Source organism: Cannabis sativa, chromosome 3 (assembly GCF_029168945.1).
Source record: "Cannabis sativa cultivar Pink pepper isolate KNU-18-1 chromosome 3, ASM2916894v1, whole genome shotgun sequence".
Classification (NCBI taxonomy): domain Eukaryota; kingdom Viridiplantae; phylum Streptophyta; class Magnoliopsida; order Rosales; family Cannabaceae; genus Cannabis; species Cannabis sativa.
This window is the reverse complement of record NC_083603.1, coordinates 27,752,327-27,824,415: the sequence shown is the minus strand read 5'-3', so window position 1 is coordinate 27,824,415 and position 72,089 is coordinate 27,752,327. Positions and strand designations below refer to the sequence as shown.

Sequence of the window (72,089 nt, the reverse complement as noted above, 5' to 3'; positions counted from 1 at the left end):
CACCAAAGAATCAGGAGCATAATACAATCTCGTTGCTTGCTTAGCCAAAAGAATCTACAAAAAAGAGGTAAGTTTCATACCCCAAACCATATAATTTTATCAATCACTATTTTATATAAAATTCAAAAACTCAAATAAACATTTCACATAAAAAATACTTCGGTACCATTTTAAAACATTTTACAAATTAACACATTGAAAGAAAATATGGAAAAGATACTTCGGCATATAAATATTACCCTTTTAATTTTGTGAAAATTTAATAATAGACCATAATATTGACATCATTTTAGTTATTAAACATGTAATTATTATTATATTATTATTTTTGCTGATAGTTTGATATCTTACAAACCTCATTTGAAACAATTTATCGTTTAAAAATTAAAAATTGATTTGAAAATTACAAAAAAAAAATGTATATCTATTTTACTTACTTGTTGTAATTTTTACTTTTATTTTCATATTCTTTAAGATATACTCACTTTTATAGATGATGTCCCTATTATATCCCTTAAGTTATTATACATTATGTGCTAGACTTTGGAGGGTGAGAGTATATTAAGCAACCCACTCACAAAAATTAGTACATTTTAGTGAAATATAATATGAGTATTTTTAATTAATAGATACAAAAAAAGCATTCCTTAACTTATCTCGAAAAAAAATTTCTATTTTTTCATAGGTATATTTACAAAAAGACTGGATTTTGAGTAAAGGTTTACATTTATACTGTCACACGGTAAAAATTATATTTATACTGTCTTTGCCTTTTTTTTTTCTTTTACACTGTAGATGCCAAAAATCACATATCAAGCCTCTATCTTCCACACCCACAGATAGAACTACCCCAGCAATACGAGAACACCTGAAAATAACTATTAATTCTGGCAAGATAGAACAAAAATAGAGAAATCGATATAAAATAAATAATCATGGCAAAATAACTGTAAAACAACACTAAAACAAATTAAAAAAAAAAACAAAAGAAAAAAAATGATTAAAAAAAATTAACCATCTTCTGCACAACCTCAATACTAAATACAATAGCGGCTATATTTGCAAGCCTAGTCCTAGAAAACTAGAATAAAAAAACTACTAAAACAACACAAAAACAAATGTAAAACAATGAAACAGATATAACCACTTAAAAAAATATAAAAGAACCACACCCCTCAAATGTTTTTTGCCAACGAGCTTCTCAAATATATTTATTGGAGAATCAGAATAAAAAATACAAAAACAGTCATAGAGAAGGAAGAAGAAATGTATTTATAGCATTTATCTTTAACACCCACGTATAAAACCACCACAGCAACACGAGAACACTTGGAAAACAACCATTTATTCTGGCGAGATGGAGCAAGAATAGTGAAATTGGCGTCAAGTAAATAAATTATGACAAAACAACCGTAAAATAACACTAAAATAAAAAAAAAAAATAAAAGAAAAAAAGGACTAAAAAAACTAACCATCTTCTGCACAGCCTCAACACCAAATGCAACAACGGCTATATTTGTAAGGACAGTTCTGGAAAATCGGAATAAAAAAGCACACTCTTATTATTCCCCAAAAGCGTGACTAAAAATTAGAAAAACTTAAAAAAATAATAAAAAAAAAAGATGAATAACTCAATAAGAAATAAAATAAAAAAACTTATATGTAATATATATATATAGAGAGAGAGAGAGAGAGAGAGAGAGAGAGAGAGAGAGAGAGAGAGAGAGAGAGAGAGAGAGAGAGAGAGAGAGAGAGAGAGAGAGAGAGAGAGAGAGAGAGAGAGAAGATAATAAGTGTATGGATTTTGAAAAAAAAAAAAAAAAAAGAGAAACACATGAAGAAGAAGAAGATGATGAACACGGAGAGAGAAAGAATAGGAAATATAATGAAAAATTTGTTTTAAGTTTGATCTTTATCATCATTAATTTTAAGTAAAAAAAATAAAAAGTAAATAAAAAAACTTGTAGCAAGGTGACAATATCGATTAAATCAAAACTTTATATATATTTTCATCTTTATTATTATTAATTTTAAGTAAAAAAAATAAATAAATAATATTAAAAAAAACATTTAAAAAAATGAAATTATCATAAAAGTGACAACCCACGTCAACATCAAAACCTTATGTATATATAAAAAAAATTAATTTATTGATATGGTCTAACTCTAGTGAGACACGTGGCCAAAAATAATAAAATAAAAGTTTTAAAAAGGGCAGTATACTACCATATAAAATTATTAAAATTATACAATATAAATAAATTTATACTGCATGACAGTATAAAAGTTAAAAACGAGCAAAAAACATTATACTGCGTAATTTTCCCTTTTTCATAAACCTTATGACCCATAAAATAAAATGGGCCAATCCATTTTACAAAAACAGGTTGACCTGTTTTACAAAAATAAACTGGCATATTTAAGCCTGGCACTACCCCGACATAAAATGAGTAATTCGTGCTTATGGGTCGAGCTAGGCCTAACCTGACCTTTAATAGGTCGGACCCAACACTATCCATATTGTTTAACGACCCCATATATATGGGGGAAACTTACAAAAATACTGCTTTTTTACCAAATATTTTCAAAAATACTGGGACACGACAAACTTTATATTTTTACTGTCCAAGCCCATTTTTATTTCTTTTATACTGCCCAAGCCCAATATATTTACTTTTATACTGTAAACAGTGACTAAACACAAACGGTACCTCTCCTTCGTGATTGGGGACGGACAAATCAACACCGGAATCATAGAAACACCAAGAAAAAACCATGAAATCTGGCAAAGAGAAAAAATTACTAAATCAACAACAAATTACTGTTTTGTAGTGTTATTTTACTGTTGTTTTAATATGAAAAAAATGCCACGTAAATGAAATATTGTGAAAAATGACTGGACATGGAATTTATACCAGTTCTCATAAAGAGCAATGGACAATGGGAAAAAGAAGATAATTATTTCAAGAGAATGTGACAATGCTCGAAAACAACACAACAATACTTGAAAATAACACAGCAACAACAAAATCATACACATTGGAACACCAATTAGAAGAAGGAGGAGAGTCAAAAATAAGAGAATTTGAAAACGACAAATTCGACATAGTTGACTATACGAAGCTGGTTGCTAAAAAAATGGTAGAAAAACTTGAAAACAACAGTAAAAAACTAGATCCAAAAATCGACATCAACAACACGAAGCTAATAACAGGCAAACACCAACCAGAAGTTGAAAAAGGTCAGGCATACAAAGACAACGAAACACTGAAGATTGTTTACAGCTACTACGTAATCAAAAACAACTTCCAATACAGTTTTTGAAAACATATTTAATTGGGTTTCAGTAAGAAGTTTTTTAATATCTTCAATAACAGAGTAATAACCAGAGTTTATAACTCGAGAATGGTAGTATTTCGATCGGGTGTACTTGGATTTTCAATCCTATTAAAAACATAAGAAAACACTATTAAAACAACACAAACAAAATAAAGAACATAAAAATAAGCATAAAAAACTCTGGAATGGTAGTATTCCGATCGGGTGTACTTGGATTCCTAATCCTATAAAAAAACATAAGAAAACACTACTAAAACAAAACTAAAACAACACAAAAAAAAAAAAAAAACATAAAAAACAAGCATAAAAAAAACATTAAAACTAAAATAATAAAATGACACACCTCAACAACCCTTTTCCCAATTATGTCTCCAAACAGATCAGTTGATTGAACAATCTTCACTTGGTATTTACCCTTTCCCTAAGAGTTAACAAAATAAAACCAAAACAACAACAAGACACAAGGAACATCATGTCGACAGCTACTGGTTAGTCTTCTCCTGCACCGATAGATAGGGCTCAAACATTGAAAGTGAGTTTTGCTGGCAGCCATGCTCTTGGTTTGAGGAAGGTGTTGGAAATTATTTTACCAGGATCTAGATTTACTAACAAGTATGTTTGATTAGCATCCTAATATGAATTCTAAAACAATGAAAATAAACACATATAAAGTTTAGAAAACCTTACAGTGGGTGCAGCGGAATAATATGACTCCTTCCATTCAGATCTCTAGCCCTTGATTCCTTTCTGTAGCAGAGCATAATCAAGATCTGAATCTGGATCTTCTTTTCTCCATCTTTGATGCAGAATTTCCATAGTCTTACATACTATGATTGAGATACCACTTGATGTGTGTGGGCACTACTCATCACTCAAGAAATTTCGAAATTTTTAGAGAGAAAAGAGAGAAGGTGGCGTGTGGCCTTTTCTGAAGGAAACAATGTTCAAAGTTGTGTCTCTGTTTCCTGAAGCCAACTCTTTCTATTTATAGAAAACCCTCTAGGTTTAGGTTAGAATTGTATGGCATTAAAATAATGGAAACTACAAATGGCAATTCTCATGCATAGTGGCCGGCCATACAAAAGGATTGGGCCTCACTTTGCAACTTTCCCATTTTGTTATTTTCCATTCCCATTTTCTCAAAAATGCCAATTTTCCAATTTAACATTTTAAATGCCAATTCTAATTATTTAATAACTTGAAAATAATTATTAAATAATATTGCCATTTAATATATTTATTAATTTAGACATGTAAAGTCTCTTAATCAATAAATAAACCTAAAATCTCTTTTCTTTACAATTTCGCCCTTGCTTAGTGAAAATTCATAAAGTAGACATAGTCCAACTTTTAGAATTTTAATTGATTAATTAAAATCAATTAACTGAGTCTTACAAGCAGTATGGTCTCAACTAGTATGGAGACCATGGGTCTATATAACCGAGCTTCCAATAAGTCGAACCGAATTTACCAAGTAAATTCCCTAACTTATTAATTCCTCATTGAATCCACACTTAGAACTTGGAATTGCACTCTCAGTCATATAGAACGCTCTATATGTTTCATGATATAGACACGTCATTAGTTATCCATTGTTATAACCCTAATGTGATCAATGATCCTCTATATAGATGATTTACACTGTAAAGGGATTAAATTACCGTAACACCCTACAATGTATTTTATCCTTAAAACACTTAACCCTGTATAAATGATATTTCAGCTTAGTGAAATGAGATCTCCACCATTTATTTTCGTTTGGTTAAGCTCGAAGGAAATCATCCTTTACTTTCTATTTGCCAGATAGAAGCTATAGATTCCATATTTATGTTAGCGCTCCCACTCAATTGCACTACCGTATTCCCAAAATGTACGTATCACCCTGACCCAAAAGTAGGCTTAACTAACAAATCAAAGAACACGGATAACACTCTTGAGATTGAACCTAACAATATCAAGATTAAGATCATTTGATCTAGGATCAACAGGTGATATTGAATTGAATAGATATTACGGTAAGTTTTAATATATCTAATCAAAGTTCAATATCGGTCCCTTCCGTTGTATACTCCATACATCCGATACTCGTAAACTTTGCCAATGTCCTGGAAAGGACTTAACACTTTTCCAAGGTGTAAGAATACCTATCGCTGATTATACCATGTCAGTCTAAATCCAGTGTTCTGACAAATCAGGGAATAAACTTTTGAACATATAATTAAGATTATATTCCACTGTGCTGGCAACACTATAATCTTTAACAAACTCATATGTTCTGGACTTAAAAGGAATTCTTACATTATATATATAATTATGAAATAAATCATGTGAACCATGCAACATAAAATGTTATTTCTGATCTTTATTTAAGTAAATCTGATTATATTGAAATGAGTTTTATTTAGGGCATAATACCCAACAAACTCCCACTTGCACTAATATAAAAAAAAAAAAGTGCATTTCAAATAATCATTAACACATTGATGTATAAATCAAGTGTAGTAGTAGTAAACTCCTCTTAATGGGATCTGACAAGTTGAATTAAACACAACCTCTTCTCCACCACTAATCTTCCTTAATCACAAAATCCTTGATAATGTGAAATTCCTCTCTATATGTCTACTCTCTTGGGATACTGGATTCTATACTTTTGGCAACTACTTTTTGGTTGTTCAGGAAGTAACCCTAGTAGTTAAGGCAAGTTGGAACAGTGCCACAAATGTATAGAACTTTCCTTAGACTGAATAAGTATCTTTCCTGCAACTTTAACATTCAGTATCTTTCTGGTAGACTAAGAGATTTCAGATAGGTCTTTACACTTCTCCAAAATCACTACTCCACCCCCAAAGTAATCACCATCTCATCAGCAGACTTTCTAGCACACAGGCAAGTCTCGAAATCTGATGTGGTGTAGTCTAAGAGTTTCAAAACTACCCTTATTGACTAACATATAGTTCCTTTTCTTAATCTTAAAATTTACTTGATTGTCTTCCAATGTTCCTCTCCTGGATTAATCTGATACTTACTCATTACTCCCACTCAACAACAGTTGTCTGGTCTAAGGCATACTAAAGCATATCTGAGACCTCTCACTGTTGATTTAAGAAATTCTTTCATGGCTTTATCTTCTCTGGAATAGTTGAGACTTTTCCTTAGATAAATAAAATCTATATCTAAGAAGTTGTGAAGCTTCTATAGATTGCTATTGGAAAGAAAAATGCTTCAGCATCTTACTAAAGTAAGTTGCTTGCATTAGAGTAAGTAATTACGAGGTATACCACAAGCCATAGGTTCAGATAAACTCAAACCTATAATACTAGGAACAGGAAGTTTTGTTAAGCCATTGAATAGACTTATGAACAAAAATTTCATTTCATGGATCAAACCATAGTTCTATTGGCTTTCTTCTTAGTTTCTTATCTTGACCATCCATTACTTGTTTAAACTCACAATGGATTTTAATCACTAGTGTAATACCCGGGAATAAGAAAAGGATTAGCAAAACCCTAACTAGATAATTATGAGTTAATTGAGGAATTATATTATTATATAGTTCAACATATGTGAAATTATATGAATTTAACATGTTAAGACCCCGTTGGTGAGCCAGGGGTATTTTGGTAATTATGACCCGAGAAGGGTAAATTGTTGAGATTAATTTAATTACGTGCTTAATAGAACTATATTATTATATAGTATGCCTGTGTTGTCTTTTCAGGTGTGTTCTGACAGGTTGGCGCGGCATAGTCACACCTGGGAATTTCAGGCCGAACCGGGTTCGGGCCCGAAATCTAAATTTGATTGATTTATTTGGCATTATTATTTATGGGTGATAATCTGAATTTTTATTTGAAAATAATTGAGTATGAATTTACTTGAATGCCCTTGTATGTGTGAATAGGTGAAAAATTGGCCTTAGGGGCAAAATGGTCATTTGACCTTTATTTTCTATACTTGGTAAAAGCTGATTTTTTTTAGAGAAGTAAATGAATTTCTGGTTTTTGTATCCCTCACACCCGACCCCTCTCTCTCTCTCTAACCCTTTCTTTTAGAAATCTTGATTTTGAGAAAAAAGGGCTTGATTTGGTGTAGCTTTGTGGATGTTCTTGCTTGGGAAGAACTTGAGGAACTTGTGGTAATGATCTTTAGCCTTTTTGATTTATTAATTTCTGATGTTATGTAATGAATTAAGGTGTTCTTGATTTTCTTAAAATTATGGATGCATGATAGTGGAATTAGAGGTGATTTTGGTGTTAATCTTAATGTTTTAGCTTGATTATATTGTTGAGTTGAGGAGTATGTTTACTAGTAATTTCAGATGAGATTTCTAAGGTTATATTGTGTTTGAAATCTAACCTTAAGTTCTGATTTTTGTTGTGTTCAAGCATGAGGTATTTGGGGTTTTGATGTTCATGATTATAGACTTGATTTCTAGGTTGAATTTTGCTCAAGTGTTGAGCTTGGCTTGAGTGTTGTTAATCTAATTTGTGGGATACATATTCTGTGGTGAATTTAAGCTTGAAATTTGTGTTTTTACTCTGTGATTTGGTTGAGGTTCGAATATATGGTAAAGTGGGCATGTTTAAGACCTTAAAAATGGAGTTTTGGGGTGTTCTAAACCCAGTAGTCGCGACGGGATTTTCGGCCATGACCGGATCCGGGCAAAGGAGAAATTCTGTTTTTCTCAATTTTGTTTTGGCCATAACTTTTGACTCGGGACTCCGTTTGGGACGTTCTTTATACCGTTGGAAAGCTCTTTTCGAGCTCTATGTGATTATCTGTATTTGAAATGCCATGAATTTATTTTATGAATGTGAAATCAGGGGTTAACCCTATTTGTGAAAATCCGGATTGTGTGTGACTAGGATTGCGGCACACAGTCAGGAGCACCCGGGGATTTGGAATCTCTACTATTGCGGGACAACAGGTAAGACAGTAGTTTGCACGTAGAGTATGCGCAGTGGCGCTTATGTTGAGAATGATATGCATGAATGTTTAAGTAACCGGGATTAGGGTTATTACCCTAATAGGAACGGTCTAATAGCCTAGGGTTATTACCCTAGTGATATATGTGTATAAATGCCATGCCATGTTAATTGAAATGAGATTTAAGGATTATGTGCTCAAGGCATAATCAGGTTGGACTCGGTACTCATAACCGAGATGAACCGCTTCTAAGGCCTTAATGTATTTAGACGTGTGAGAGTAACACGTGGGTCTACGTCATGTAGATTTAATTAGATGTGTGAGCGCAACACATAGGTCTATGCCACGTAGACATAAATGGGCATGATGAAATAATGATCAGGTCTGTGCTATACAGACATATGTGAATGAGCATAATATATTTGTTATGATTTATACTGTCTTGCTGGGCTTGGCTCACGGGTGCTCTACTGTGCAGGAAAGGGTAAGGCATTAGCTGATCAGCCATGAGTTTCAGGAGCAGGGCGAAGAATGTACATGTTCATGCCACTTCAGACCAAGCGGGTTATGGGTCTAACAGTGTTGACTTTTGTATTCTGTTTTGCCGCTTAGGTCGGCTAGTAAGAAAGAACTTGTAATAATTTTGTAAATATTTTTGGGATCTTAACTATGTTTGAAAAAGTTTAAATATATTACAAGTTTATTTTCAGTCTGTTTAATATAAAAGTTTAAATTCTGTGCTGTTTTTAATTAGTAATCCCGGTTAGGGGATTAGGGTTTCATAAGCATTTTGGGTAGCGTGCCTAATTATTTAGGGCGTTACAATTTGGTATCAGAGCGCCAAGGTTTTTAAACTTCCTGTAGACCGGCTGAACATGTACATTCGTCGTCAGAGATAAGCTCGACTCATGGTGCAGTAAGTATTGAGAGTAAATACTTGACTGTATGTGTGAATCATCTGTTTACCGCTTTCCATTTTAGGCAGTATGCAAGCATCTAGAGTATGTATGTGTTATGTGATGCCATGCTATAAATGTTATTTGTTTATGTAAATATGTATGAGGTAAATAGATGAGTTAGGGTTTAAGGCATTAAGTGCGTAAGTGTGGTATCGGTGCTTAACTCGCTAGGGTTGTTGATTACAGGGGTACTAGTAATGGACCCTCTGCAATCATCCAGACCACAGGGCGAGCAAGTAGAGCCCGGGGCTACCCGAACCGATCCACCAGCACCGCCTCCACCTCCGCAAAATCCGGGGGATAATGTGGAGGCTGTTAATGCTAATCCTCCTACTGATTGGCAGCAGATGTTTCATGAAATGCGGAGTGTCATACTTCGTCAAGAAGAAGAGTTGCAACGTTTGAGGCAACAAGCTGTCCCAGCTAATCAAGGGTTACCACCAGCTCCTGTGCCAGTGGTGGGTAACCAAGGGTATGTTATGCCGCACCGGGACTCTGTGTTCGAGCGGTTTGTGAAGCTGCAACCTCCAGTTTTTCTGGGAGGTATTGATATTATTAAGGCCGATCAGTGGATGAGCACTGTTACCCGTATCCTCGATAATATGGGGGTGACGGGAACTAAGAGAGTAAATTGTGCGGCCTTTATGTTTCAAGATCATGCCCGCGTCTGGTGGGACATAGTGAATCAAACCCGGGATGTCAGTGTGATGACATGGGATGAATTTAAGAAACTTTTTGAGGAAAAGTTCTATAATGTGGCTGTAAGGACTTCACACCAAGAAGATTTTGTGAAGTTGACTCAGGGGAAAATGTCTGTGGCCGAGTATACTCTGGAATTCGATCGGTTATCTAAATTTGCTGGTGATCTGGTGCCTACAGATTTCACCAGAAAGCAGAAGTATGTTCGAGGACTGAATGCTACAATCAGTCGAGACTTGAAAATTACCACATCCCATGACACTCTGTATAAGAGAGTGGTAGACTTGGCCTTAATTGCTGAAGAGGCCGAGCAGCAAGTGATGAAAGAGCAGGCTGTAAAGGATGCCGCCATGGCATCAAACCCTCCTGCTGGTGGTAATTTCAGTAAGGGGATCGACAGTAGCAACCCTGAGCATAAGCGGAAAGCTGAGGCTTCCGGAGCTTCAGGAGGAAATAGAAAGTTTTGGGGAAACAGAGGTGGGTGTCAAGGCCGCGGGTCCTCATTCCGGTCATACCCTGAGTGTCCTAAATGCAAGAAGCATCATCCTGGTGAGTGCCGAGCTAAGGCATGTTTCCAGTGTGGCATGGTGGGCCACTTTATCAGAGACTGTCCCCAAGCCAAGAAAGAAAAGCCTAAGAAGAATGTTGCTCAGAACCCGGGACGACTTTTCACTATAACTCAGGCAGATGCTGATGCTAGTCCGTCAATTGTGACAGGTCAGTTATCTATTAATGGTTGTGCTTATACTGTGTTATTTGATTCGGGAGCTACTCATTCATATGTATCGAGTAGAGTGATAGAAAGTTTACATAAGCCATGTGATATTTATGCTTCGGGGTTTGGAACCCTGTTACCTTCGGGAGACCTGATAGTATCCACAAGGTGGATTCGGTCCTTGTCTTTTTGGATTGACGGTTGTGAATTGACCGCCAATCTAATTGAACTGCAATTATCTGATTTTGACATAATCCTGGGAATGGATTTTTTGTCTAAATATGGAGCAATGATTGATTGTAAGCGAAAGATGGTGGTGTTTGAGCCCGATAGTGCTAACCCAGCAGTGTTCGTGGGTAAAGTTCAGGGGGCACGCATACCGAGAATATCGTTGTTGAAAGCTAAAGACCTGATGGGTAGAGGTTGTCTAGGGTTCATAGTTACTACAGTGGACACTAGCCAACCTGTGACATCAGGGCCTGAGCATACGAGATTGGTATGTGAGTTCCTTGATGTCTTTCCAGAAGATTTGCCGGGATTGCCACCTGTTCGGGAAATTGAATTTGTTATTGAACTGGCTCCGGGAGTGGATCCAGTGTCTAAGGCACCGTACCGAATGGATCCAGCTGAGTTGAAGGAATTGAAGATACAGTTGCAAGAATTATTGAATCTGGGATTCATTAGGCCGAGCTACTCACCTTGGGGTGCTCCAGTTTTGTTTGTAAAGAAGAAAGACGGAACCCTGCGAATGTGTATTGACTACCGGGAGTTGAACAAGCTTACCATTAAGAACAAGTATCCTTTACCTCGAATTGATGATCTGTTTGATCAACTAAAGGGGAAGACGGTCTTTTCCAAGATCGATCTTCGTTCAGGCTATCATCAGCTGAGAATTCGAGAGGAAGATATCCCAAAAACTGCGTTTCGTACTCGGTATGGACATTATGAATTTCTTGTGATGTCTTTTGGACTCACTAATGCCCCGGCGGCATTCATGGATTTGATGAACCGAGTGTTCAAGGATTATCTGGATAGGTTCGTGATTGTATTTATTGACGATATTTTGGTGTACTCTGAGACAGAAGAAGAGCATGAGTTGCATCTCAGAGCGGTTTTGCAAAGGTTACGGGATCACAAGCTTTATGCTAAGTTCAAAAAGTGTGAATTCTGGTTATCCCGTGTCTCATTCTTGGGGCACATAGTGGATAAAGATGGGATTATGGTGGATCCGGCCAAAATTGAAGCTGTTCGGGATTGGCCAGCACCGAAGTCAGCTACAGAGGTCAGAAGTTTTCTGGGTTTGGCTGGTTATTATCGTCGGTTCATTGAGGGTTTTTCAAAGATTGTTGTACCCTTAACGGAGCTGACCCAAAAGAACCAGAAGTTTGTTTGGACTGATCGGTGTGAGAAAAGTTTCTTAGAGTTAAAGCAACGCTTGATTACCGCTCCTGTACTAACTCTTCCTTCAGATAAGGAAAAGTTTGTGGTATATTGTGAAGCCTCGAGACAGGGTCTCGGCTGTGTGCTTATGCAGGCTGGGAGGGTAATAGCTTATGCTTCTCGATAGTTAAAGGAGTACGAGCAGAGGTACCCTACTCACGATTTAGAACTCGCAGCAGTGGTATTTGCGCTAAAGATTTGGCGGCATTATCTTTATGGCGAGAAATGTGAGATATACACTGATCATAAAAGTCTGAAATACTTCTTCACCCAGAAGGACTTGAATATGAGACAAAGACGTTGGCTAGAATTGGTGAAGGATTATGATTGTGAGATCCTTTATCATCCTGGTAAGGCCAATGTGGTTGCTGACGCTTTGAGTAGAAAAGGTCAGAGTCAGTTGAATACTATGAAGCAAATCTCCCAACAGCTAGCAAATGAAATGACTCGAGCTCAGATTGAGTTGGTTGTAGGGCAACTGGCTAATATTACCCTGCAATCCACTCTTCTTGAGAGAATTAAAGAAGCACAAAAGCAAGATTCAGAATTGATAAAAACCCGAGCTAGGGTTTCGGCTGGGAAGGCTAGTGATTTTTCAGTAGATGAAACGGGAATGTTGAGATTTGGGAATCGAGTTTGTGTGCCTATGGATGAGCACATCAAGAAAGAGATCGTGGATGAGTCTCACACGACTCCTTATTCAGTTCATCCAGGGTCGACAAAGATGTACCAAGACCTGAAAGCCATGTTTTGGTGGCCAAGCATGAAGAATGACATCGCTGAGTATGTTGCAAAGTGCCTTACGTGTCAGCAAGTAAAAGCTGAACACCAGCGACCTGCAGGGTTGCTGCAGCCGCTGAAAATACCAGAATGGAAATGGGAAGATATAGCTATGGACTCCGTGGTAGGTATGCCTAGAACCACGGAACAGTTTGACTCTGTGTGGGTCATAGTAGACAGGTTTACAAAGTCTGCTCACTTTTTACCTGTTCGGGCGAATTTCTCCATTGATCAGTATGCTGAGTTATATGTTAGAGAAATTGCGCGTCTGCATGGTGTCCCCAAGTCCATTGTGTCGGATAGAGATCCAAAATTTACATCGAGATTCTGGGAAAGTCTGCATCGAGCTATGGGAACTCAGTTAAATTTCAGCACAGCTTTTCATCCTCAGACGGATGGGCAATCTGAGAGGACCATTCAGATTTTAGAGGACATGCTACGGGCATGTGTGCTTGACTTTGAGGGATCATGGGTAAAGTACCTTCCCCTGATCGAGTTTTCTTATAATAACAGCTATCAGGCAACAATCGGGATGGCTCCTTATGAACTTTTGTATGGAAGAAAATGTAGATCGCCCATTCACTGGGATGAAGTGGGTGAAAGAAAGTTCTTGGGTCCCGAGGCTGTTCAGAAAACAAGTGAGGCAGTTGATAAGATTAGAGCGCGAATGCTCGCGGCTCAGAGTAGGCAAAAGAGTTATGCCGATCCAAAGCGTCGAGATATTGATTTTCAAGTCGGGGACATGGTATTTCTCCGAATATCTCCGATGAAAGGCATAAAACGCTTTGGGAAGAAAGGAAAGCTTAGCCCGAGGTTCATTGGACCTTTTGAAATCTTAGAAAGGATAGGGCAAGTAGCGTACAGGTTGGTTATGCCCCCAGCGCTGGCAGCTGTACATAATGTGTTTCATGTTTCAATGCTTCGGAAGTATGTCTCAGACTCGTCTCATGTTCTGAGTTATGAAGCATTGGAACTTCAACCGAATTTATCATACGAGGAACAACCAGTGCAGATACTTGATAGAAGAGAAAAAGTCTTGAGAAGCAAGACTGTGGCACTGGTGAAAGTACTGTGGAAGAACAGTAAAGTAGAGGAGGAAACCTGGGAGCTCGAGACGGATATGCAGCAAAAATATCCGGAGTTGTTCAGGTAAATTTCGGGACGAAATTTCTATAAGGAGGGGGTAATTGTAATACCCGGGAATAAGAAAAGGATTAGCAAAACCCTAACTAGATAATTATGAGTTAATTGAGGAATTATATTATTATATAGTTCAACATATGTGAAATTATATGAATTTAACATGTTAAGACCCCGTTGGTGAGCCAGGGGCATTTTGGTAATTATGACCCGAGAAGGGTAAATTGTTGAGATTAATTTAATTACGTGCTTAATAGAACTATATTATTATATAGTATGCCTGTGTTGTCTTTTCAGGTGTGTTCTGACAGGTTGGCGCGGCATAGTCACACCCGGGAATTTCAGGCCGAACTGGGTTCGGGCCCGAAATCTAAATTTGATTGATTTATTTGGCATTATTATTTATGGGTGATAATCTGAATTTTTATTTGAAAATAATTGAGTATGAATTTACTTGAATGCCCTTGTATGTGTGAATAGGTGAAAAATTGGCCTTAGGGGCAAAATGGTCATTTGACCTTTATTTTCTATACTTGGTAAAAGCTGATTTTTTTTAGAGAAGTAAATGAATTTCTGGTTTTTGTATCCCTCACACCCGACCCCTCTCTCTCTCTCTAACCCTTTCTTTTAGAAATCTTGATTTTGAGAAAAAAGGGCTTGATTTGGTGTAGCTTTGTGGATGTTCTTGCTTGGGAAGAACTTGAGGAACTTGTGGTAATGATCTTTAGCCTTTTTGATTTATTAATTTCTGATGTTATGTAATGAATTAAGGTGTTCTTGATTTTCTTAAAATTATGGATGCATGATAGTGGAATTAGAGGTGATTTTGGTGTTAATCTTAATGTTTTAGCTTGATTATATTGTTGAGTTGAGGAGTATGTTTACTAGTAATTTCAGATGAGATTTCTAAGGTTATATTGTGTTTGAAATCTAACCTTAAGTTCTGATTTTTGTTGTGTTCAAGCATGAGGTATTTGGGGTTTTGATGTTCATGATTATAGACTTGATTTCTAGGTTGAATTTTGCTCAAGTGTTGAGCTTGGCTTGAGTGTTGTTAATCTAATTTGTGGGATACATATTCTGTGGTGAATTTAAGCTTGAAATTTGTGTTTTTACTCTGTGATTTGGTTGAGGTTCGAATATATGGTAAAGTGGGCATGTTTAAGACCTTAAAAATGGAGTTTTGGGGTGTTCTAAACCCAGTAGTCGCGACGGGATTTTCGGCCGCCGCGACTGGATCCGGGCAAAGTGAGAAATTCTGTTTTTCTCAATTTTGTTTTGGCCATAACTTTTGACTCGGGACTCCGTTTGGGACGTTCTTTATACCGTTGGAAAGCTCTTTTCGAGCTCTATGTGATTATCTGTATTTAAAATGCCATGAATTTATTTTATGAATGTGAAATCAGGGGTTAACCCTATTTGTGAAAATCCCGGATTGTGTGTGACTAGGATTGCCGCACTCGGTCGAGCACCCGGGGATTTGGAATCTCTACTATTGCGGGACAACAGGTAAGACAGTAGTTTGCACGTAGAGTATGCGCAGTGGCGCTTATGTTGAGAATGATATGCATGAATGTTTAAGTAACCGGGATTAGGGTTATTACCCTAATAGGAACGGTCTAATAGCCTAGGGTTATTACCCTAGTGATATATGTGTATAAATGCCATGCCATGTTAATTGAAATGAGATTTAAGGATTATGTGCTCAAGGCATAATCAGGTTGGACTCGGTACTCATAACCGAGATGAACCGCTTCTAAGGCCTTAATGTATTTAGACGTGTGAGAGTAACACGTGGGTCTACGTCATGTAGATTTAATTAGATGTGTGAGCGCAACACATAGGTCTATGCCACGTAGACATAAATGGGCATGATGAAATAATGATCAGGTCTGTGCTATACAGACATATGTGAATGAGCATAATATATTTGTTATGATTTATACTGTCTTGCTGGGCTTGGCTCACGGGTGCTCTCTTGTGCGGTGAAAGGGTAAGGCATTAGCTGATCAGCCATGAGTTTCAGGAGCAGGGCGAAGAATGTACATGTTCATGCCACTTCAGACCAAGCGGGTTATGGGTCTAACAGTGTTGACTTTTGTATTCTGTTTTGCCGCTTAGGTCGGCTAGTAAGAAAGAACTTGTAATAATTTTGTAAATATTTTTGGGATCCCAACTATGTTTGAAAAAGTTTAAATATATTACAAGTTTATTTTCAGTCTGTTTAATATAAAAGTTTAAATTCTGTGCTGTTTTTAATTAGTAATCCCGGTTAGGGGATTAGGGTTTCATAAGCATTTTGGGTAGCGTGCCTAATTATTTAGGGCGTTACAACTAGTGTCTTCCAAGTCATAAGAAGGTGAAGTTCCTTGAAACTCTCCCACTACGACAAGGTACCGTGAATTATGTTTAAGAAAACTAAATGGTATAGACCTTTTCAGTTGTGTTAAGACAACAGAGGCAGTGGGATCATCTTGTAACGAATAAGATGATAGAACACTTATGGAATCAAGAAAAAATATCTCCTTTATTTGCTACTTTATTTTCAGACTTAGTCATTTTCTTAGAAAAGTAGTATTTGTTTAAACAAACACTTTCTTATCTAATGACTATGGGATGCTCCACCCCTAATCTCTTAGAATAGCTAACAAACATAGGTTAGCAGTTCTAGCTTTTCCCAAGATTTCGATTAGGTCATCCATGAATCTAGTAATGATTTACATTAAGTATACAACCATTGCATCATTCTGAAATTTTATTACCATAGAAGGATTTAGGCAACGACTAGTAACTAATCATCAATATGCAACTCGAATTTCTGGGGAGGTAAGTTTGGATATAATTCAAAAATCAAATTAATGATCTTTGAACTGCATATCTACTAACTTTTTCTCCACCCCTATCAGTTCGCAAGATCTTTAACCACTTACCATTGCTAGAAATTCATGAAATTTTTCAAACATTTCAAATTTCTTTTGCATAAGGTAAAATCTAGAGTGATCGTTTTAAGAATACAATGAAGACTCTTATCCACCCCTCAATGTACATCCATCTGCGAATGAGATGAACTTAATTTCACTGGATATAGGCATATTAACTCTTTGCAGAGAATGATCTTGTCAAAACCACTATGAACAAGATACAAATGCCATAGATTTATAAAATGTAGTTGTATCTTTTAGTTACAACAAAGAGTTCTTAGAATAGTGCAAGCGGATTCTGGTCACAGAATACTAAACTCATACAGTTCGAATCCATTGATAGAAAATGGTTATTAAACACTTGTGAAAGTGTAACTGTATAATGAGTAATCCTTTCTTGGACCACCACTACTAATTTAACTCTAAGTTGATTTGCCCATACAAGTAGGAGATTTTTAAGATTGACGATTTATATCATTTCGGGATAGAATTTCGGGAATATAATCTTATTTGTCATTTAATTTCTTAAGAGAAAATATAGAATGACTTTATATGATTTAAAGACCATTCATCAATTGATATGTCATGGAGCTAATTCGAAATGAATAAGCTAAGAGGAATTAGGATAATTTCGTTTTAAATATGAATCCAACGATGCTCCGATTAGCGAGAGTCAAAGTAATCTTATTTATAAAATCTTCTTGTTTCATATTGTAAAATACTAGTCTAAGGTGTCATCAATTGATGAACAGCTAGATGTTGCATATACAATATTTATCTTTCGAGATCTAACACTATTATGTTAGTCTAATGGTGAAAATCCATTAGGAATTTATCTCATTAGAAAGACAAACCAAGTTAGACCAACAATGAAGATTCGAAATTAAACTACAATTTAATAACAGAAAATAACATGGTTCAATATAAATTCATACACAATTCAGAAATTATTAAAGCATATAGCAAGTAGGAATGACAAGTGAAAATACTAAAACATACAATCCTAAATAATTTCCAAGGTTTTCAACAAACTGATATTAGTGTCCCGTTTAGGCGAGAGTCAAAGCTACCATCCATTGAATAGAGTTGTCAGCTCATCTAAAATGATCAACATTCTAGCAACCTTTTATTCGATCCAGATGTGAATCCGCGTTGTCCCGTTTAGGCGAGAGTCAAGGCTATTCTATCTTATGAGCTTCCACCATTGTTTCATATTCTTGCAAGTCTTATACAGTCGTCACCATTAGGGTGATCAAAACTATATAAAAAACTTACAAGATTACTTATCTTTCGAGATTAAACGGTGCTAACTTCCTAATGAACGTTCCTCCATTAGGGAGGATTACTCACTAAAATAATAGCTATGTAAAACCAACAATGGAGATCGAATATCCTAATAATAAAGCTCATTATTTAATGAAGGTTGTATTTTCTTCTAATATTTATTTTAATTAATTTATTTTAAATATACATTTATTTAATTAAAATTTCCAATTTAGAATGAAAAATTCTAAATATAAATTTTAATTTAATATTTATAAATTATATTTAGATGGATATGAAAATAACGTGAATTATTTCCATTTTAGTAATAATTTCCAAAAATATTTAGAAAATTATTCAATTTAAGTTGTTTCAAAATTAATTTAAATTAATTTACAACTCAAATTTAATTTTCTATAAATATATATTGCATTTCGAAAAATGAAGTGTATAAGAATACTACTTTCGAAAATACTTTAAAATAAAATAAAAATAAATCCTAGAAAATTACTCTAATTTTATGTTGCCCCAAAATTTATAAAAAATTAATTTTCAACAAAAAATATAATTTTCCTATTTAATTAAATATTTAAGTATCATGATTAAAATCAACTTAAATATTAATTTTCTATTTAATTAAATACACTAGAAAAATACTTCAAGCAAAACAGATAATATCTATCTAGACTTTCATAGACTAATTAATTCAATTTCTAATTATTATATATTTTAGTTCATTTATTTTAATTAATCATTAAATAAAAAATCATTGATTTAAGTTGGTCCAAAATTAAAATAAATAATTTTCAACTTTAATCTATTTTTTAAATAAAATTTGAAATTTCTACATTAAAGAAATGCAATTTCGAAATTTTGGGAAATGATTAATAAAATAAAATAAAATATATTTTGAAAATTATTCAAACTTAAGTTATTCTGAATTAAGATTCCAAACTTAAAATAATTTCTAATTTTAACTAAATAACATGAAAATAACAATATTTAAGTATCATGATGAAAATCAACTTAGATATTGAAATTTTCAATTCAATTAAATGTATTAAATTTAAGAAATAAATAATTAAGTATAGAGGAAACTTAATTTTTTAATTCTAGTTTAATACTAGGAAAATATACTAAACTTAGATTGTACCAAAATTAATTATGAAACAATTAATTTCACAATCAATGATATTTTCCTATTTAATATTAGAAATAATAACTAGTACTAGAAATAACTATCTAGAATATATATATCATTAACTAAGTATTTTTCTAAAATTAACTTTAAAATTTTACATGAAAAATAATTTCATATATTTTAAAAGTTAATTATGTTGCTAATTCAATTTTAATTAGGTTAGGCTAATATAATTAACCAAATACAATTATTTAAATAAGGCAAATTGGCCTTCACAATTGGGGTAGTTCATGTGAGGGGGAACTGGGTTCAGTATGTCGTACCCACTTCTATTGGCCCCCAACTCTCACACAAGGCCCAAAAGAGAGGAATTTAACCTTTAAATAAACAATTGTTATTCATTGAATAAGCCCAAATCTAATTGGACCTAAATAAATTTACTTATGTCAAAATTTATTTTAGCAACCTAGTACATTTACTTCGTAAAAACTTAAATGGGCTTCCTATATGCATCTAAGCCCAAAAGTAAACATATAGGCTCACACAGGTCAAATGATTTGGATGGGCCCTATCATGTTACTAGGTTTACACAGATGAAAGAAGTACAAAATTTACCTGTTAAAAATTATTTATAAGATCTATCGTCAATTGGACTATGATTAAAATCAGATAATTGGATCTGTCAACAAGTTAATCATAGCAATTTAGATCAGATAAATAATAGGTTTGTAAAAAAATTTTTGAATAAACAATATTAATAAACAAACATTATCCATGTAACAGATGTGAAAATAAGATATTAATATAATTAAATTATTATTCTTAAACTAACCAACTAAAGGAAACTAATTTTAAAATATCTAGGTTTATTTGAATCAAAATAAATTAAATATCTAATAAGATCAATGATTTAAAAGGAAAGAATCTTCAATATCACTTTCAGATCTTATAATTTAATAAAATAAACTAATTTTAAAATAGATTTGGTTAGATAATTATTATTTTAGGAATAAAATAATAAATGAATAATAATTACCATAATTATATGTCAAAATATCTCAAATTAAGCAATATTCAAATTTCTACAAAAATATCTATGTTATTCAAATATTTAAGATATGATTTATAAATTTCTAATAAGGAAAAAATGATATATATATATAGAAAAAATATCATTTTTAAACTTATAATTTATAAATAATTAAATATTTAACAAAATAAAAAATTTTGAATTTGAAAATATTATGGTAAGTATATCTATCAAAATATCTATGTTAATTTCAAATTTATTAATTATTTTATTTGTCATATAAGATAATTTTAATATAATATTTTAAATAAAAAGACAAAGTTATCTTTTAATTTAAAATATGTTAAATATCAAAATATCTAATCTTATAATTAAATAATAAATAAATATTAAAGAAGTTAACAAATTTTTAAATCTGACCATAATAGGAAATATTTAAAATTGGAAATATTCCAAAATAGAAATATTTAAAATTGGAAAAATTCCAAATTGAAAATATTTTAAAATTGGAAATATTTCAATTTAGAAATATTTAAAATTGGAAAAATGAATTTTGGGAAACAATCCCATGAAAAAATTAGATTTTTGGGACAAAATCCCAAAAATCACAACTTTAGGGGAAAGCAGCCCAGGAGGCTGCATGCAGCAGCCCAGGAGGCTGCCAGCAGCCCCTTACGCGCGCGGACGGTGTGACTTGGGCGGGAAACCTCGGCGGGAGCAGGGTCCCGTATGCAGCAGACTTAGGCGTCTACAGGGTGCACGCCGAGGCTCACACGCGCGCAAGAGAAGCTTGTCCGAAGCACCTGGGCGAGCGATTGAGCATCCATGCATACCCGAAATCCCGATTTTCCAAAATTCATAACTTTCTCAATTTTTATCGAAATCGAGTTCCGTAAAAAGTAAAATTGCTTAATTTTTCACAAGGAATCCAAATAAAATATTTTAAAAAAATAGAATAAATATTTTTCATGGAAAAAATTCGTACAACACAAACTTTCATCACAAAAACACATAAACCAACATGAAACCATCCAAATCAACACAAAAACATATCAAACATTGTTTTAATTCATATTACACCAACATGAACCCATCAAAATTAACAAAAAAACATATAAAACATTGTTTTAATTCATATTACGTGAAATTAAATCATGACCATAACTCTGGTGCCAGTTGTTGGAAATTATTTTACCAGGATCTAGATTTACTAACAAGTATGTTTGATTAACATCCTAATATGAATTCTAAAACAATGAAAATAAACACATATAAAGTTTAGAAAACCTTACAGTGGGTGCAGCGGAATAATGACTCCTTCCATTCAGATCTCTAGCCCTTGATTCCTTTCTGTAGCAGAGCATAATCAAGATCTGAATCTGGATCTTCTTTTCTCCTTCTTTGATGCAGAATTTCCATAGTCTTACATACTATGATTGAGATACCACTTGATGTGTGTAGGCACTACTCATCACTCAAGGAATTTCAAAATTTTTAGAGAGAAAAGAGAGAAGGTGGCGTGTGGCCTTTTCTGAAGGAAACAATGTTCAAAGTTGTGTCTCTGTTTCCTGAAGCTAACACTTTCTATTTATAGAAAACCCTCTAGGTTTAGGTTAGAATTGTATGGCATTAAAATAATGGAAACTACAAATGGCAATTCTCATGCATAGTGGCTGGCCATACAAAAGGATTGGGCCTCACTTTGCAACTTTCCCATTTTGTTATTTTCCATTCCCATTTTCTCAAAAATGTCAATTTTCCAATTTAACCTTTTAAATGCCAATTCTAATTATTTAATAACTTGAAAATAATTATTAAATAATATTTCCATTTAATATATTTATTAATTTAGACATGTAAAGTCTCTTAATTAATAAATAAACCTAAAATCTCTTTTCTTTACAATTTTGCCATTGCTTAGTGAAAATTCATAAAGTAGACATAGTCCAACTTTTAGAATTTTAATTGATTAATTAAAATCAATTAACTGAGTCTTACAAGAAGTATGGTCTCAACTAGTATGGGGACCATGGGTCTATATAACCGAGCTTCCAATAAGTCGAACCGAATTTACCAAGTAAATTCCCTAACTTATTAATTCCTCATTGAATCCACACTTAGAACTTGGAATTGCACTCTCAGTCATATAGAACGCTCTATATGTTCCATGATATAGACACGTCATTAGTTATCCATTGTTATAATCCTAATGTGATCAATGATCCTCTATATAGATGATTTACACTGTAAAGGGATTAAATTACCGTAACACCCTACAATATATTTTATCCTTAAAACACTTAACCCTGTGTAAATGATATTTCAGCTAAGTGAAATGAGATCTCCACCATTTATTTTCGTTTGGTTAAGCTCGAAGGAAATCATCCTTTACTTTCTATTCGCCAGATAGAAGCTATAGATTCCATAATTATGTTAGCGCTCCCACTCAATTGCACTACCGTGTTCCCAAAATGTACGTATCACCCTGACCCAAAAGTAGGCTTAACTAACAAATCAAAGAACACGGATAACACTCTTGAGATTGAACCTAACCATATCAAGATTAAGATCATTTGATCTAGGATCAACATGTGATATTGAATTGAATAGATATTACGGTAAGTTTTAATATATCTAATCAAAGTTCAATATCGGTCCCTTCCGATGTATACTCCATACATCCGATACTGGTAAACTTTGCCAATGTTCTGGAAGGACATAACACTTTTCCAAGGTGTAAGAATACCTATCGCTGATTATACCATGTCAGTCTAAATCCAGTGTTTTGACAAATCAGGGAATAAACTTTTGAACATATAATTAAGATTATATTCCACTGTGCTGACAACACTATAATCTTTAACAAACTCATATGTTCTGGACTTAAAAAGAATTCATACATTATATATACAATCATGAAATAAATCATGTGAACCATGCAACATAAAATATTATTTCTGATCTTTATTAATAAGTAAATCTGATTATATTGAAATGAGTTTTATTTAGGGCATAAAACCCAACTGAAGGGCCCAGAGGCAATAGCGACGACTCATGCGGGCTCCAGGATGAGTATGGTTTGGGTTCCCAAAGCGAGACAACTTGATCAAAGGAGAGATTTACAAAGTGGTAATGGTTTGGGTAGGCTTCCATCGAAGCTTTCTCTGTGTTGTTTAAAGAGCTTTTAGCTTTACCTATTTGGGATGGAAATTCAAATTACTTTGTTGGTGAGGCCAACTGTATGGGTGCGGTTGCCGAGGTTGGAGTTGAAAAGTCTACACCAAAACCTGATGGAATTGGTATTGGACTGATGGAGTTGTTGAGCCACGTCAAATCATCAAAAAAGATAAAAAAAAAACTGTCACAAAAAGTGACATAACACGTCAAATCATCCCTTTTTAAAGTACTACTTTTTAAAAAATGAAGAGGCTAAACCCCATGAAAACACCTATAACCCACATAATATATAAAAACCTATAACTAATGGCCATATTTGAACCAAGACAGTATACTGCCGATTTAAAATTAAAAAAAACGGTAAAAAAGTTATATTCAGCGTGTCACAGTATAATTGAAAGAAAATTGGAAAAGTTAGTAAAGCATGTAAATTTCCCTATATATGGAGGAAAAAAAAAAGGGTCGGGCCAAGCCCAACCGGGCTACTGAAATATCTTGGTGTTAATTACTTGCTGTTTATTTATGGCTAACATAATTAAGCATATATCACTATTAGATACTCTTTGTTAATTGCTATTTACCACAGGTCCACAACCTATTCTAATGCAATGCTATGAATCTAAGTATTAAGTTTACTGTTTTATTTAGTCTTTTGGTCAGCTAGCTTAGGTGGTTTTGTTCTGTTTATTGGTATTGTTGTATTGTTAGTTTTGGATTGTTTGTTATCTTTTTCTGACAGTTGGTTATTTTTAGTTGTAACGGTTTGTCTGTTAATACCGTTAGTCTGTTCAAAGGTTCAAGCCTTATATAAAGCTTGCCTTACCTGTTCTTGCTTCTTAATGAAAATTCTCTTTTCTCTCATTTCTCAATATGGTATCAGAGCGAGAGAGATAAGCCCTCCCGTCTGATCCTTCCAGCTCCCGTGTTTTCTCCTCCGGTGTTGCTGCGTCTCTCGGCTCTTGCCTTCTCCGTCTCCGGTGATCTTCTTCCTTTCTCTGTTCATTGATTTCGCACAATGTCTGCAGAAGAAGATCAAACCAGAACTCCTGCAACCATAGTTGATCTTGGCGATTCTTCTACAAATCAAAGCCTTCGAATCGCCACTGCCAAGAACCCTTTGGAAGATCCTGCCAGCCCCTTTTATCTTCATCATGGAGATAATCCTGGAAACGCTTTGGTCTCTCAGCCTCTTACAGGACAAGACAATTACATCTCGTGGAGCAGGGCGATGCAGCTTGCAATTTCAGTGAAGAACAAGATCGGATTCCTCGATGGTTCTATTCTTAAACCCCCCATCTCTGATCTGAATCTTTATAATGCTTGGTATCGTAATAACAACATTGTCATATCTTGGATTTTAAATTCTGTTTCTAAAGAAATTTCATCAAGTATCTTGTATGATGAATGTACCTCTGCTATATGGAATGATCTTAGGATCCGTTTTCATCAAAAAAATGGTCCTCACATATACAATTTGAGAAAGGATCTTATGAATCTTAAGCAGGAAAATCGAACCAGTAGCATGTACTTTACTAGGCTCAAAACTATTTGGGAAGAACTAACCAACTACAGGCCTTCATGTACATGCAAGGGATGTACATGTGGAGGAGTCAAGAAGCTTCAAGATCATCATCACATGGAGTATATCATGTCTTTCTTGATGGGGCTCTTGGATTCTTACTCCCAAGTTCGAGGAAGCATACTCCTTATGGACCCTTTACCCGAAGTAAATAGGGTGTTTCATCTAGTGACTCAAGAGGAAAATCAAAGAGGCACTACACCGAATTCTAACAACACCAATTCTGCCATGGCATTTTCTTTTCAAGGTGATAAGAAGGGAAACCAGAAAGATGACAATCAATCAAACAAATCTCATCCACCCACGAGAAACCGACCCTTTTGCACTCACTGCAACATTCTAGGACATACGATCGAAAAATGTTACAAAATCCACGGTTTCCCTCCTGGATTCAACAGACAAAACAAGAACAAGGAAGCTTCAGCGAATCAAGTTCATGTTGGAAATTATTTTACCAGGATCTTAGATCTACTCACAAGTATGTTTATTAACACCCTAAATATGAACTTTCTAAAACGATGAAATAAACACATATAAAGTTTAGGAAACCTTACATTGGATGCAGCGGAATATAATGACTCCTTCCGTTCAGATATCTAACCCTTGATTCCTTTCTGTAGCAGAGCATTATCAATATCTGAACCTGGATCTCTTTCTCTGAATCTTTGATGCTGAAACTCCTTCTTGCTGAAAGTCTTTCTTCACGATCTTCCTCACTATGATTGAGGTATCACTTGCTGTGTGTGGGCACTACTCATACACTAAGGATTTTCGAAATTGAAGGAAGAAGAAAGAGTAAGTGGGTTCGGCCAAAGATAGGGAGAGAGAAGGCTCAGGTTTTTCTAAATCAAAAGTGTCAGAAATTTAAGTGTAATTTTCCTGAAGCCTTCACTATCTATTTATAGCATTCCACTAGGGTTAGGTTTGAATTATTTGGCATTAAAATAATGAAAATATCAGAGGGAAAAACCCTACAAAAGTGGTCAGCCCTACTTAGTGGATTTGGGCCTCACTTTTTGCAATTTTGCAGTTTTACCTTTTCTGCATCTGATTTTCTCAAAAACGCCAATTTTCTAATTCAACCATTTAAATGCCAATTCTAACTATTTAATAACTATAAATAATTATTAAATAATATTGTCATATATCATATTTATTAATTGAACCATACAAAGTATCATAATTAACAAATATGCCCCTATAAACTCTTTCTTTACAATTTCGCCCTTACTTAGTGAAAATTTTACAAATAGACATAGTCTAATTTGAGAATTATAATTGATTAATCAAAACCAATTATATGAGTCTTACAAGCAATATTATCTTAACTAGTGGGGGGACCATGGGTCTATATAACCGAGCTTCCAATAAGTAGATCAAGAATTTAGCACTAAAATTCACTGACTAATTAATTCTTCGTTGAATCCACGCATAGAACTTAGAATTGCACTCTCAGTATATAGAATGCTCTATATGTTCCACCATATAGACACATCATTCGTTATCCATTGTTATAATCCTAATGTGATCAATGATCCTCTATATGAATGATCTACACTGTAAAGGGATTAGATTACCGTAACACCCTACTATGTATTTTATACTTAAAACACTTGACCCCGTATAAATGATATTTCAGCTTATGTGAAATGAGTACTCCACCATTTATGTTCGTTTGGTCAAGCTCGAAGGAGATCATCCTTTGCTTACTATTCGCCAGATAGAAGCTATAGATTCCATGTTTATGATAGCGCTCCCACTCAATTGCACTACCGTGTTCCCAAAATGTACGTATCACCCTGACCTAAAAGTAGGCTTAACTAACAAATCAAAGAACACTAATAGCCTTTCAAGATTGAGCCTAATCATAACAGGATTAAGAACATTTTATCTAGTATCAACTAGGCGATATTGACTTGAATAGATATTACGGTAAGTTTAATAAATCTAAGTCAAAGTTCAATATCGGTCCCTTCCGATGCATACTCCATGCATCCAACCTGAGCTTTACTTTAACCAATGCTCTGGAAAGAACATAGCATTTCTCCAAATGCAAGTAAACTCTGTTGTAGATTATCATATCAGTAAAACCCTATGTCTGATAAATCTAGGAAACTTTATTCACATAGTCATGTTTACTTTCCAATGTGTTGACGGCACAATAAACAGGATCAAGTATGTGAAAAGGGTTTCAGATGAATTCATACATTATGTACATATAATCATGAAATAAATCATGTGAACCATGCAACATTAAATGTTATTTCTGATCTATATTAATAAGTGAATCTGATTATATTGAAATGAGTTTTATTTAGGGCATAAAACCCAACAAACTCCCACTTGCACTAATATAAAACAAAAGTGCGTTTCAAATAATCTCAACACCTTGATATACAAATCAAGTGTAGTAGTAGTAAACTCCTCGTAATAGGATTTGAAAGGTTGAATTAACCACAACCTTTTCTCCACCATTACTCTTCCTTAATCACAAAATCATTGATAATGTGAAATTCCTCTCTATATGTCTACTCTATTGGGATACTGGATTCTATATCTTTGGCAACTACTTTTGGTTAATCAGGAAATTAACACTAGTAGTTTAAGGTAATTTGGAATGATGCCAAAAATGTATAGAACTTTCCTTAGGCTGAATAAGTACCTTTCCTGCAGCTTTAACATTCAGTCTCTCTCTGGTAGACCTAGAGACTTCAGATAGGTTTTTACACTTCTCCAAAATCACTATTCCACCCCCAGAGTAATCACCATCTTATCAGAAAAATTTTCTAGCACAAAGGCAAATTTCGAAATCTGATATGGTGTAGTCTAAGAGTTTTAAACACACCCTTATAGACTAACATATAGTTCATCTTCTTAATCTTAAGATTTACTTGATTGTCTTCCAATGTTCTTCTCCTAGATTAATCTGATACCTACTCATTACTCCCACTCAACAGCAGGTGTCTGGTCTAAGGCATACAAAAGCATATCTAAGACCTCTCACTGTTGATATAAGAAATTCTTTCATGGCTTTATCTTTTCTGGAATAGTTGAGACTTTTCCTTAGATAAATAAGATCTATACCTAAGAAGTTGTGAAGCTTCTATAGATTGCCATTAGAAAGAAAATGCTTCAGCATCTTACTAAAGTAAGTTGCTTGCATTAGAGTAAGTAATTACCAGGTATACCACAAGCCATAGGTTTAGATAAACTCAAACCTATAATACTAGGAACTCTCCCTTTACGACAAGGTACCGTGAATTATGTTTAAGAAAACTAAATGGTATAGACCTTTTCAGTTGTGTTAAGACAACAGAGGCAGTGGGATCATCTTGTAACGAATAAGATGATAGAACACTTTTGGAATCAAGAAAAAATATCTCCTTTATTTGCTACTTTATTTTCAGACTTAGTCATTTTCCTAGAAAAGTAGTATTTGTTTAAACAAACACTTTCTTATCTAATGACTATGGGATGCTCCACCCCTAATCTCTTAGAATAGCTAACAAACATAGGTTAGCAGTTCTAGCTTTTCTCAAGATTTCGATTAGGTCATCCATGAATCTAGTAATGATTTACATTAAGTATACAACCATTACATCATTCTGAAATTGTATTACCATAGAAGGAATTCGGCAACGACTAGTAACTAATCATCAACATGCAACTTGAAATTTCTGGGGAGGTAAGTTTGGATATAATTCAAAAATCAATTTAATGATCTTTGAACTGCATATCTACTAACTATTTCTCCACCCCTATCAGTTCGCAAGATCTTTAACCACTTACCTTAATGGTTTTAACCATTGCTAGAAATTAATGAAATTTTTCAAACATTTCAAATTTCTAGCTAAAAGGTATAATCTAGAGTTATCGTTTTAAGAATACAACGAAAAACTCATATCCACCCCTGAATGTGCATCCATCTGCGAATGAGATGAACTTACTTTCACTGGATATAGGCATATTAACTCTTTGGAGAGATTGATCTTGTCAAATCCACTATGAACAAGATACAAATGCCATAGATTAAAAAAAAAATGGTAGGTCTTTTGATGACATAGGTTTAGTTACATCAAAGAGTTCTTCGAATACTGCAAGTGGATCCTGGTCACAGAATACCTAACTCATATTCCATACAGTTTTAATCCATTAATAGAAGATGGATATTAAACACTTGAGAAAGTGTAACTGTATTGTATTTTGGAATTAGAAATATAAGAAAATTTCTATTTGGATTCTAAAATTAAAGTCAAAGACTTAAATTCAACCAAATATAATGAGTAATTCTTTCTTGGACCACCACTACTAATTTAACTCTAAGTCAGATTTGCCCATACAAGTAGGAGATTTCTAAGATTGAGGATTTATATCAATTGGGAATAGAATTTCGGGATTATAATCATATGCGTCATTTAATTTCTCAAGAGAAAATATAGAATGACATGAAATGATTTATAGACCATTCATCCAATGATATGTTTTGAAGCTAATTCGAAATGAATAAGCTAAGAGGAATTAGGATAATTTCGTGTATAAATAAGAATCCAACGATGCTTCGATTATCGAATGTCAAAGTAATCTTATTTATACAATCTTCTTGTTTCATATCGTAAAAATACTAGTCTAAGGTGTCATCAATTGATGAACAGCTAGATGTCGCATATACAATATTTATCTTTCGAGATCTAACACTATTATGTATGTCTAATGGTGAAAATCCACTAGGGATTTATCTCATTAGATAAACAAGCCAAGTTAGACCAACAATGAAGATTCGAAATTAAACTACAACTTAATAACAGAAAATAATATGGTTCAATATAAATTCATACACAATTCAGAAATTATAAGCATATAGCAAGTAGGAATGACAAGTGAAAATACTAAAACATACAATCCTATATAATTTCCAAGGTTTTCAACAAACTGATATCAGTGTCCCGTTTAGGCGAGAGTCAAAGCTACAATTCATTGAATAGAGTTGTCAGCTCGTCTAAAATGTTAAACATTCTAGCAACCTTTTATTCGATCAAGATTGGAATTCAGCGTTGTCCCGTTTAGGCGAGAGTCAAGGCAATTCTATCTTATGAGCTTCCACTATTGTTTCGCAATTTCCAAGTCAAGTATGGTCGCCACCATTAGGGTGATCCATACCATATAAAACACTTACAAACTACTTATCATGCGAGGTTAAACGGTGCGAAATTGCTAATGAACGTTCCTCCATTAGGGAGGATTACTCACTAAAACAAACGCGGTGTAAAACCCACAATGGAGATCGAATATCTTAATAATAAAGCTCATTATTTAAAGAGAGTTGTATTTTCTTTGATTCTCTTTATTTAATCTATTTATTTTAAATATATATTTATTAAAATTTCCAATTTAGAATTAAAAAATTCTAAATATAAATTTTAATTTAATATTTATAAATTTTACTTAGATGGATATGAAAATAATATGAATTATTTCCATCTTAGTAATAATTTCCAATAAATATTTAGAAAAATATTCAATTTAAGCTGTTACAAAATTAATTTAAATTAATTTACAACTCAAATTTAATTTTCTATAAATATATATTGCATTTCGAAAAATTAAAATATTTAATAATACAATTTTCGAAAATACATGTTAAAATAAAAAATTAATCCTCGAAAAATTATTCTAATTTAATGTTGGCCCAAAATTAATTAATAAAATTAATTTACAACAAAAAATATAATTTTCCTATTTAATTAAATATATAAGAAAAATTTCAAATATTTAAGTATGATGATGAAAATCAACTTAAATATTAATTTTCTATTTAATTAAATACACTAGAAAAATACTTAAAGCAAAAATATCATCTATCTAGATTTTCTTTTGACTAATTAATTCAATTTCTAATAATATATTTTAATTCAATTTATTTTAAATTAATCAATAAATGAAAAAATCATTGATTTAAGTTGATCCAAGAATTAATTAAAATAAATAATTAATTTACAACTTAATCTATTTTTCAAATAAAATTCGAAATTCCAGCACTTAAGAAATGCAATTTCGAAATTTGATTAATAAAATAAAGAAAAAATATATTTTGAAAATTATTTAAATTTAGTTGAAAAAATAAATTTCAACTAAAAATAATTTTCTATTTAATTAAGTGTCATGAAAAAGAAATATTTAAGTATCATGATGAAAATCAACTTAGATATTTAATTTTTCAAATTAATTAAATGTATTAAATTCAAGAAATAAATAATTAAGTGTAGAGAGGGCTTAATTATTAATCTTTAGTTTAATACTAGGAAAAAATATACTTAAAATAAATTGTACCAAAATTAATTATTTAAATAATTAATTTCACAATTTATAATATTTTCCTATTTAATATTAGAAATAATAAGTAGTCTAGAAATAATTATCTAGAAAATATCTTATTTGACTAAGTATCTTTTCCACAAAATTTGAAAAAATATCTAATTTAAGTTGTATTAGAAAAAATCTAAAACTTAAATATTTTCAAATTTAAATTTAATTAAATATCAAAAATTAAGTTGTAACCACTTAATTCAAAAATATTCCATTTTAAGTTAATATTCGAAAAGATATTAACCTAAAAAATATCTAAAATATTCCATTTTAAGTAATATTCAAAAAGATATTAACTTAAAAAATATCTAAAGAATCTTAATAACCAATGCCTAAAATTCCTCAACTTAATTTTGAAATTTGAAATTCAAAAGATATTTAGATTTAAGTTGGTTAGTTGTAGATAACTAAATATCAACTTAAATAGGAATATTTAATGAAAAATTTAAATTAAGCTCCAGAAAGAATCTAGATGGTTATAATTCTATATTTAATTAAATATAAGAAAATACATATAGTTTAGCTTAGAATAAAGAATTCTTTAAACTATAATTTTCTTAAATTAATTTCAAAATAAATGAAATTAATTATGTTGCTAATCAATTTTATTAGGTTAAACTAGTTTAATTAACCTAGTACAGTTATTCAAATCAGGCAAATGGGCCTTCACAATTGGGGTGGTTCATGTGAGGGGGTGCTGGGTTCAGTATGTCGTACCCACTACTATGGCTCCCAACTCTCACACAAGGCCCAAAAGAGAGGAATTCATCCTTAAAATGAACAACTATTATTAATTGAATAGGCCCAAAAACTAAATGGGCCTAAATAAAATCTATCAAGAACTATGATATTTTATTTAGCAACAACAACCTATATGCATCTATAATGAAATTAAACACATAGGCTCACACAGGCACACTTTGGATGGGTCCTATCATGTTGCTAGGTCATACACAGATGAAAGAAGATTGTAAATATACCTGTTACAAATTATTTACTTGACCAAGGGAGCCATCAGATCATTAGATCTGGCAAAAAGTAACCATGGCTATTTGCAATCAAGTAATAATAGGTTTTGAAAACTTACAAACAAGCTAAAACACATACTCCTGCAACAAGGTTAGCTGGATAGTTGGATGTAAGATTTATTTAATTTTAAATAAATAATTTCGAAAAATAATTAATTAAATAAATAAAAATTTATTTTCGTAAAAAAAATTTAAAAAATTTTCAAAATTTAAAAAAAAAAAAATTAAAATTAAACCTACAAGTTTGAAAAATTAGGTTTCAACCAACCTAAATATCATTTCAAAATTTGCTAACTACTTTTAAAATTTAAATGTTATTTTATAAATAAAAATTAAATAAAAAATTAAAAAAGATAAATGAATATCTTTTTCAGATTTTAAATGTAATTTAAATAAATAAAATAACAAAATTTAAAAGTTAGCAAAATATCTTATATCTATTTAAAATTACATGATTATAGTTATCTTATTTTAAATTTAAATAAGGTCAAATTATTTAAAAAAAGATTTAATTTAAAATTTTAAAATCTGACCTTAAATTTAAAAATAAGATAAGATATAATCAAATTTAAAAATAAGATAGATTATTAAGAAAATAAGATAGATACTAACTATTTTTAAATTCAAATTACACTAATATCTTGAATTAAATTTAAAAAATATTAAATTAATTCATAATGATAATTAGAATTGAATTAGGAATAGTAATAGTATAAATACAGAACTACACAAAAAATCGGAAGTTAATTCCATGAAAAAGCATGAAAAAAACGAAGAAAAACGAAAAAATTGTGAGCTGTACGGACAGTTTTCGCGATCGCAGGAAAATTTCAGCACAGCTCTGATTTTTTCGAATCTTCAAAAAATCATAACTAATTCAAATTAAATCGAAATTGAGTTCTGTAAAAAAGTAAATTGCTTAATTTTTTCCATACTATCCAATAAAAATAATTCCAGAAACAGAATTGCAATTATTTTTTACGAAAATTCACAAACATCAATCAATCATCAAATAACACTCAATACAACATGATACCATCCAAAAACAAACAAACAATCGTTTTAAAGTCCAAATTTCTTGCAAGTAAATCAATTACCATGGCTCTGAGGCCAGTTGTTGGAAATTATTTTACCAGGATCTTAGATCTACTCACAAGTATGTTTATTAACACCCTAAATATGAACTTTCTAAAACGATGAAATAAACACATATAAAGTTTAGGAAACCTTACATTGGATGCAGCGGAATATAATGACTCCTTCCGTTCAGATATCTAGCCCTTGATTCCTTTCTGTAGCAGAGCATTATAAATATCTGAACCTGGATCTCTTTCTCTGAATCTTTGATGCTGAAACTCCTTCTTGCTGAAAGTCTTTCTTCACGATCTTCCTCACTATGATTGAGGTATCACTTGCTGTGTGTGGGCACTACTCATACACTAAGAATTTTTGAAATTGAAGGAAGAAGAAAGAGTAAGTGGGTTCGGCCAAAGATAGGGAGAGAGAAGGCTCAGGTTTTTCTAAATCAGAAGTGTCTGAAATTTAAGTGTAATTTTCCTGAAGCCTTCACTATCTATTTATAGCATTCCACTAGGGTTAGGTTTGAATTATTTGGCATTAAAATAATGAAAATATCAGAGGGAAAAACCCTACAAAAGTGGTCGGCCCTACTTAGTGGATTTGGGCCTCACTTTTTGCAATTTTGTAGTTTTACCTTTTCTGCATCTGATTTTCTCAAAAACGCCAATTTTCTAATTCAACCATTTAAATGCCAATTCTAACTATTTAATAACTATAAATAATTATTAAATAATATTGTCATATATCATATTTATTAATTGAACCATACAAAGTATCATAATTAACAAATATGCCCCTATAAACTCTTTCTTTACAATTTCGCCCTTACTTAGTGAAAATTTCACAAATAGACATAGTCTAATTTGAGAATTATAATTGATTAATCAAAACCAATTACATGAGTCTTACAAGCAATATTATCTCAACTAGTGGGGGGACCATGGGTCTATATAACCGAGCTTCCAATAAGTAGATCAAGAATTTAGCACTAAAATTCACTGACTTATTAATTCTTCGTTGAATCCGCGCATAGAACTTAGAATTGCACTCTCAGTATATAGAATGCTCTATATGTTCCACCATATAGACACATCATTCGTTATCCATTGTTATAATCCTAATGTGATCAATGATCCTCTATATGAATGATCTACACTGTAAAGGGATTAGATTACCGTAACACCCTACTATTTATTTTATCCTTAAAACACTTGACCCCGTATAAATGATATTTCAGCTTATGTGAAATGAGTACTCCACCATTTATGTTCGTCTGGTCAAGCTCGAAGGAGATCATCCTTTGCTTACTATTCGCCAGATAGAAGCTATAGATTCCATGTTTATGATAGCGCTCCCACTCAATTGCACTACCGTGTTCCCAAAATGTATATATCACCCTGACCTAAAAGTAGGCTTAACTAACAAATCAAAGAACACGAATAGCCTTTCAAGATTGAGCCTAATCATAACAAGAATAAGAACATTTGATCTAGGATCAACTAGGCGATATTGACTTGAATAGATATTACGGTAAGTTTAATAAATCTAAGTCAAAGTTCAATATCGGTCCCTTCCGATGCATACTCCATGCATCCAACCTGAGCTTTACTTTAACCAATGCTCTGGAAAGAACATAGCATTTCTCCAAATGCAAGTAAACTCTGTTGTAGATTATCATATCAGTAAAACCATATGTCTGATAAATCTAGGAAACTTTATTCACATAGTCATGTTTACTCTCCAATGTGTTGACGGCACAATAAACAGGATCAAGTATGTGAAAAGGGTTTCAGATGAATTCATACATTATGTACATATAATCATGAAATAAATCATGTGAACCATGCAACATTAAATGTTATTTCTGATCTATATTAATAAGTGAATCTGATTATATTGAAATGAGTTTTATTTAGGGCATAAAACCCAACAGTTCAAACTAAGGAAGAAAGCAGCAACACTGCTACTGAAAATCATGCCATTCTCCCTTAGCTATCAACGGCTCAATACCAGCAGTCGCTAAACTTACTTGCAACACAGCAGAATGGTACGAATAATGATAACCCTAGTACTCCTACGGGAAATACAAGTATCATACTATCCCATAGTTCTAGTTCTCTTCTGCATAATTCTTGGATTGTGGATACAGGAGCTACTAGACATGTTTGTTCAAACATGAAACTATTTCAGTATATATGTAAGATACCTTCTATTAAACTAATCCTTCCTAATCATAACTGTTTGATAGTGAATCAAAGTGGTTCTGTTAAGTTACACAATGAAATTGTCTTAACTGATGTGCTATATGCTCCCACTTTTAAATATAAATATTATATCAGTGAGCTATCTCACAAACAAATCTGCCATTTCTATTCTTTTTACCTCTAATGGATTTACTATGCAGGAAAATGCCAGCAAGAGGATGATTGGAAGCGGTAGTAATATCAAAGATCTGTACATCCTTGATAATACACCAAACTCCAATCAAGTGTTGTCCGTTACTACTGAGACTTAGCACTCTCGCCTTGGGCATTTATCTTTCAAACGCCTGAATTTACTCAAAAATACTATGAACTGTAATATTTCTAGTTTACACAAAGAAATACCATGTTATGTTTGTCCTGTCTCTAAACAAAGAAAACTACCCTTTCAAAGCAGTAATACTGTTTCAAATAAAGTTTTTGATATTGTTCATTGTGATATTTGGGGTCCCTACCACATTGTGTCACACAAATCACAGATTCTTTCTCACTTTAGTGGATGATTTTTCTAGATTCACTTGGATATTTTTGCTGCAGCACAAATCTGATGTTAGTTTCATCATACCTCAATTTCTATCCTACATACAAACTCAATTCAATCAAGCTGAGTGTTTCGTTCTGATAATGCTCCAGAACTTGTTTTCAAAGCACGACATCTTACATGAATTTTCATGTGTTGAAACGCCAGAGCAAAATGCCATAGCCGAGAGGAAGCATCAGCATCTGCTTAATGTGGCTCGATCTTTGCTATTTCAATGTAAAGTTCCTATAAAATTTTAGAGTGAATGCATATTGACTGCTGCTTATATAATAAATAGAATCCCTACACCCTTGTTAAATAATAAAACACCTTACGAATTGATGTCTGAAAAATTGCCAGATTATCAACATCTTCGCACTTTTGGATGTCTAGTCTTTGCTTCTACATTATCTGCTCACAGAAGTAAATTTTCTCCAAGAGCCCGTACCTTTGTTTTCATGGGATATCCCCAAGGAATTAAGGGATATAAGTTGTACGACATCAACAACAAACAAATTTTTGTATCTCGAAATGCTGTTTTCCATGAAAAGATTTTTCCTTTTCAAAAACTTAACACTGAAGATAACAACATGGACCCTTTTATTCAAACTGTTCTTCCAAATTCCATGATAACCAACACCCATGTTTCTGAGTATCCTGCAGATAACGACACTGAAATAAGCACAGCAAGTCCAGAAATCAATACTGGTGTTAGTGATAACCATGTGCAGCAGGAAACAAGCAGCACAGATACACCTGATGCACCTGCAGCTCCTCCTCAACAACCATCTCAGGAAGGTCCAAGGAGATCAAATCGACAATCGAAACCTCCAAGCTATCTAAGAGATTTTGAGTGTTATTCACCCATACAGGACAACTCTTCCACACCTCATAATATTGACAAATTCATCTCTTATTCGAATTTATCAGACTCTCACAAAGCATTTATTTTTGCAGTTTCATCAGTTAAAGAACCGAGGACATATTATGAGGCTATACAAACAATAGCTTGGTTACAAGCCATGCAATGTGAATTAAAAGCTCTATCAGATAACAAGACCTGGATTATAGTTCCCCTTCCAGCTAACAAAAGAGCAATAGGATGTCGATGGATTTACAAAATAAAGTACAATAGTGATGGGAGTGTCGAAAGGTTAAAGGCTCGTCTTGTTGCTCAAGCTTACACGCAACAAGAAGGGCTAAACTTCTTTGACACTTTCTCCCCCGTTGCAAAGATGGTCACACTTAAATTGCTTCTTGCCATTTCTACTATAAAGAACTGGCACACCTTACAACTCGATATTAACAACGCCTTTCTAAATGGCGATCTTAACGAAGAAGTTTATATGTCACTGCCACAAGGACTTACTTTGCCTTCTTCTCTCAATGCAGGTACCAATCTTGTGTGCAAATTGCACAAATCCATCTAAGGGTTGAAGCAGTCCTCAAGACAATGGTACAAGAAGCTATCTGATGCTCTTCTCCAAGAAGGATTCAAGCAATCTCAAGCTGATTACACTCTATTCACCAAGGGATCCGAGGATACTTTCATAGCTCTTCTTGTGTACGTAGACGATATAATCATCACCGGTCCAAATATATCCTTGCTGCACCAATTGCAAGAATCCCTCCACCTTAAATTCAAACTCAAGGCTTTAGGAGATCTCAAATACTTCCTGGGATTTGAAATCGCTGGATCAAAAGAAGGATTATTTCTATGTCAAAGAAAATACACCCTCCAACCCCTTGAAGATGCTGGTTTCATGGGTAGCAAACCTTCAAAAACACCTATGGACCCCAAACTTAAATTAGATAATGAACATGGAGAAGAATTGGACAACCCCTCACACTATAGACAGCTTGTTGGAAAGCTTCTATACCTGACCTTATCAAGGCCCGACATAACATATGTTGTAAATTCTCTTAGCCAATTCATGGCAAATCCCCGTACTACGCATCTACAAGTTGTCAACCATCTACTTCGTTACATCAAAGGAAACCCAAGGCAGGGTCTCCTATATTCCAAGTCTTCTTCACTCCATCTTCGAGGGTTCTCAGATTCAGATTGGGCATCCTGCCCTGTTACTCGACGATCTACAACGGGATTTTGCATCTTCTTAGGAGACTGTCTCATCTCCTGGCGTACCAAGAAGCAACCAACAATCTTGAAAAGTTCAGCCGAGGCTGAGTATCGGGCCATTGCTGCAACAACCAGTGAAATTACCTGGTTACAGTATCTCTTACATGACTTTCAAATACAACAACCACACCCTGCTTTCATCAACTGCGACAACCACTCCACTATCCATATTGCCAATAATCCTACGTTCCATGAACGAACCAAACATATAGAGTTAGACTTCCACTTCATCCGCGACAAAATCAACAACAACACCATCAGATTAATTCCTATTTCCAGTGCATTACAGCTTGTTGATGCCTTCACAAAACCTTTAACTTCACCAATTTTGTGAACTCATGTCTCCAAGATGTCAGTTTATGACATACACTCTCCATCTTGAGGAGGGGGTATTAAGTTTACGGTTTTATTTAGTCTTTTGGTCAGCTAGCTTAGGTGGTTTTGTTTTGTTTATTGGTACTGTTGTATTGTTAGTTTTGGATTGTTTGTTATCTTTTTCTGACAGTTGGTTATTTTCAGTTGTAACGGTTTGTCTGTTAATATTGTTAGTTTGTTCAAAGGTTCAAGCCTTATATAAAGCTTGCTATCTTTTTCTGACAGTTGGTTATTTTCAGTTGTAACGGTTTGTCTGTTAATACCGTTAGTCTGTTCAAAGGTTCAAGCCTTATATAAAGCTTGCCTCACATGTTCTTGCTTCTTAATGAAAATTCTCTTTTCTCTCATTTCTCAATACTAAGCCCTTTGTTTTCCCTTCCAGTTTGGCCCTGCAAGAACATTAGCAATGAAAATTTACAACACAATTTACTGTATAATCTATTTACCACCATTTACTACAAAAACCATCATCATCTTCACGCTCCACCATTACAATATTCTTCTCTCAAAGTATAGATTAGAAGCTATAGATGGAAATCAGGAATTTTCTGATCCAAGTATGACCAAAACTAATTACACTACACTACTATAAGAAAAGAAGACTTAACGTTTCTACATATTCTGAGAACAACAAACTTGGCTTCTTTTAATTGATTATGTACATGAGGAGATTGCTTTCTCAATCTCTTGAAGCTCTTTTTTGTTTTCAAAACACAGCTCTCTTTATTCTAATCTTGTAGTTGTAATTTTAGATCCTTGACCTTGATGATTGGCTCCGCGAATAAGATGAAGACAGCACCTACATGGAAATATACAGTAATCATCAGAGATTTATGACAAGCAAATAGAAAATTATGGATTCTTTCTATGTGGATGACTTCATACCTGATATGTCTTTGGTCCCTTCTTGAGTAGATAACCAACACTGTTTAAATTATCAATAAAGGCATCCATATCAGGAACTCTTAGTTCAATCCGGTCAGCTAAACTGTATATTTCCTGAAAAAACAATATTCACTTATAGAAGAATTATCAAGGATCTGAAAGTAATAACAAAAATAATTGGTTTACGCACTGAGATAGAAAAACAATCTTTCTGCTGCAACTCCGACTGTTTGTTGAGAGCACTTAAGAACCTTTTGGCCTCTTTTTGTTGACTCATACCACCACTCCGACCGAAGTCCACAAAACCATTCTCATCAACATACTTATCGTAGAGGGACTCTCTCATGATTTCAACTACATCCTGCAAAATAAACAAGAGTCATTCACAAATCTTTTGAACAAAATCTCATTTCGAATCTCACATCACATCTTCTAAAGAATGGTTAGCCTTAGCCTGCAAGGCAACTGACCATTGCATCTTGGGCTGTTATTTCTTCTCTTAAATCTAGGCGAGCTCTAGCCTCTGCCAGCCTCACTAAACTCTCAAGTTGTCTAGCTGTTATTGGTGTACTGTCAGCTGATGTAGCATGATCTCTTAGTTTTAAGTAGAACTTCTGTAGGATTTCAGCTGCTGGCTTTGACATCCTAACTCCAACAAATATCAAATATCAATTACCAAATATTAATTTGGAATAGTTGAGAGGAGGTAATCAGATCGCATCCAATTACCTAGGGAAAACAAAATTTCTTGCATAGGCAATATATTTGCGGAGAAGTTGAATTGGCAATGGAGCAAAATCACCATCCTTCTTTGGGTCTAGTCTCAACCTTGACACTAATGAACCACCATCTACTATGCATTGATCATTCTGCGTAGCTGCATTTTAGAAATTAAAAGACACATCTTAAGCCTAACTGTGTCAATTACTATGCATTGACCCCAAGTACTAGTAGTATAAGAGTACCTTCTCGTCGTATTTTTTTTGCTGGTGGTGCATGCTCTGTGTACCTAGAGTGAAGCTGCATAATAGACACCCAATTAATTCAGTTCTGCACTCAGCAAAGTTTAATACATTGAAGCTCCTATTATCTTTAGAAGTAATATGAGAGGAATAAAGAAACTGCTTCTTAAGATGTCACCATAACTTCGGAAGGATAACTTACTGACATGATGTGCTCTGAGAGCCTCTTATCCAGAAGTTCATCAGGCTTGTCTAGCAATATGAAGACCAAATCAAATCGTGACAGCAGAGCGGCACTAATTTTCAGATTTTCGTTCACTGTTTTTGCACGGCTGTGAATTGAACCTTAAAATGTCACTTGAAAAGCTGTAAAACAAATCAAAGCATAATTTGCACTAATTAAAGTGAAAGACAACATTACTTGTAATGACCACCGACGGGGTTTGCTGCTGCTAAGACAGAAGTACGTGCTGACAAACTTGCTACTAGTCCAGCCTTCGCTATGGAGACACACTGCTGTTCCATGGCTTCAAGTAAAGCCTGTAAGAATCCCAGTTTCAGTTAGATCCATATTTTGATGTGATGATTAGTGGTGAACAAATGCTAAAGAGTTTATCACAAAGATCTTACAAACCTGATGCTCTGAAGTCATTTTATCGAACTCATCAATGCAGCACAATCCACTGTCTGCAAGTACCATGGCACCTATTGGAAAATACATGGTTAAATATGGAGACAGCTATAGTATTTACAGAGACTATAGTTCATTAAAGCACGTAATTAATTAAAGAAAAAGCTTCTCGGTCACAACTGAGATTAATGGTCCTTACATCACATGAGAACTTCAGTCAAAAACAAAAAAAAACATCACATGAGAACCAAAACAGCTACATAGAAGGAATCTTACCTGCTTCAAAAGCATAATCACTTGTCATTGGATCCTTTACAACAGCTACAGTCAAGCCAGCTTTTGTTGTAGCATTACCACACACATAAATGCCTCTCGGAGAAACTGCTGCTGCTGCTTGCAGGAGTTGGCTCTTCCCTAGTCCAGGATCACCTAGCAGAATGAAATGTTATCACTTATAAATTCTTCAATTGCCTAGTTCCTATAAATTACTTTTTCACACTAACTTCCAGTTGATCAAATTATAAAATAAAAAGAATAAAAGACCATTCATATTTACAGAAATAACTCTCAGAATATAATTCCACCAAGCAAAAAAGGAATGGTTATATCATACCAACAATGATGACATGGATGTCTCCTCTTACAGGAACCTTGTTGCCATCATTTGAATGTTTTCTTACACCTCCAAGTAGTGCAAGTGTTATTCCCGCTAGGGAAAGAAAAGAAAAAGTTCTATAAATCAGTAACATTTCAATGTGAATCTCACAAATAACAAGACATTTGACATGGACAAGTAGCACAAAAGCTCACCTTTAACAAGCTCATGACCATAGATAGATGGACAGATAGATTGAAGCAGTTGTCTGAAGGTATCTGAACCATGTTCCTTAGAAAACTTCACAATAAATTCCAAATCCCTTGAAGAGAATGAGAATAAGTCAAAAAGCTCCATTGGTCGTGCATGAGATTTAGAATCTTCAGGGTCTTCAGATGTACAAAGTGACTTGGAGTTTTTGACTGATATGGCTTCTAGATACAAATAGTAAAATCCTTGACTTTTACTTTTTGATTTCCCTAAAAGGGGGGAAAAAAAACAAAATCAGCTGCACTTATACACAATATGACAATGCTCTACTCAACGATAACATGTTTCACAATAGTTAACAAGTAGTAGATGTCATTCCTGAAAAACTAATACTTTGCTAAGAATTATGCAGAAACATCAGTATACATTTACCTCCGCCAATATCCATGTAATTGTTAATTACTCTTATAATTCCAGTAACAGTCACCACATCTCCAGGGATGCAGGCATCAACTAGATCTTCAGTCAACTCACACTCTACAGTTCGAGGAACCCGGCCCTCCTCGTGATCCTCAGGCTTTAGGAGCTCCTGTATTCTGGGGTGATACCCATATGATATCCCAAGTATTAACGATTACATTCCTATACAGTAAGTAGTGATACTAATATATAAACAAACCTCAAGGATATTGATGGTGATGACATTGACTCAAATATAAATTTTAAATAAGTGAACCAACCTTATTTTCTGAAAATCTATTGTCTGAGCAGTTGATCGAATTGGAATAAAACTTTTGCTCTTGCATCCATCGAAGCAACAGATCGTTGGTGGCGAGAATTTCCCGTCAGGAAATATTCTTAAAATCTTTGTCTTACACTTGGCACAGTCAAAACTCATTTCAACCACAAGAGGCCTAACAGTGCTAACTTTTACTACGGAGCCACGAACAGATACAAGCTTGTCTGTCACTCACACCAAACCAACATCAGTTCTATCACTAGCAATTATCTCAGAGCATAGCAATAAAAATAACTGTGCATTCCAAAACCATAGAATTACCAATATATGCGGCTTTTAGGTTCTTCAAGGCAATCAAAGATTGAGGATAATTATGCAGACGTATGTTTACTTTGGTACCATCCTCCAATTCGCTTTCATTCCATTTGTTCAGCAGTACCTGCTTCTTTTATCAATTAGTTTATTTAACTCAATAAAATAAAATTAAAAGTAGGAACAAATTCCCAACCACCATTGCCATGTAAGTACCTTATGTACTGAAGCACTCATGCATAAAAGAGCAATCTTCGGTTTATCCTCCAACAATTCATAAAATTCATGAATATCGCAATCCTTTCGAAATCGTTGAAAGTCGACCGAGAAAATGTATATGCCATTATCACCCTTGACCTATATCCAACCACATATATAAATACATAACATTTTAGCAAAAACAATTCATGCAGCTCGGGATAAAAACCCTAGTCGAGATTTCTAAAAGACAAAGAGAGTTAGAAAAGACCTGAGAAAGGAGATTTTGCGCGGGTGGTGAGGAAAAGAAGGAAATCATCAGAGAAACAACGTTGGACACAACTTTTTCATCGCCAAGCTCAATCTGAGAAAAGTACTTACACCAAATATCTCCAAAGTCTCCACCACCATACATGGATCCATACTCCCTTTCCGAGCCCTTTCCCGGAACACCAAACATCGCCGCCACCCCACCCCAGAGAATCGAGCTCCTGCGACTTTAGCTGCGATTTAGAAAATTGGAGTCTCACGTGTTTTGGTGGGAAAATTAAAAGCAGAACATATTCGTAAGAGGTTTGGCGGAGAGCGAATACGGCGTCGTTTAGATTCAAAAATTAATAAAAAAAAATTATATACGTAAAACTCATATTAATAACATAAAATCTAATTAGAATTTTTGCTCGCGAACTTTGACGTGTATCAAATCATACCTCCTCAATTTTTAAGGTCGTTAAAAATGACTACTGAACTATGTTAGACTATATATATAGTGTATGTAATATAGCATATACAAATGATATGAAATGCGGAAAATAAACTGTAATCATATCAATAATATATGCAATGAAAGGATCGATGTACCTCCAGCCATTGATCTTTGAGCTTCAATCCTTGCGATAGCTTCGGTATTGGAGTTCGGGCTTCCTCGCTCTCTCAACTCTCTTTAGATGGAATTTGCTGAATGAATTCAGAATGAGTGAGGAGCTCGGGGACCGAGACCCTATATTTATAGGTGAGATACTCCATCGATATACGCGCCACATTAATTGTCAGAATATTTTGACAATTAATTCAGGAAATCAAATCAGGTAATGAATATAGAAATCTGACCATATATAGAATATTACATAATTGATTTTGTCCAGATTCAATGAATATAAAATATTCATTTATCAGAAAATCAATTATTTATTTATTTCCTTAAATAGAAAATCATTTCCTTAATTAGAAAATAACTTCCATATATAAAATATTCTAATATTCTCCCACTTGGTCAGCATTTAAACTAAAATATTCAAACTCAACGTTCCTCATTATATAATAAACATATGAATCATAGCGACATGTCCTCATTATGAATCGAGTATTATCTTCCATGTATTACAATACATTTATTATATAACAATGTACTTTATGTGGCAATGTACTTAAGTGAATAAACCCTAAACCTTATGTTTATTCAGGTCCTCTGAAATTTTTCTCAAATGTAAAATTAAGATGCGCATAAATATGAGAAAAATCAAAATAAGAGTTTCATTAATAATAATTTTATTTGTACAAATTACATAAGGGAACCAAGTCCCATGTTCTTTACATGATCCTTGAATTTATGAGGTGGCAAGCCTTTTGTCATAGGATCAGCAATCATCAATTCAGTGCTAATGTGTTGAATGACGACTTTATTTTCCTTAACACGTTTTCTAATAGCTAAGTACTTAATGTCGATGTGCTTGCTTCGACTTCCACTTTTGTTGTTCTTAGCCATGAAAACAGCAGCTGAATTGTCACAGAACATCTTTAGCGGCCTTGCAATGGAATCAACCACTCTAAGGCCTGAAATAAAACTCTTTAGCCATACACCATGTGATGTAGCCTCAAAACAAGAAACGAACTCAGCCTCCATAGTAGAAGTAGCAGTCAAAGTTTGTTTGTTACTCCTCCAGGACACAGCTCCACCAGCAAACATAAACACGTAACCGGATGTAGATTTACGTGAATCGGTGCAACCAAATAAATCCGAGTCCGAGTAGCCAACTACTTCTAAATTGTCGATTCGTTTGAACATCGGTTTGTAATCCTTAGTACCACGAAGATACCTCATTACTTTCTTTGCGGCTTTCCGGTGGTCTATCCCCGGTTACTGCGAAATCTTCCTAACATTCCGACGAATAAGCAATGTCGGGTCTTGTGCACACCTGAGCATACATTAGGCTTCCGACAGCAGAAGCATAAGGAATGTTCTTCATTTGTTCTCTTTCAAAATCATTCTTTGGGCACTGGCTCAAATTTAATTTATCACCCTTCACAATTGGAGCAACGCTCGGTGAACAATCTTTCATATGAAATCTTTCTAAAACTCTGTTGATGTAGGCTTCTTGAGATAAACCTAAGATACCTCGGTATCTATCTCTATGAATCTTAATGCCTATGACATAGGATGCTTCACCCATGTCTTTCATCTCAAAGTTCTTTGAAAGAAATTGTTTCACTTCATGTAGCAACCCTTTATCATTGGATGCAAGAAGAATATCGTCCACATATAAAACAAGAAAACAAATTTTACTCCCACTTTCCTTCAGGTATATGCATTGATCCATGACATTCTCTTCAAATCCAAAGGAAGAGATGACATCATGAAATTTTAAATACCATTGGCGGGATGCTTGTTTTAATCCATAGATGGACTTCTTGAGCTTGCATACCAAATCCTGACCTTCACTAGAGGAGAATCCTTCTGGTTGTTTCATGTATACCTCCTCCTCTAGATCACCATTCAGAAAAGCAGTTTTTACATCCATCTGCTCCAGCTCTAAATCAAAATGAGCAACTAATGCCAAGATGACTCTGAGGGAATCTTTCTTTGATACAGGAGAAAAAGTCTCCGTATAGTCAATTCCTTCCTCTTGAGTGAATCCTTTAGCAACAAGTCTCGCTTTGTACCTCTCAGTGTTGCCTAATGAGTCTTTCTTAGTTTTATAGACCCATTTACAGCCAATGGCTCTCGCCCCATTAGGTAACTTTACAAGTTCCCGTACTCGTTGCACCTCATAGAATTCATTTCATCATCCATAGCATTGTACCACAATTTTGATTCTCTACTGTTCATAGCTTGTAAAAACGTTTCTGGATCATTTCCAATTCCAATATCAGATTCTAATAAATACACAACATAGTCTTTGTAAATCTTTGGTGTGATAGGTCTAGTAGATCTTCATAAGACTTCACCAACAGGCTCTTGGGGAGCGACGGTTTGGTTCGGCGGAGTTCGGCGGGTTGTTCAACAGTTGCAGGCAACTCTTGAACATTTTGATCTACTGGATTATCATTACCAACTTGTGGATCTTCAGTGATTGGTAATGGTTGTTCAACATTCGTTTGAACTACAAGAGTGTTAACCATTATCAATCTTGCTTTTGAAGTGGAAGGTTCTGAAGGATCTATCTCAGGACCTAAGTCCTTTGATTGATCACTCCCACTGATCAAGGCATTCTCAAGAAATTTTGCATTCCTTGATTCCACAATTCTTGTGCTATGAGATGGACAATAAAACTTGTAACCTTTAGACTTTTCAGCGTACCCTATAAAGAATCCGCTTATGGTCCTTGGGTCCAATTTCTTCTCTTGTGGATTATATATTCTGACTTCAGATGGACATCCCCAAATGCGTACATGATTCAAACTTGGTTTCCAACCTTTCCATAATTCAAAAGGAGTTTTTGAGACTACCTTTGTTGGAACTCGGTTTAATATGTACACGGATGTCTTTAATGCTTCAGTCCACAAGGATTTAGGAAGGTTAGAGTTGCTACTAAGCATACTCCGCACCATGTCCATTAATGTTCGGTTTCTTCTTTCTGCAACACCATTTTGCTCGGGTGTACCGGGCAAGGTGTAATGGGCAACAATCCCATTTTCTTCAAGAAACTTCGCAAATGCACCAGGTGCTTGTCCATCTTCTGTGTATCTACCATAATACTCACCTCCTCTATCTCATCTCACTATCTTAATTTGCTTGTTGCATTGTTTCTCTACTTCAGCTTTAAATATCTTAAAGACATCTAATGCTTCACTTTTATTATGAAGTAAGTAGATATACATGTAGCGTGAGTAATCATCTATGAATGAGATGAAGTATTTCTGACCATGTGACTCCATATCTGGACTACATATATCAGTATGTATGATTTCTAATATTTCAGAACTCCTATGGACACCAGTTTTGACAGACTTGGAGGTTTGCTTTCCCTTAATGCAATCCACACAAGTATCAAAGTCAGTAAAATCTAAGGTATTGAGTACCCCATCTTTTACCAACCTTTTAATTCTATCAATGGAGACATGTCCCAATCTCCGGTGCCACAATGTACAGGAATCCTCTTTCATAACACATCTTTTAGTGCCAGCGCGAACATGCATAACATTATTAGTGGTATTATTTTGTAAATTAAGGCAGTAAAGACCATCAGACAAAATACCATTTCCAACACATTCAGATTTATAATATAAATTGAAATATTTGTCTGAAAATGTAAAGGAAAAACCAAAGGGTATAAGTCTTGAAACTGAAATCAAGTTTCTAGAGAAACTTGGTACATAAAAGGTCTTTTCTAACTTTAAAATAAAACCATTACTTAAAACTAAATTGCATGTTCCAATAGCTTCCACATGTGAGCCCATCTTGTTTCCAGATAAGATGCTTTGCTCACTTGCCACTGGCTTCCTTAGATTTTGAATATCCTGCAAGGAATTTGTTATGTGAATTGTTGAACTGGAATCAATCCACCATGTGTTAAGATTAAGATTAGCCATATTAGATTCATAACATACTAAGGAAATTGGATTACCTTTGTCATCCATCCATTTCTTGAACTGGCTGCACTCCTTTTTCGCATGTCCCTTTTGTTTACAAAAGAAACATTTGATGGAATCTTTCTTTATGGCAGCCTTGGGAGCCATGGGCTTTTTCCCTTTGTTCTTTTTGAATGGCTTGCGTTTCTTAGGTTGAGTGGTTAGGTGAACACTTTTTCCTTGCTCCTGTAGGAGCCTGGCTTCCTCTTGAACACACATGGTCATCAATTCATTGATAGTCCATTTTTCTTTATGTGTGTTGTAGGAAATTTTAAAAGGCCCATACTGTGGAGGAAGATTGTGAAGGATGTAATGAACCAGGAAGGTATCAGGAATGATAACGTCGAGTTTCTTCAAATGAGCAGTGATGTCCCTCATTTTAGAAATGTGTTCTCGAACTCCTTTAACACCGGTGAGTTTTGTGGACGAGAACTCTTGGATGAGGTTGATGAACAAAGATTTATCTGAAGTGTCAAACTGCTCATCCATAACTTTGATAAAGTCTTTCACCTTCTCAGGTGGCTCCACCGATCCACGCATTCCCATAGGAATTCTGGACATAATGAACATGATGCAAAGACGATTAGATTGCTCCCACTTTTCACGTAGTGCAATCTCAGCAGCAGTGCTAGTATCAGTGATAGCAGCTGTTTCATCTTTCCTTATTGCATAATCCATGTCAGTGCAAGCTAGGTGGAGAAGAACTCGTTCCTTCCAAATTTTGAAGTTGTCACTCCTAAGCTCAGGGATTTCACTAGTGATTTCAGCGTATTTAGAGGTGGATGAAATAGCTGCAAGAATAGGATTACAAAAATTTAGATGTTAAAAGAATTGAGGCTTTAATGAATTCATGTTTTACCAAGGTAGAAACATGATGAAGATGAAAATTTTATTAAATCTAAAATTGCCTGTGGGCTAAATTTTAAATCTAATAAAATTATATGAACTTTATGATAGATTTAATGAAATATTTAATTTAGATTAATGGAGGAATGAAATCTATCTTTAATTAAAATTTGTGATAACACTATTAAATCAAATCCTCATAACTCCCTGTGGGGTAAATTAAGAGAATTTAACTTAATAAACTATTGAGATTGTTATATTTAAGGATTTTTGTCTAATTTAATTCTATTTTACTATTTTAGTGATTGGTTATAGGGATATTGACGGCTAAACCACGTGAACTTTACGGTTTGTAACACTTAACAACAAAAACTGAATTTTTGGCGGCTAAACTACCTAAACTCTGGTTCCGTTTTACTCTGCACACCTCCGTCCAAAAATTACAGTTAAGTGTCACGGTGGACTGTCCATGTGTCCACGTGTACACACTTGTACACTTGGCAAGTTTTAGTGGTTCACGTAATATTAATTTTAAAAAATAATTATAAATATTTAAAAAATAAATAAAAATTCATATTTTTTTTCATTTTACTTTTTTTAATTTAAAAAAATTAAAAAATTAATTTTTTTTTTAGATTTTATTTCTTTTTCTTCTTCTTTCTTCTTCTTTCTTCTTTCTTCTTCTTTTTCATAGGCAACCAATTATAACACTAATTATACCACTAGTCAAGCATATTAACTCCATAATATATAGCAAAGTTTTTTTCTTTTTTCCTTTTCTTCTTTTTCCAGGAAACGGGAAGAAAAAAAAATCAAATCAATAAAAGAGACAGAAGAACAAAAGAAAGGAATGAGAAGTACAGATTGCTGAGTATCCCAGGCGAGTCAAACAGTAGAGAAATGGCCCCGACCGAGCTTACTCTGAACGATATATCGACCACTCTTAAAGGCGTCGCCGACTCGAACGGCGTGGTAGCCACCGCGGTGGTAGTCCTCGGTTCCTTCGTCATCCGATGCGTAATCGCTACTCTCCGTTCGATCAACATCATCACGCTTCCCCTCCATCTTCCCCAAATTCTAGGGTTTTGGAGCTTTGATTTTGTGGTTATGGAAAAAAAGATTAACAGATAAATAATTTATGAATAAATAAATAAATAAATAAATAAAAAGGGTGGAATGTGAGGAAAGATGAATAAAGAAAGAAATTTCTCACCTCTTTCTTTTTCGTATTATTCGAAATTTGTGGTTTTAATCCTAATTAATTATTTAAATAAAATTATACTATGAAAAAGATGACCTTGCTCTCTTCAATCGGGCTCGGGGTTCTGCCATTAACAGCATCAATAACAACAATCCTTCATAAAGAAGAAGAAAAAGAAAAAAAAAAGTTAAAAAAAAAATAATTTTTTAATTTTTTTTAAATTAAGAAAAGTAAAAAAAAATTATGATTTTTAATTTTTTTTAAAAATATTTATAATTATTTTTTAAAACTAATATTACGTGGACCACTAAAAACTTGTCATGTGTACAAGTGTGTACATGTGGACAGTCCACCGTGGCACTTAACTGTGATTTTTGGACGGAGGTGTGCAGAGCAAAACGGAACCAGGGTTTAGGTAGTTTAGCCGCCAAAAATTCAGTTTTTGTGGTTAAGTGTTACAAACAGTAAAGTTCTGGTGATTTAGCCGCCAATATCCCTTGTTTATATACTAAACTATGCTCCTCAAACTTTGATATCTACCAAATCATGCCCCTCGAACTTTGACATGTACTAAATCATGCCCATTGGACTTTCATCCATGTTACACTTTTTTACTAAAATTAGAAAAAAATCCTTAAATCCAACAATCATAGTAGTTCAGAGAGTATTTTTAACGACCTTAAAAGTTAAGGGGGCATAATTTGGTACATGTCAAAGTTCAGGGGGCAAAAATCTTAATTAGCCTAACATAAATAACGTTGAGTAATTATATAGAATTCTAATAACGTGACACCTCAACAACTATATCTTATTATCAAAAGAATCACTTACTAACTAATTGAAAAAGGAAACCAGCTATTTCATTTCATAAATGTACCATTTTCTTCCATAAATGTACCATTTTGTTGTTGAAGGAATTTTTACAACACCAAAAATAAATAATAACAATAATAAATAAGGAATATACTCGAGTACTCAATCCAGAATGGCGAGTATTTGAATCATTAACACAAAATACTTTAGCAAAAACTAGAAATAAAATGAACACAACAGAGTATAGTGGTTCAGCCAGATCACAGTCTGCTTAATCCACTGTTGCAAGGATTTCTCTCTTATTTATTTCACGGCGGATCACTCATTTATATACAAAGCCAGTGTCCTATCATTTACACAAGGATTGAATTCATTATCAATTCGTTCATACATTGAATTACAATAATTAAACCAAAAAACGTAAACATGATAAATGAAAAATGATTCTCAGTTTAATTCACTAAATACAGCAACGTATGCGACTTTTATAGTGCGAGTTGGCTGTTCATATTCTAGCATAAGCTCGCAGGCTTAGGATGCATTTGAGATTAGTCGAGTCTAGGATGTTTGCGTCCTCTTGGATTCGCTTAAATGGACATCTTATAACAAGCTGATAGAACTAAGACATGCGAGCCTATATCGGTTTATCAGGGCAGTTGGGTCTATGGGACCAGCTCGTAATATGGAGAATTAATCTCTTTGTTTTCGTAGGAGGATCACGGTGATACTCGCATATATCCTGATGTATGCGAGTTTAGAATCGTTCTTTGGTCCTACATAACGTGAGCCATACGAATGCGATTAGACTCGATCATATTCGCATCATCTCGCTGAGTCTGGTTTAGGCGAGGTTCGTACCTGAGAGGTCTCTCATCGACATCTCATCTTTCCTTGAGGAAAGTGAGTACGCGTGTCTTTTTAATAGGAGTCTGATCTCGAGTTTCTAGGTGAGAAAAATCTCACTATAACACATACAACTAGTTTCGCGACTAACAAATGCGGTCATGAGGGAAACTATAGTCGAGAGACAGGCAAAGAGATGTCATGAGGTGGTGACCTTTGGTTGTCCCATCGAGGGTTTTAAAAAATGACGGTTGTAATTATTACATTTGATCCTATCTAGGGTTCCATGTCACGAAACTCTTCGGATATCATGTAGGCGTGCCCATGGATAACCATTAGATGGGATGGCCTTAGGCATTCCTTTTGCCACATGTCATAATCCCAATTAATGAGAGATAATGGTACTTAAACCTCATAATACGAACCTATTCCATACTTTCCCTCTCATTTTCATTCTCCTCTTCCCCTCTTTCTCTGAAGTTTCAAAGATTCAAAATCCATTTCTAAATTTCTATTCTCCTTTCTCCATAAATTTGAACTTTCTAAGTTTTAGAGGCAATTGGAACTGATCAAAGAAGGAATCGATAAATCTCAAGGTGTGTTTTCGAAACTTTTGCGAATTTTTCTTCTGTTTTACGAGAAATAATTTGCATTTTGTGTTTTAGGGAATGGAAAATGTATGTCATTTGTAGGGAATTCATATAGAACTTTATTTGTCTACTGAAAACTGGGTAATTCTCAGGAGAGAATAAGCCTGAAATTCGCATAATCGTGAACCTTCACTACAAGAAAAGCTACTTTTGCCGGCACTTAAGCTCGCCGGCAAAAGTATGTGTAACTCGCCGGCAAACTTTTATCGGCGCCATTTATCGTCGCAAAAGCTGCCGGCAATGGCTCGTCGACGAATGACCTTTTGCCGGTGACATAATGACTTGCGCCGGCAAAGGTACTTACACCGGCGCATTTATTTGCCGATATAATGGACTCACCGGCAATACGTCCGCCGGCTGATGTGTCTCTGACGATGTTTTGCCGGCAACGTAACGCGCGGACAAAAGTTTTGGCGGGGATTAGGGCATTTGGCGCCTTATTTTTGCCGGCAAGTTTAGTCGCCGGCAAAACGGTAATAAAAAAAATAATTAAAATTAAAAATTTATCTATGCCGGCGACATATGCCCCGACAAAAGTGTATTTTTTATTTTTTTTATTTAATTAAATAATACTTTTTCCGGCGCATGTTAGGTGCCGGCAAAAGTTTTTTTTTAAAAAAAATTATTTATAAATTAATTTTTAAATTAAAAATTAAAATAATACTAAATATAATATCAAATATATTATAAAACCGACATTTATAATATTATTACAAAACTATATATATATTAATCGTCGTAAACTAAGTAAAAGTATTCTGAATTCATAAACAGTAATATCTATGTTGGGTTTTATGCCCTAAATAAAACTCATTTCAATATAATCAGATTTGCTTATTAATATAGATCAGAAATAACATTTAATGTTGCATGGTTCACATGATTTATTTCATGATTATATGTACATAATGTATAAATTCATCTGAAACCCTTTTCACATACTTGATCCTGTTTATTGTGCCGTCAACACATTGGAAAGTAAACATGACTATGTGAATAAAGTTTCCTAGATTTATCAGACACAGGGTTTTACTGATATGATAATCTACAACAAGAGTTTACTTGTATTTGGAGAAATACTATGTTCTTTCCAGAACATTGGTTAAAGTAAAGCTCAGGTTGGATGCATGGAGTATGCATCGGAAGGGACCGATATTGAACTTTGACTTAGATTTATTAAACTTACCGTAATATCTATTCAAGTCAATATCGCCTAGTTGATCCTAGATCAAATGTTCTTAATCCTGTTATGATTAGGCTCAATCTTGAAAGGCTATTCGTGTTCTTTGATTTGTTAGTTAAGCCTACTTTTAGGTCAGGGTGATACGTACATTTTGGGAACACGGTAGTGCAATTGAGTGGGAGCGCTATCATAAACATGGAATCTATAGCTTCTATCTGGCGAATAGTAAGCAAAGGATGATCTCCTTCGAGCTTGACCAAACGAACATAAATGGTGGAGTACTCATTTCACATAAGCTGAAATATCATTTATACGGGGTCAAGTATTTTAAGGAATAAATACATTGTAGGGTGTAACGGTAATTTAATCCCTTTACAGTGTAGATCATTCATATAGAGGATCATTGATCATATTAGGATTATAACAATGGATAACTAATGATGTGTCTATATGGTGGAACATATAGAGCATTCTATATACTGAGAGTGCAATTCTAAGTTCTATGCGTGGATTCAACGAAGAATTAATAAGTTAGTGAATTTTAGTGCGAAATTCTTGATCTACTTATTGGAAGCTCGGTTATATAGACCCATGGTCCCCCCACTAGTTGAGATAATATTGCTTGTAAGACTCATGTAATTGGTTTTGATTAATCAATTATAATTCTCAAATTAGACTATGTCTATTTGTGAATTTTTCACTAAGTAAGGGCGAAATTGTAAAGAAAGAGTTTTATAGGGGCATATTTTTTAATTATGATACTTTGTATGGTTCAATTAATAAATATGATAAATGACAATATTATTTAATAATTATTTATAGTTATTAAATAGTTAGAATTGGCATTTAAATGTTTGAATTAGGAAATTGGCATTTTTGAGAAAATCAGATACAAAAGGTGTTAAAATTGCAAAATTGCAAAGCCCAAGGCCCAATCCACTAATGCTTGGCCGGCCACCTATTGTAGGTTTTTAAATTGATTTTTTCATTATTTTAATGCCATATAATTCAAATCTAACCCTAGTGGAATGCTATAAATAGATAGTGAAGGCTTCAGAAAAATAAGACTTTTCTTCAAACTTTCTGATTCAGAAAAATAAGACTTTTCTTCAGACTTTCTGATTCAGAAAAACTGAGCCTTCTCTCTCCCTATCTTTAGCTGCCACTTCTTCTTTCTTCTTCCTTTGAATTTCGAAATCCTTAGTGATTAGAGTAGTGCCCACACACATCAAGCAATACCTCAATCATAGTGAGGAAGATCGTGAAGAAAGATCATCAGCAAAGGAGTTTCAGCATCAAAGATTCAGAGAAAGAGATCCAGGTTCAGATATTGATAATGCTCTGCTACAGAAAGGAATCAAGGGCTAGATATCTGAACGGAGGGAGTCATATTATTCTGCTGCACCCAATGTAAGGTTTCTTAAACTTTATATGTGTTTAATTTATCGTTTTAGAAAGTTCATATTTAGGATGTTAATAAACATACTTGTGAGTAGATCTAAGATCCTGGTAAAATAATTTCCAACAATCTACACTATAAAGTCAAAAAAACTACAAATCAACAGCATCATCTTCGTCATCAGCGGGAGGGGCAGCCTGTGAGGAGGAACCAGCTGCATGGCCACAAGGCTAAAATGGTGGAATCGGAGGTAGATTCGGCATGTTAAATCCTGGAACAGCGCTGGCCAATTGGATCATTTGTTGTTGGAACGCACTCATGATCTGATTTTGAGTCGTCATCATCTGTTGTTGCCACTCATTCTGTGCCTCTTGTTCTTCCACCCTTCACCTCAGTGCCTCATATTCCTCTTGAGTGACACTGGCCTGCCCGGATGCACCTGGCCTGGGAGTTGCTCTTTTTGCCCCCGCCTTAAGTCTTGGCAACGGGCCGACTTCTCTCAAGTGGTGTGACCGCTCACCCAATACATGTGTCATAATATGCGTATCTGCAGGAAATTGGGTGGGGTCGACATTGTACTGGCAGGGGGCATCAACTGGCGTTGGTTAGTGTCACGAATCTCAGCCATTTTGGCCTGCAAAAAATTTCATAATGAAACTGTTAGAGTGAAAGAAATTTAAATTATAAAACTAATTTATTAAAAATATAAAGTTACTTACGTGCAGTTGTTGTGTGTGCTCGTCGCGCCACTTATTGTTCTTGCAGTGGACCTTTGCAAATGTATCCACAGCACTGGGAAGCTCCCCCGTCTGCGGATTAGCCTATTTTTTTACAAAATTGGAATTAGAACAATATTATTAAAAATTTCCAATTGAACCATATTTTTATCATATATTGAAAATTTCATAGCCCGCTGACAATGGTCGAAACTATGGTCTTAGATCCCCATCCACATTGAACCTTCATGTTATCTCAGTTTTTTGCATTTTGCTCAGCTCTTGCCTATAATTTAACGTATAGTTATTGTTAGCAAATTGAGAAAAAAAATATTAAGTAAATAAGAAAAAATATTGAGACTTTCAATTAATACCTGTTGTTTCAGGTCTTTCCAGTATGCGATAACCTCTGCCCACACCTCCGGTGTCACCATATATGGACGTGATCTCCTGTTCGCTTCTTCCTCCCCATATTTTTCAATATTCTCCTTCCATGCCTTCTTCGTGTCTGATCTCCAGTCACGTAATCCTTTTGACATAGATTTGGTGACGTAATCCACGAACATAGGATTATTAGTTGGCAACTCAAACTTGGTCTGAAAAAAAAAATACCAAAGTCATATATACTGTATTTTTTATATAATGATTTCGTTTGATGTATTATTAAAAAAATTAAAATATTACCGCTATTCTATCCCATATAGTCTGAATGAGTGTAGCCTCAACGTCCTCGAACTCAAACTTGTTCATAGGAATAGTATTGCGAACAAGAAACTTTATGTAATTGTTAAACTTGTTGCCATAGTCATCTACAGGGGCCCCAGTCGCCATATGAAATCTAAATTTCAATTTTTGACCTGGTGGCAGCTTGGCCAGTTCTTGTTCAATATTTTTTTCCCTTATACTTTCCCCTAACTCCCTTTTTCTGACCACCACTTGAACCTGCATCAGCCATTCTACAAATACAAGCTACGAATAATTAATTAATCATACTATTGACGAAAGAGGCATGTATTTCATTGAATCAACAATGGCGTCTATATTACAATACTTGAAAGTATACAAGTCATCATAATTATCATCATCATTAACATCTACATTATTTTCATTATCACTATCACTAGTGTCTTCATCATCACTATAAACAATGAAGCCATCTAAATCTTCAGGGTTAGACTGTTCATGACGACCCATGTTGATCACTTGAATTGGGTCAACATCATCACAAACATATTTGAACATCATCCAACTGTGGAAGTTGAACGACTAAAGAAATTCCTAAAGAGTTTCTTTCTTGTATAGTCGTGGTCTCATCATCATCCTCATCCGAAAAGTCTCAGACATTGCGAGGGGTGTAAAAATTGACAAGGTTCCAATCAACTCCATTCTTCAAGTCAGGAATGTAATATATTAATTTTTCTTGGGATGCAAGTATGAATGGTTCATTTTGGTACCATTCACGGGCAACGCAAACCCTAGTGAAAAAACCATCACTTTCTGTCCTGTTACCGTTTGTGTCCCACCACTTGCACCTAAAATAATAACATTACAATCCTTCAAGTAAGTGAACTCGTACACTTGTTTGAGTACGCCATAAAAATTATTACCATCCTCTCCAGGCACCAAAATACCACTGTTTTGGGTCTTATGATTTTCATCCCGATCCTCGACTAAGAATTTAACACCGTTAACAATACATCCAGGATAACAATAACATGTTGGGTTAGAGGGATTTTCGATGGCGTACAACTCATCTGATACTTCTGCAGGATTATCTGCTTGGAGTTGATTGATCTATCATTAAGAAAAATAATTTAATCATTGATGCTAGATTAATACACAGTATTTTAATAACAAAATAAGTAGAAAGCAATACTTACTCGAGACTTGAACCAACTAGGAAACTCATTCTCTTGAATTGTGTCAAGATTTTGATGACCCCTAAGTTGTAGCTCGTTCCTATGCTCACTACATGAAAAATGGAGAAAATGTTAGATAATGTCGTCACTAAAGAGAACTAAATTGAATATGAAAAAAGTAATCTTACGTGATATACTTCTCCACTTCATTACAATTGTTGAGAATGTACCACTCTGCCTTCAATTTATCTTGCATTGGTAAAGCAACAATGGTCCTTTGACCAATTGGTCGCCCAACATGCTTAAATACAGAGAATTCCCTTTCAGGCTTATTTGGGAGGACATCACTATTTCGATCTTGACGATTAAATCGAGTTTCTACTTCCCGGAAGTACATTGAACAAAAAGGTTAAGGCTTCGTTAACTGCATAAGCTTCAGAAATAGATCCTTTTGGTCGAGAACAATTTTTGACATATTGTTTGTACACAGACATGGCTCGTTCAATTGGATACATCCACCTGAAGTGCACTGGTCCCCCAAGTATCGCTTCTTTAGGTAAATGCATCACCAAGTGAACCATTATGTCAAAAAATGCTGGTGGGAAAATGGTTTCCAATTTTCAAAGAATGTCTAGAATACTTTTTTGTATGATCTGCAAGTCTGTTACATTCAATGTTTTACAACACAATTTTCGGAAAAATACACACAGCTCAATTATTGTATCCCTAACTTCTTTCTTCAAGAACTTTCTAATGCCATCGGGCATCAACCGTTGTAGCAACACATGACAATTGTGAGACTTCAGACCAAAAATTTTGTCTTCAGTCTCATTGACATTTTTCTCTAAATTTGAAGTGAATTCGTCTGGGAACTGCACAGACTTAATAAATCCACAAAATTCACGTCGTTCAGAAAGAGTAAGTGTGTAACTAGCATGCGGTTTCCTCAAATTCCTGTTACGGTCTTCAAATAACCACAACTCACGACGTATTTTAAGGTCCTCTAAATCCAATCTTGCCTTGTCTGTGTCCTTAGACTTCCCCTCGATACTTAATAAAGTTCCAAGTACACTGTCACACACATTTTTCTCGATATGCATTACGTTAAGATTATGTCGGAGACACAAGTCCTTCCAATACTCTAGCTCAAAAAATATACTCTTCTTTGACCAATTTAACTCAGCTACAGAACGTTTACGTTTGACTCCACCAAATTGCTTGTGTTTTCTAGGCAAACGAAATTGTAACTGCTCAAGCTGAGCTAAAATATCGTCCCCCGACAATTGTGGAGGAGGTGGTCTTTTCTCAATTTTTCCATCGTATTTTTTACTTCTACGCCTTGTATCATCCATTTCAAGAAACCTTCTGTGCCCAACATAACCAATCTTGCTGCGTAATCCAATGGAAGGAGTGTGTTTGTTACAGGTGGGGCACGCCTTGTACCCTTTGGTGCTCCATCCAGACATCATTGCATACGCCGGGAAGTCATTAATGGTCCACAAAATAGCAGCTCTCAGTGTGAACACAGTCCCGTTGTAAGCATCTTGAGCTTGGACACCTGAATCCCACAACTCCCTCAATTCATCAATCAATGGTCTCATGAAAACATCCATGTCTTTTCCAGGGGCAGTGCGTCCTGGCACCAAAAGAGACAACATCAACGACTCAGGTTTCATGCACTTCCACGGGGGTAAGTTGTACGGGACTAAAATAACAGGCCACACACTGTAATCGTTACTCATGTTACCAAAGGGATTGAACCCGTCGGTGGCCAATCCCAATCTCACATTTCTAGGCTCAAGTGCGAAGGATGGATGACGTCTGTCAAACTACTTCCACTCTTCTTCATCTGAAGGGTGTCTAAGCACGCCATCCTCTTTAGGTCTCTTAGAGTAGTGCCAGCGCATGTCTTCTGCCGAGTGTCTTGAACTGTATAACCTCTTCAGTCTCGGAATTAAAGGAAACTATCGCAAAACTTTTCTAGCAACTTTTTTTTCCGTCTCCCTTTCTCTTTTTCCAACGACTCTCATCACAAATCAGACATACTTCTTTTTTTTCATTCTCTTTCCAAAATAAGGCACAATTATACTTGCATACATCAATGGCTTCATAACCCAAACCAAGGTTACGCAATTTCATCTTCGACTCGTAATGGGACTTGGGTAATTTTGTACCCTCTGGAAATAACTCAATCAATATGGCGAGTATAATATCAAAAGAATGGTTACTCCACTTATTTGAGAACTTTGCACTGCATCAGCTTCACCAACGCGTTGAGCGCTGATTTTTTGCAACCCGGGTACGATTCAGTTTCCATATCCTTGAACAAATCGTCGTACTTTCCACCACCATTCATAGGGGGCTCATTAAAGGAAGCAGTGGTAGAACTTGGATCGTCAGAACTAGGATCTTCTCTTAAAATATCTGCCATTACATCTGTCATTTCTTCTTCTTCGTTGTCTAATATTTCTACAGCCGGTTGCGTGAACGACTCCCCATGAAAATACCAGGTCGTGTACGATAGTTGGATGCCGTGCACAAACAGATGTACCCTAATATTATCGGGAGTTTCAAAGTTCACATTCAGACATCTCATGCAAGGGCATCATGTAACTCCGGCAGAATTTATTTGCATTTGAGCAACTCCAACAAACTCATCCACACCCCTACGAAACTCTAGAGATCGTCTGTTTGAAGTCATCCAACTTCTGTCGCTCAACATATTGCTACACAATATGAAAACACACAATTTAAATTAAAGTTGAAAATGTGTCCTACTCCACCTTGTCACTCAATTTCTAAAAGGCTAAAGAACCTATCCCATTCAGGTTTGTGATATACATATAGTGCAATCTATTCTCTTAAGATTGCTTCTTTTTTTTTTCAAAATTTCGGGAACACATCCCTACAGTTCTCATAAGTAAGCAAACTATTACCAAGTATGTCAACTTACAAGAACATGCAATGAGATGGTGTACCGAAATCTTTAACAAAGAAATAATCAAATGAGCAATAGATCACACTATAGGTATAAAACAAGCCCAAACTATCCATGTGGACATAAAAAGTCCTGGATAATTTGGAGAAGCGTATTTAAGAGTCCTTACTGACTCAGCCTCTCCAAACGGGTCTAAGGAAAAATGTGTGTGTGAAATAAATTATCACTATGTGATAATACAAACAAAATTGTTCTATCCTATCTTTGGTTTATAACCAAAGAAATCAATTCAGGATAAGAATTTCATTTTATGCTATATTAAAATGTCTTATGGTATCTTATAATGTCTTATGCTATTTTATGTACCACCTATGTACTTTTATTAATGTTATTATTAATTCAATGTTGAATGTTATTTTTAATTCAAAAAAATTTCATTTCAATTATGGTCTTTTTAATTTATGAAAACTTAACTTAATTAATGAATTTCACCTATTAGTGACAAATATAGTTTTTTTGTCACAACTTTAATTATTTTTTTAATTATCTAATTTCTTTAAATTAACAATTTATGTAACATTATAACTAATATAAATGAAAAATTTCAAATTAATTAATAAGTTTTTAAATTATCAATTTTTAACTTAATAAAGTTTATAATTATTATTTAGTAATAAGTAAATTTGTGACATTTTAAAATTACCAAGTTATTTAAATGAATTTGTGTTACAATTGAAGTCTTAACTAATTAAATTATCAATTTTTAATTTAAATTTACTTAGTGATGTTGTAATTATTTTTCAAAAATAAACTATTACCAATATTTTTATCCTATTATCATATCTATAATATTAGTGATGTTCTAGTTATTTTTTAAATATAACTTATTATCAAATTGAAAATGTTATGCTACCAAAAATTCGACAGCATAACACTTTACAATTGAGCATTCCCAAATTTATAACACCTACACAAAAATCACAAACACAATACCAAAATAGTTTACATGCATATTAAATTTAACCTATTATGATATCTATGATATTAATGGTGTTCTAATTATTTTTTAAATAAAAACTATTATCAAATTGAAAATGTTATGCTACCGAAAATTCGATAGCATAACACTTTACAATTAATCATTTCCAAATTTATAACACCTACACAAAAATCACAAACACAATACCAAAACAATTTACATGCATATTAATTATTGCCGCCCATTCGACTGCAGTATATTTTTCACAGAACCTACTTCACTATGGATGAATATATAAGATATTGATACTCTACTAATATGCATTTTCAAGTAAACTTTTTTTTTTAATATTATAAATAATATAACATAAGCATACTAACCTTCCAATATAACGAGAAGTGATTTTTACCAAACACCGAGCAAACGAATACCAAAAACCTATTTAGCAAAAAAATTAAATATTAACTAAATAAAATTAAAAGTAAATCTGTTATAATATATATATTTAACATATATGTATAATATATATAATATATATTATAATATAACATATATAATATATAACATATATTTTATATTATAGATATAACATATATTATATATATGTATATATATTTTTTTTTGACGTGATATATGTATATACATTTATTTATATACTAATTTATATTAGGATTTTAATATACATATATAAACATTTACATATACATATATATATATATATACATTTATACATATATAAATTAATCTACATATATATATACCATTACATATATATACATATACATATATATTTATATACACAATTTATACATAAATAACCTAAAAAATATATACACATATTTATAAACAAAAACATATATAAACTAAAAAAAAAACACAAAATTTTATACACAAATTTACACACAAATAACCTAAAAATACTATATAAACCCAAATGAAAACTAAAATAAATAAATACTAAAATAATTAAAATAGAGATTACCTTCACCGGAAATATGCATTACGGAGGTGCGACGGCTCGGGCACCGGGTGGCCGGAGGTGCGGCGGGCTTCGGTAAAAGTTTTTTGAGGGGAAAAATTTTGGAATAAAAATGAGAAAAAATGAAAAAAAAAAAGAATAAAATGAATATTAGGGGTGGTGCTTGGTGAAAATACCAAAAAATGATGATATTTGAGGGGAAAAAGGGGCGGCCGGCGGTGGTGCTCGGAGAACACGCAGAGAGAAAACGAAGAAGGAAGAAAGAGAAGAAAAGAGAAAAAATGGGGGAAAGGGGTGCGTCCCAGGTTTTATTCAGCCTGGACTTTTGCCAGCGCAATTAGATACGCCGACAAAAGTCTAAGCTGAATAAAAACTAAATGGAACGTTGCGTTTCATTTAAGTTAGTACTTTTGCCGGCGCAAATGGGTTCGCCAGCAGAAGTTTCCCACCTAATTTTTGCCACGTTTTCATTAGGGCAGGAAGTTGATCGCCAATTTTTTTAGTATTATGCGCCAGCAAAAGTGAAAACTGATGTAACGTGTCCTTTGGTCAGAACGACACCACTTTCGCCGGCGCAATTAATTGCACCGGCAAAAGTCCCCACCTACTTTTGTGCGCACGTTTTTTCCACTGCGAGGGAAGTTGACCACCTTTTTTCCCAAACTTTTGCCGGTGCATTTAGGCGCCGGCAAAAGTAAATAATATTAAAAAAATAAATAAATAGTTTTACCAGCGCATGTAAGCGTGCCAACAAAAGTTTGCCAACAATTCTCACCTTTTGGACGTTTGGTGCCAACTTTTGCCAGCGCAATTAGTGGATTTCGCCGGCAATATTGTCTATTGCCGGTGATATTTAGCGCCGGTTAAAGGTTAAGGTGGGAAAACAAAGTTGACCTCCTTTGCCGGCGCATTTGTTGACTTGCGCCGACATTGGTTGACATTACTAAATAGCACCGGCAGAAGTTGGCATTCTTGTAGTGCTTGGGAGGAACACTTTGAGTATTTGCATCTTTTTTGTTTGCGGTCTTGAATACTCGCGAGTATTGAGATGAACATCTTGAATACTCGCATATGTATATCTTTAGGAAATTCGGGGATTTAGTTATCCCAACCCGTTGTTTTGATCTTAGGAGCGTTTGGTTGGGAGGAATGAAAATATAGGAATAGGAATGGGAATGGGAATGAGAATAGGAATGGAATGGAATAAAATTTAAAATGGATAAAAAAAATTGATAAAAAAATAATTAAATTTTTTTTCTTGTTACATTGGAATGGTCATTCCTTCCTTTTTAAAATGGAATAGCCATTCCACCAAAATGGTGGAAAGAGCATTCCATTGGAATGTCATTCCAATACTTTAAAATGCAACCAAACAAAGGAATGAAATGAAAATTATTTCCTTTCCATTCCATTCCATTTCATTACCTCCAACCAAACGCCACCTTAGGGTTTTCCTTATGTTTTCTGTATGCTTTTGTTGGGAATACTGGTTAGGTCCTTCAAATGGTGGGTGTGTCGCCGTAACTTAATGTTCAAGCGTGCGATCGCATGCTCCTTGAGTTACCGCGATACACCCAGCCATTTGCAACATATGGCCAGTTTTCTCTTTTCCTGCTTAATCGCATGTTATGATTGGTCAGGGTTTTCGAAATGGTGGGTGTTTTCCAGTAACTCCATGGTCATGCTCAAGAATGCATGCCCATTAGGTCACTGGAAAACCCCCATCCATTTTTTGAGACACTCTACTAGTCGCACATATACGACTTACACTCTGAGAAGATTGCCTGAGTTCTCAAAATGGTGGGTGTGCCCCAGTACCTTAATTTTTATGTAACGACATGATCATTAGGCTACTGGGATACACCCAGCCATTTTTTGAGGTGTTAGACCATCCTTTACGCTTTTAGTAGTGTTTCTTACGCAGGTGAGGTCACTTGCACTATTCTCGCACTTTCACCACACTGAAAAGATCTTCTATCTTTCAGATGAGCGACCTGTCGGATAGCCAAATGCTCGACTCTGGAGGTGGTGCTTTTGCTGACGAGCAGGATAAAGAAGGTAGCTTTATACCGACTTCACTTTCTGAAGAAGAAACCCCTGTCGCCAGAACCGCGACATTAGGCCCATTGTCTTCTGAAAACATAGAAAGAATGGTTCAGGAACTCGCTGAACGAGGGACGATCGAGATTCGCGATAGCGAATCCACGGTGTTCGCTCGTGAACACCTTGTTCACTCTAGGTATGCTCCTGACATCGAAGTAGAGGAGATGGGAGAGGATTGGGAGATTCCTAATCGCGAGTCAAGAGAAGAGGAAGATGTTGAGGGAAGCGGGACAGACTCAATGGACAATACACAATTGAACGAGCCCTTCTCATGCGAGAGCCTGGTCGTGAGTTACCGAATTCGACCTCAGCACGTTTATGAGGTTGAATTTGCTGTTACTCGGCACCATGTGTCCTCGCTCTACTCAAAGACCGCATCTTCCCTTTACCAATCCTGCAATAATCCCCACAGAGGATGTGGTTGTCTCTATACCCATTCTTCGATGTGGGGTATCGATACCTTTCCATCCATTTATTTCTACTGTCCTCAAGCGGTATGATGTATCTCCCTTTTAGCTAACCCCAAAAGTTATCGCATAGCTCTTGGGTTTTATGCGATGTACATGGAGTACGCGCGAAGGGAGCCTTCGATGGAGGATTTCAGCTGCTCTATGACATAAAGAATGTGGGCCACGACAATGGCTTCTACTGTTTCAGCAAGTGGGCCACTTCTGAAATCAATGGGGTAGAAGGCATGGTTTCCGATATGGAGGATTGGAAATCTAAGTGGTTTTAAATGTTCAAAGTACCAGGAATTAGGACTAATTTTAATCGTCGACCTAGTACGTCGCACTTTTCAACACTTAGTTAATATTTATGTTACCTTATGAGGTCGTTTAACATTTATTTTTTCACTGATCGCAGATAGACCGACGCGACCTATTCTGGATTCAGCCCGCAAAGAAGTTCCTGAAGTCCTCGGTAGCCTTCCTGTTCAAGATCGCGACTGGCGATTATTGTGCACAACTTTGAAGTTGCGAGAGCATAAGCTAATTTCTGAGAACGCCAGTCTTCATCGGGAACCAGTGTACAAGGAGCCATCTAAACAACAAAGGGAGAGAATAGACAAACGTCTTTCCAAACAAACCTCTCGACCGACATCAGGTAAATCATCGCGTACATGTGCGATATAACATAGCATATTTATACTTATCTTTAACGTTTTTGTCTTCGCATAAATGACTTTCTTGAAGCAAGCTCCGGTTCTCAACCGTAAACCCAAAACTGGATCTGCGACAACATCTCCCATCATCCCGAGAAGAGGAAGAATGAAGTCGTGGCGACTCCTGCAGCTGATTCCTCTAAGAAGCAGGTCAGACTTGCCCAAGATAAGGGGGAAAATGTCATGATTGACCCTGCCGTCAGAGCCGGCGATGTCCTTGCTCTTCAAGAGAAGTTTGTGGGTGAGGAATTTATGTCGAAGGTTGAAGGAACTCCCTCTGAGGAATTAATGCCACGTTTTGCAGAATTGGCTTCGCAGTTCATCACCATGTTCTTGAAGGCATTTGTTGCTGGCTCTAAGGAAGTTGATCTTCTAAAAAGGTAGATCACCCAGCTTCAAGAGAGCAACAAGAAGCTGAAGCAAGATGCGAATTCTAAGGACAAAGATCTCGAGAACCTCCAAAAGTCCAAAGAGTAGGCGGAACTTCAAGCCAAGCTCTCTCAGTCGAAGGTCGAGGAGTTAGCCTGCGACTTGGAGACTGAGAAGGAAAATGGGAAGAAGCAGTATGACCAAGTTGTTTCTGACTATATATACACGACTTTATCCAAGGTGGCAGACTTCGACTTCTCTATTCTTGGAGCAGAAGCGGCTGAGATGGCTGAAGCTTTTTGTGCTATGTCGCCTACTCAGACCCAGGGGTGCGAAGGTAATCTCTTCCCCAAGGAGGCAGAAACTGCGGATGCTGAAGAAGTCGCTGATGGAGCTGCCAGCAAGGTCACGGATGGTTTTACTGCTCCAACTGCTCCAATTATTTAATTTATCTAAGTTTTTATTTCCTTGGTTATTGAACTCTTTTAGTGGTACATAGGTACTTGCGTTTTTTACTTTGAACAAATTTCAGCTTTTTCCTCTTTCGAACAATATGTATCCTTTCGAGGATATTTTCTTTTGTCTTTAAGCAGTACAGGGGTACTCACATAATTATAACTGCTCTTATTTAATCTGTTTGCAATGTTTTTTACTATTACAGCTTGGTGTAATAACTTACAAATGTTGAACTTGCAAAAAATTTAAAGTTTCGAGAATTCGAGAATCTTTATTATAATAATAATCAATAGTACAGAAGTAGGTTATACCCCCTATACTTAGGACATTTATCAAAATAAATTGGCTAAGCATAATTACATTGCGAGTACTATTGATAATAATACTTGAGACTTTTGCCATTCCAAGCCCTTCGGATCGCTGTACCATCGAGTTCTGCAAGCCGATAGGTTACATGGCCAATTTTCTCAGCAATAAGGTATGGTCCTTCCCAATTGTCACAAAAAACTCCATGCGTTGGGTTTTTTGTGTTTGGCATGACTTTTCGCAGAACCAAATCCCCTACTCGCAGAGTTTGCTCTTTGACCTTCGAATTGAAATAGTGAGCAGTTCGCTCCTGATAAGCCGCGTTCTTCAGATGGAATTGATCGCGCTTTTCTTCTAAAAGATCAAGTTGAAGCAACTGTTTATCTGCATTTCTGCTCAGGTTGAATACATCTCTTCGCAGGGATCCTGCCCCAACCTCGACTGGTACCATGGCTTCGCACCCATAGGAGAGCGAGAAGGGGGTTTCACCAGTCGTGGATCGGGGAGTTGTATTATACGACCATAAAACTTTTGGAAGTTCTTCTGGCCATACCCCTTTACGCTCTTCAAGCTTTCCCTTGATGGTATGCTTAATTATCTTATTTACTGCCTCTGTTTGACCATTGCTTTGTGGATTAACAACTGCTGAAAATACTTTTTTAGTTCCCAACTCATCACATAGCTGGCGCATCTCCTTACAGTCGAACTGTTTTCCATTATCTGAGATCAACTTGTAGGGTATGTCGAATCTGTAGATGACGGAACTATACACAAACTCTCGCAATTTAACAGCAGTAATAGTCACAAGGGCTTTTACTTCGACCCACTACGAGAAGTAGTCGACTTCGACTACGGCGTATTTTACTCCGCCCTTCCCTTTTGGTAATTCTCCAATTAGATCTATGCCCCAGACTGCGAAAGGCCATGAGGCATCTACTCACAATGTCGACCAGTAGTACCCTTACCGCATTATTTTTAGAGCAAGGGAATTACCCCCGGTATGGTTACCGTAGGTGCCACCATGCACTTCGCGGAGTATGTAGTCACACAGTCCCATCTATACATTTGAGCAACGGTGGGCTAAAACTTTCGCGATAGAGCTTACCATCATAAATGACATATCGAGCGACTCGATATCACAGTTTTCTAGCCTCCATCTTATCTTCAGGGAGGATTCCTTTTTCTAAGTAATCCATTATTGGGGTCATCCAAGTGACCTCTCTAACTGTATCTACCTTTATTACCTCGTTTCGACTAACTGTTAGATGAGTTAGCACAGCAACAGGAATTACATCGAGTAATTATGCTTCACTTGTTGAGGCCAAACAGGCTAAAGCGTCTGCATGAGAGTTATGAGCACGAGGTATTCTAGAGATAATCACTTTCTTAAATTTTTGTAGCAACTTGCAAGTTAAGGCGAGATATCTAGCCAAACGACCTCCTCTGGCCAGGTATTCTCCATTTACCTGATAGACAACGATTTGGGAATCATCAAAGGCTTGTAAATATTCGATCTTTATCTCACGAGCGAGTTTCAATCCTGCGATCAAAGCCTCATACTCGGCTTCATTGTTAGATGTAGAAAATTCAAATCTAAGTGCATCATGTACCTTAAAATTAGTGGGGCTTATAAGTATTATACCACCCCCTGAGCCTTTGCTGTTGGATGCTCCATCAACATACAAAGTCCATCCTTCATTGTTTGGTACATCAGGATCAACTCGTTCTTCGATAACCGCCACTTCACTGCTTGGAAATTCAAGTATGAAATCTGCAAGGGCTTGTCCCTTAATTGCAGATTTAGGTTTATATTTTATGTCGAATTGGCTTAGCACCACTGACCATTTCAATAATCTACCCGAGGCCTCTGGTTTTGCTAAAAATTGCCTCAAAGGGTAGTTTGTTAAAACTTCAATACTATGGGCTTGGAAGTAAGGTCGCAATTTTCTCGACGTTGTTACCAGGGCAAATGCCAATTTCTCCATCTATGGATAACGAGTCTCAGCGTCTAAGAGACGCTTGCTGACATAGTACACTGGGTGCTGCTTCCCTTGGTCTTCGCGGATTAGTACCAAACTAATAGCATATTCGGACACTGCGAGGTAGATGGATAAGATTTCCCCAGGCATCGGCTTGGAAAGAATCGGGGGCTGCCCCAAATGCGATTTGAGGGCCTAAAAAGCTTCTTCACACTTCTCAGTCCATTGAAACTTCTTGTTTCCTTTTAAAATTTGAAAAAGCTCTTTGCACTTATCAGAGGATCGCGATATAAAGCGATTCAAAGCAGCGACTTTACCTGTAAGGCTTTGGACTTCTTTTGGTTTGGTCGGAGATCGCATTTCCACCAAAGCTTTAATTTTTGCCGGGTTAGCCTCGATTCCTCGCTGGTTCACCATAAAGCCAAGGAATTTTCCTGATCCGACTCCAAAGACACATTTGAGAGGGTTGAGTCACATTTTAAACTGTCACAGTATCTCGATATGTTGCTCCTGCAATTATCAAACCAAAAGGCATTACCTTGTAACAATACAAACCTCGATCTTGATAAAAGAGGTATGTTCTTGGTCCAGTTCATACATCAGAATTTGGTTATATCCCGAGTATGTGTCCATGAAACTGAGAAGTTCATGACCAGCAGTGGCATCGACAAGTTGGTCAATGCTAGGTAGTGGAAAACTGTCCTTTGGACATGCTTTATTTATATCAGTGAAATCAACGCATGTGCGGTATGAGCCATTAGGCTTGGGCACTAGTACAGGATTTGCTAACCAGTTTGGGTAGAATGACTCCCTTATGAAGCCACATGCCAATAGGCGATCTACTTCCTCTTTTAGTGCTTGGTACCTCGCGGGGTCCATTTTGCGGTGCTTTTGTCGGACATATGGCACTTCGGGGTCAATGGTCAACCGGTGACACATGACCTGCGGAGATATTCCGACCATGTCCAAATGTTTCCAGGCAAAAACATTCAGGTTTTGTTTGAGAAAAGTAACAAGCTTTTCTCACTGTTGAAAAGTTAGTTTAGAACCAATTTTCAGAACTTTATTATTATCTAAAGGATCAATTGGTACCTCAATGGTATCCTCCGCGGCTTGGGGGATAGTGGTATAATTGACGACCCTCGGATCCAAGTCTGAATTTTCTTCGTGCGGTATCTCCTCGATTCTAAATACTTCTTGTCGAGGAGGGGGTGCTTCTAACATGTATATCATGTTAATTGACTTTTTCTCTGCGAGTTTTAATGCTGCATTGTAACATTCTCGCGAGTCTGACTGGACTCCTCGCATAGATCCTACCCCAGCGGGGGTAGGGAACTTCATGGTAAGATGGTAGATAGATGTCACAATTTTCATTTCTTTTAGGATAGGACGACCAATCACTGCATTATATGCTGAGTACTAGTCGATAACGGCAAAGTCAGCCATCGACTTGGACACGATAGATGCGGTTCCTAAAGTGATTGGGAGCCTGATCATTCCCTTTAAAACAATGGTGTCTCCAGTAAAACCGTAAAAGTGGCCGGCCTAGGCAATGTGGATTTGGGCCTCCCTTTTTGCAATTTTACAGTTTTATCATTTCTGCATCTCATTTTCTCAAAAACGCCAATTTTCAAATTCAACCATTTAAATGCTAATTCTAACTATTTAATAACTATAAATAATTATTAAATAATATTGTCATTTATCATATTTATTAATTGAACCATACAAAGTATCATAATTAACAAATATGCCCTAAAAACTCTTTCTTTACAATTTCGCCCTTACTTAGTGAAAAATTCACAAATAGACATAGTCTAATTTGAGAATTATAATTGATTAATCAAAACCAATTATATGAGTCTTACAAGCAATATTATCTCAACTAGTGGGGGGACCATGGGTCTATATAACCGAGCTTCCAATAAGCAGATCAAGAATTTATAACCTAAATTCACTGACTTATTAATTCTTCGTTGAATCCACGCATAGAACTTAGAATTGTACTCTTAGTATATAGAATGCTCTATATGTTCCACCATATAGACACATCATTAGTTATCCATTGTTATAATCCTAATTTGACCAATGATTCTCTATATGAATGATCTACACTGTAAAGGGTTTAGATTACCGTTACACCCTACAATGTATTTTATCCTTCTTAACCCCGTATAAATGATATTTCAGCTTATGTGAAATGAGTACTCCACTATTTATTTTCGTTTGGTCAAGCTCGAAGGAGATCATCCTTTACTTACTATTCGCCAGATAGAAGCTATAGATTCCATGTTTATGGTAGCGCTCCCACTCAATTGCACTACCGTGTTCCCAAAATGTACCTATCACCCTGACCCAAAAGTAGGCTTAACTAACAAATCAAAGAACACGAATAACCTCTTGAGATTGAGCCTAATCATAACAGGATTAAGATCATTTGATCTAGGGTCAACTAGGCGATATTGACTTGAATAGATATTACGGTAAGTTTAATAAATCTAAGTCAAAGTTCAATATCGGTCCCTTCCGATGCATACTCCATGCACCCAACCTGAGCTTTACTTTAACCAATGCTCTGGAAAGAACATAGCATTTCTCCAAATGTAAGTAAACTCTGTTGTAGATTATCATATCAGTAAAACCCTATGTCTGATAAATCTAGGAAACTTTATTCACATAGTCATGTTTACTTTCCAATGTGTTGACAACACAATAAACAGGATCAAGTATGTGAAAAGGGTTTCAGATGAATTTATAAATCAAATAGACAAGCAATTGATAAGATGAACCAAAACATACACAAATGAATGAAAAATACTTCTGTTTCTTTATTGATGTTGAATAAAATGGATTACATCGAAATGGAGTTTTATTTAGGGCATAAAACCCAACAAACTCCCACTTGCACTAATATAAAACTAATCAATACATATCAATTAATCCTAAATTCTGACGGTGCTTTTCAAATACAGTCATGGCCAAGACTTTAATGAAAGGATCAGCTAAGTTGTCTTCTGTGTCCACTTTCTCAACTAGTACATCCCCTCTTTCC

The 72,089-nt window shown here is 34.9% G+C and overlaps 1 protein-coding gene and 1 long non-coding RNA gene across 2 annotated transcripts; one reads left to right on the top strand and one right to left on the bottom strand.

The window, feature by feature from the left end:
- Positions 1-7,352: 7,352 nt before the first annotated feature.
- Positions 7,353-9,018, top strand: LOC133035447 (uncharacterized). The gene is made up of 2 exons (XR_009686659.1): positions 7,353-7,474; positions 8,744-9,018. It is a non-coding gene; the product is annotated as an uncharacterized LOC133035447 (long non-coding RNA).
- A 30,283-nt stretch (positions 9,019-39,301) lies between these two features.
- On the bottom strand, positions 39,302-43,997 carry LOC115708823 (probable DNA helicase MCM8). The gene is made up of 17 exons (XM_030636840.2): positions 43,680-43,997; positions 43,427-43,567; positions 43,220-43,337; positions 42,900-43,122; positions 42,592-42,755; positions 42,165-42,428; positions 41,968-42,063; positions 41,631-41,783; positions 41,358-41,428; positions 41,145-41,263; positions 40,926-41,055; positions 40,727-40,781; positions 40,491-40,638; positions 40,232-40,406; positions 39,952-40,122; positions 39,762-39,875; positions 39,302-39,675 (listed from the first exon to the last, which is right to left on the bottom strand). Exons 1-17 carry the CDS (start codon positions 43,866-43,868, stop codon positions 39,625-39,627), a joined length of 2,382 nt encoding a protein of 793 aa, XP_030492700.2. The 5' UTR covers positions 43,869-43,997; the 3' UTR covers positions 39,302-39,624.
- Positions 43,998-72,089: the final 28,092 nt, after the last annotated feature.

What these genes read in the sequence shown, in the direction of transcription:
- LOC115708823 (XM_030636840.2), bottom strand. Translation starts at nt 43,868, where the DNA reads ATGTTTGGTGTTCCGGGAAAGGGCTCGGAAAGGGAGTATGGATCCATG. An exon ending in AAAAAAAATACGACGAGAAG is followed by an intron (nt 40,639 to 40,726) that starts GTACTCTTATAC and finishes TCTAAAATGCAG; the next exon opens with CTACGCAGAATGATCAATGC. An exon ending in AAGATTGTTTTTCTATCTCA is followed by an intron (nt 39,876 to 39,951) that starts GTGCGTAAACCA and finishes TTGTTTTTTCAG; the next exon opens with GAAATATACAGTTTAGCTGA.